The sequence below is a fragment of the Vicia villosa genome, linkage group LG2 (assembly GCF_029867415.1).
Source record: "Vicia villosa cultivar HV-30 ecotype Madison, WI linkage group LG2, Vvil1.0, whole genome shotgun sequence".
Lineage (NCBI taxonomy): Eukaryota > Viridiplantae > Streptophyta > Magnoliopsida > Fabales > Fabaceae > Vicia > Vicia villosa.
The window spans coordinates 81119323-81191411 of record NC_081181.1 but is presented as its reverse complement, the minus strand read 5'-3'; the positions used below and the strand labels follow the sequence as shown (position 1 = coordinate 81191411).

General features: G+C 33.2%; 4 protein-coding genes and 1 non-coding gene across 5 annotated transcripts in view; 2 read left to right on the top strand and 3 right to left on the bottom strand.

Annotated features, from left to right (window-relative positions):
- LOC131651579 (glutathione S-transferase U17-like) overlaps window positions 1–853 on the bottom strand; it is a 5495-nt gene extending 4642 nt beyond the window's left edge. The window contains exon 1 of the mRNA XM_058921238.1: window positions 444–853. Coding sequence (XP_058777221.1) covers window positions 444–767 — 324 coding nt within the window. The 5' untranslated portion in view covers window positions 768–853. The remainder of the gene's footprint in view (window positions 1–443) is intronic.
- Window positions 854–22136: 21283 nt separating this feature from the next.
- Window positions 22137–22207, bottom strand: TRNAG-GCC (transfer RNA glycine (anticodon GCC)). The gene has a single exon. It is a non-coding gene; the product is annotated as a tRNA-Gly (tRNA).
- An 848-nt stretch (window positions 22208–23055) lies between these two features.
- Window positions 23056–24417, top strand: LOC131646345 (uncharacterized). Its single transcript, XM_058916406.1, has 2 exons — window positions 23056–23947; window positions 24140–24417. Exons 1-2 carry the CDS (start codon window positions 23116–23118, stop codon window positions 24193–24195), a joined length of 888 nt encoding a protein of 295 aa, XP_058772389.1. The 5' UTR covers window positions 23056–23115; the 3' UTR covers window positions 24196–24417.
- A 9282-nt stretch (window positions 24418–33699) lies between these two features.
- LOC131651578 (hydroxyproline O-galactosyltransferase GALT6-like) lies at window positions 33700–38440 on the bottom strand. The gene is made up of 7 exons (XM_058921237.1): window positions 37484–38440; window positions 35721–35953; window positions 35304–35594; window positions 35071–35199; window positions 34799–34972; window positions 34319–34426; window positions 33700–34239 (listed from the first exon to the last, which is right to left on the bottom strand). Exons 1-7 carry the CDS (start codon window positions 38262–38264, stop codon window positions 34030–34032), a joined length of 1926 nt encoding a protein of 641 aa, XP_058777220.1. The 5' UTR covers window positions 38265–38440; the 3' UTR covers window positions 33700–34029.
- A 27279-nt stretch (window positions 38441–65719) lies between these two features.
- Window positions 65720–66220, top strand: LOC131649451 (uncharacterized). Its single transcript, XM_058919213.1, has one exon. The coding sequence runs from the start codon at window positions 65720–65722 to the stop codon at window positions 66218–66220; it is 501 nt and encodes a 166-aa protein (XP_058775196.1).
- The last annotated feature ends 5869 nt before the right edge of the window (window positions 66221–72089 follow it).

Here is a 72089-nt window from a genome sequence, read left to right as displayed (position 1 = left end):
TTGTTTGTGAATGATTTTTGTATGCTAGTGGCATTTTGAGTGTGAAATGTAAAGAGAATCTGTGTGCCATTGTTGTTGTCTGGAAGGGAAAAAGATGTTGCGGTATTTGAAGTTAAAAAAGAAAAGTTGGGTTCGTTTTGCAACTACTAGTGAATTCTTGCTGGGCAAATGCAAAAACTGGATGCTAATGTATCTCAACGTCACTTCAAGCCTAGACTAAAAAAATAGCTATAAATGAATTTACATGTATCTCTTTAAACTATTTATTTTATAAAACTAACTTTAGAATTTTTTTTTTATTAATTCTTTTAGTGTTTTTCCAATAACATGATATTTCAGTTTCATTTTTCAATAATGATTTCATATAAAATGTTAATTACGTTTCCTCAATAAATATAAAAAACTCATAAAGGTTAGTAAAAATGAATAGGAATTAGAAATACCTTGTCATCTATGTAGGCAACCCAAAATCTAGCAATGGCTCTATCATAAGCATTTGAAGGAAGGATAGAGGGAGCACCATTATCTTTCCAAACTTCATCAATATATTCAACTATGTTTGCAGATTCACAAATGAGTTTATCTCCATGAATGAGAACTGGGATTTTCTTGTATACAGGATTGGACTGAAGAAGCAACTCACTTTTGGACTTCAAGTTTTCTACAATGTTCTCATAATCCAAACACTTGATGCTAAGGGCAATTTGTACCCTCACTGCAAATGGACTGTACCAGCCACCCAAAAGCCTCAACTCATTAGTGGCCATAGCTACTTAGAAACGAAAATATTGTAATTTCTACTAGATAGGCTATGAATGGAGTTGTTTATATGGAAAGAAAGAGTAAAGATAATAGATTTGTGGTGTGCAAATAGTATTAACTATGAACAACTATTTTGTGATACAATTAATTTCAGGTAGGGCCAACGGGGGTCTGTACTGTCCATATCATAATCAAAGCTAGCAAACAACAGCGGCTAGTAGTAAAATAAAAGGAAAATGACTGAGAAATATGGTACACATAAACAAGTTGTATCTTGTCAGTAGTCACCTGTTGTATGACAAGCTAAAGATCCGTCCATCATTGAGGTTCCCTACAAATCTTTAAACACCCCCACTATTACTAACTTGGGAAATTGAATCCCATGCGTTCAAGTTTTTTCTCACACTCTCGAGATAATAGTGACGGTTTGATCACAAAATAGATTGTCTGTTTGTTTCAGCTTTAAAAAAATGAATTTTTTTTTATTTTTTAAAATAGATTTTCTAAAACCGTTTTTTAAAATATTACAAGTTTTTTTATATTATTTTTTTAAAATTGAAACATTAATTTTGACGTTCTATAACATAAACACACATTATTGAAGACCAAAATTTAGTTAAAATAATAATTTTTTCAAAAAATCATATTTCAAAAATGATTTTTATGAAAATCTATTTGAAATAGCTTCAAAATTAAGTGAGTTTTTGAAATTTTGATATTCAATTTTTTCCCCATAAATAAATGAAATACCTAAAATCACATTTTAAGAATAACTATTCAAACAAAAATTTTATTTGAAGCTTTTACAAAAAGTTTTTTTGTAAAACTTTTTTTCACAAAATTATGTAACACTATAAAAATCATTTTTAAAAAAAAGCTAAAATAAACGGACCCATAGTCAAGTTTAAATCACAATTATCTGATCTTGATGAGACAATAAAGTAAAATTTAATGCATGAATGTTTAGTTTCTTTTTATTGCAAGGGATTTGGGTTCAAAATTAGGGTGGGAGTATCAGTAAAAAGAAATCAGACTACAATTCACTGCAGTCATGGAGATGATGCAGTATCGCTGTCAAGATGAGTAGTCACATTGTCAAATTATTTTGATTGTAAGGTTTAAATTGGATGGTCTATATATATATATTTTAATAAGCAATTGATATATTATAAAGCTCGCACTAAGGGTGCAACCCTTAAAACAGAATACTAACCAGTGTTAGAACAAGATAACTGAAGTTTAAACCAATCATAATAAATAGATATAAACTTAAGGTATCCAAAAGACAACCATCTCCAAGATAGAAAAATGATATTGGTACAAACCACATCATAGCAAAAAGTAGCTCCCTCAAAAATAATTGCATTTCTCATAAGTCAAATGCTCCAAATTATGGCTATCCAAATAATGTTGAGCTTCACCCTATGATTAGCATTCTTAACTTTTTCTTGAATTAAACCAAAGTCCAAAAATTCTTCCCCATCGAGCTCATCCATGTCACCCACCCAACAATACATATTTTTCCAAATCTCTTTCACCACACTACAATTAAAAAAGAGATGAGACAAATTCTCCGGATGATTGCCGCAAACATGAAGGTCCTTCCCTTCCAACATGAAAGTCTTCCCCTTATTTTGTTTACCACTTCCAACCAAAAAAATTTCTTTCTAGGACTCTCCCCTACCATAATTCCTAAAAATTTGAAAGGAATCTCACCTTTCTTGCAAGTAAGAAACACCGTTGACGAGTTGAAAAACCAATCCCCTACATTCACACCAATGATGTTGCTTTTAGAAAAATTAATTTTCAACCCCGAGACTAACTCAAATCCTCTTAACAAGACTTTCATATTCCAAAGATTATCATAAGATGGTTCTCCAAGAATTATAGTATCATCCGCAAATTGTAAGATGTCCACATAATCCTCTTCCCCATACTTGAAAGGTTTAAAGTCCCCCATCTCTACCGATTTCCTCACAAGAGCGGTTAGACCCTCCATAGCTAGAACAAAGATGAATGGAGACAACAGATCTCCTTGACGTAAACCTTTAAGCACCTTGAAATCTTTTGTTGCGCTCCCATTGACCAAAACAGACATATGACTCGTAAAGATACAAGCTTCCATCCACTTCATCCACCTATCTCTAAAGCCCATTCTCTTCATCATCTCTCTAAGATATTGCCAAGAAACAGAATCATAAGCCTTTTCGAAGTCCACCTTCAACAACATACAACTTCTTTTCTTTCTTCTAGACCAATCAATTATCTCATTAACCAATAAAACTCCATCCATCATATTTCTACCCGGAACAAAAGCGGTTTGATTATTAGAAATCAAACTACCAATAACCTCTTTCAATCTAGCTGCCAAGATTTTTGCAATAATTTTGTAAATACTACTCACCAAACAAATGGGACGATATTCACCTAAATTTTGCGGATTGTTGTTCTTAGGAATCATAGCTAAGAAAGAAAAAGTTATAGACTTCACAAGAGAACCTTTGCCATGAAAATCATTACATAACCTTAGAAGATCCTCGCGGATAACCAACCAAAATCTCTTGAAAACTCTATGGAAAAACCATCCAGACTGGCACTTTTATTCCCGTCACACGCCCAAATAGCCTCCTTTAATTCTATCTCCGAAAACGGTCTTTCAAGATTCAAACTCTCCACTCCGCTTAGCGATTTCAAAGGCACACCATCAAGAATATTTTTAATTCAATAGTTTATATTATTTGAAAAATTAACTCTAAGTCAAATTTGAATCGTTGGATTGAAATCCAACAATAATCATTATTGTGATTGCATGGCAGCGGCAAGTTTCTGACGGCCGACAATCCAATTTCAAAGAAATGGACTACAGTTCTCTCCAATCATAGATTTGACGCAATCACATTGTTAAAACTTTCTTGTCGTGAGATTAAAGCAGACAATGTATATTTTTAATTCAATAGATTATAATATTATTTGAAATATTAACTCTATCAAATTTGAACTATTTTAATGAAATTCAACCGTAATCATTGTTATAATTGCGTGACAGCGGCAAGTTATCGACTGCAGTCAATCCAATTTTAAAAAATTGGACTGCAACTCACTGCAATCATGGAGTTGACGTAGTCACGTTGTCAAAATTTTCTAATCGTTAGATTAAGATTGAATGGTGTATACTTTTAATTCAACAGTTTATAATATTATTTGAAAAACTAACCCTATATCAAATATCATCTGTCAGATTGATATCCAATGATAATCATTGTTGTGATTTGTGTGACAACGACAAGTTGCTGACTATACACAATCCAATTTCAAAGAAATGGACGGCAATTTATTGCAAACATAGAGTTGACGTTGTTATGCTATCAAATCTTTCTGATTATGAGATTAAAATCGAACAATGTATATTTTTAATTTAACAGTTTATAATATTATTTGAAAAACTAACCCTACATCAAATATCTTATGTCAGATTGATATCCAATGATAATCATTGTTGTGATTTGTGTGACAACGACAAGTTGCTGACTATACACAATCCAATTTCAAAGAAATGGACGGCAATTTATTGCAAACATAGAGTTGACGCTGTTATGCTATCAAATCTTCCTGATTGTGAGATTAAAATCGAACAATGTATATTTTTAATTTAACAGTTTATAATATTATTTGAAAAATTAACTCTATCAAATTTTAATTGTTGGATTGAAATCTAGCGGTAATCATTGTTGTAATTGAATGATTGCGGCAGATTCTTGACAGTTGGTAATCCAATTTCAAAGAAATAGACTTTAATCACTACAGTCATGGAACTGACGCAGTCACACTGTCAAAACTTGCTTATCGTAAGTAGGGGTGGCAGTGGGTCGGGTTTGGACAGGGTACTATAGTACCCGTCTCCATACCTGCAGTTTGAAAAAATTTTCGTAGACGAGCCCATACCCGCATGGGAACCAATGTTTATACCCATTCTTGTTTACCCATGTTTGTAGTAAAATTAAATTGATTAATTATAAAAATCATATAATTTTAAGTTTTCTTCACAATATTAAAAAAAGTATGAATATTATTATTGAGTTAAGAAATAAATAAACACTTTTAATAAGATGTGTAATAGTTTAATAGCAATATATTTTTTTAAAATTGATAAACATGTATTTTTATATAATAATATAAATGACATTATATAAATATGTAGTGCGGGTATGAGGCGGGTGGGTAGTAAGATACATGAACTCACACTCATACCCGCGTATTTTAATGGGAAATTACCTGTGTCCCCATTTTGCAGATATTTATCTTATCTGTTGTGGGCATTTTTTACGGGTACCCATAAGGTATGGGTCAAAATTTCATTCCTAATCGTGAGATTAAAATCGGACTAGGTATTTTTTTAATTTAATAGATTATAATATTATTTGAAAAATTAACTCTATATCAAATTTGAACTGTTAGATTGAAATCCAACTGTAATCATTGTTATGATTTTGTGACAACGGCAAGTTGTTGATTGCATGCAATCCAATTTCAAAACAATGGACAGTAATTCATTGCAGTCATGGAGTTCTCATAGTCATGCTGTCAAAACTTTCTTATTGTACATTAAAATAGAATGGTGTATATTTTTAATTCAATGGTTTAAAATATTATTTGAAAAATTAACTCTATATCAACTTTGAACTATTCGATTGAAATCCAACGATAATCATTGTTGTGATTGCATGATAATGACAAATTGTTGATCAGATGCAATTCAATTTCAAAGAAATGGATTGCAATTTACTACAGTCATGGAGTTGACGTAGTCACGCTGTCAAAACTTTCTAACAATGGCCAGTTGTAGACTGAAGGTAATCCAATTTCAAAGAAATGGAATGCAATTCACTAGAGTCATGGAGTTGATGCAGTCACGCCGTCAAAATTTTCTGTTCGTGAGATTAAAATTGAACGGTGTATATTTTTAATTCAAGAATTTATAATATTATTTAAAAAATTAACACTATCAAATTTGAATTGTTGGATTGATATCCAACTGTCATCATTGTTAGACTATCTACAATGATTTACATATTCAACACCCTCCTTTTTCATTTTTTACATTCCACATCATCTTCTCTCTTTCACCTAATAATTCAACATTCATTCAATTTTACTCACTACAATAGTTTTTGTTTAATAAAATTCAACACCTTACCCAACAATAACCCAACAATGGGGATTCATTAATTTTGTTTAATAAATAAATAATTGATTTATTATAAAATCATTGTTCCAAATAATTATGATGAAATAAAAATCTAAATAGTAAAAACTATGAATAAAATTTTGTAAAGTATATGATGTGGTCCCCGCTCCTTTCTCATTCAACATGTTGAATATATTCAACACCAATTAATTCACATTACACTCAACATCTCATTCAACACACCATTGGAAGCATTCAACTATTGAAAAAATTATTCTACACCCCCATTGCAACCCCCATTGCAAGTGGTCTTATGATTGTGTGATCAACGGCAAGTTGTTGAATGTTGGCACTCCAATTTCAAAGAAATGGACTGTAACTCCAATTTCAAAGAAATGGACTACAATTCACTTCAATTACGGAGATGACGCAGTCACACTGTCAAAACCTTTTGATGGTTAGATTAAAATGGAACGATGTGTATTTTTAATTAAATAATTGATATTATTTGAAAAAAATAACTTTGTAATAAACTTGAAATGTTGGATTCAAATCCAATGGTTATCATTGTTGTAATTGCATGATAGTGGCAAGTTGTTGACCGCAATTCATTACAGTCATGGAGATTAGTTAATAGCTAAGAAATTATTTATTGTCTATTAGGTTTGAAACATTTTTATAGCTATTATAAGTCGCCCGAAGCCTCATATATCTAAGGCCCAATTCATCTTAAATCAACTCCACTTGATCCAAGATATAAACGTCAGTTCACACGGAAAGCAATGTACCTTCAATGATCTTCATTTTTCACTATACTCGTCTTGAATCCTGAACTGACTAAGGCATTGGAGTGCTAACCTTTCAGGTCCACCCATCGCCTCCATATCGGAGATCAACACCACAGGTTTAAGATATTCAGTTCCTCAACTATATTCCAGCTCCTGTTCCTGGACAGACCCGTGGCATCATATGTTGGAAACAACTTATGATTCCTACGATTTCCATAAATTTTATGTTTGCTCTTTAATTCGCAAGTTCATAACCTTTGCGTGTTACCGAATCAAAAGTGATCATAATCGAATGAGGATATCCATCGTATTCTATGAAATTAGTTATCGTTCCAAACTCAATTCATCAAATTTCCAAATCTCAGATTCCCACGTAAACTTCGTTAAGTAAAAGATTGACTGATCCTATATCCAAATCTAGATCTATGTCAAAATTACCAAAGAACGGAGGGAACTTCCTTCAAGATTATGCTGGAAATTCATGATCAACCTTCTAATTATGCGCTCACTCAATTATATGTCGCTAGTGCGATACTCACTATGATGACTTTGAAGGTACGACTAATCCATAGCTACTGCTAACGCAAATCCCTTATCGGAGCACATTCTTTAGGCAATAGAAGATATCTTAATGATGGACAAAGAATGCCTCAGGTCAGATCTGATAGAGCGGGATTAAGCTCGTATTGCGACTAAGGCTACTTAGTCGTAGCAAAGCGAAAATAACTTCCCATGCATAATTATCTATGGTTAGGGTCTTTATCACAGTGGATAACACTACACACTTCCATGACGCGAAGTGTTGAACATCCATACTCTGCTGCACCTTTTCCTTAACACTACGATACAGAGCGCATTCACTTCAAGCGACGATCTCCTGTTAAGATTCCTCTTCCACGCAGCTGGTGAGCGTCGCGTCAAGAATTAAAGATGTTTGGATACAAGCACATTCAAAGGTAGAGAATGTTGAGCCACATACAGCCACAGGCTCCCTCGTGGCCACATTAGTTTCCACCTTTTCAAGAGTCTTTACTAGATAACTCAGAAGCAATGTCCTCTGAACATCAATCTCTGGTCCAACATAACCAAACTACCAGGTATCCATAGTTGGGCCTACAGAATAACAAAAATTCATTGAACGAATATGAGGAAGCAACACCCCAAACTTGGGTTGTCGCGAAGCGGAGTCCCATCAAATACCCCTTCGATCGACATTTATCTTTAATCCTTTTCCTGATGTCTTCGATCCAATAGAATAGGATATTGTATCCTTAGTTAGATACTCTATAACGTTGTTACACAATTTAATAATCAATATTCTAATTTTTAAATGTTGTAATCACAAAGAATATTGTGTATTCTATACATGATGGCGTGAGTAAGTCTTTTTAGACATGCTTCTTGACCAAGGAACCCTTTTCCTAACGTAGCTAGAGGACCCTCTTTCAGATTTAGTCAATCCAAGGGTTTTAAGGGGTGGAGCCTGGAGTTTTCCACCTCTATCCAAGCCAAGCCTTGAGGGAAGGGACGAGGATCCTATCCTTGGCCGGGAAATTGTCCTTTGTGACACGAAGCATAGCACAAAGATGTATACATATCTCGCCAGATCTAAGCCCTATAATTGGGAAAACAAATACATATTGATTTAGTGAATGCTAAATATAACAAAAAAATACACAATGAATTAATGGACGTTAATTACAGCGAATAAACACAACTACCAAACATGGTAGGTAGCATCATTCAATGCACTTAGTCGCAAATTACAAAGACCATAGTTTGGAAAGTTCAAAGAGCACATCAAGCTCTTCGACACAATGAGGCACCTCTCTAAAGGACAAAGTCGTGTGGGTTCTCACACCCACATCGAACAATGCGTCGAAGCAAAGAATATTTCACAGCTTCCATGAGGCAGACTATCAACTCACCGATGAACACCGGTAATGCTCTTTTGGTAAGAAAACTTTACATTTCATGGATGAAAAACAAACCTTAGAGCTGTAATAACTCATAAACAACCAATTGTGCAACATGACAGTGAATAAAGGAAGCAAAATACATAACTCAAAGCTAAATAATGTGCAAATTACCGAGGTAAAAATACTTTCATAAATACCAATTGTTACATCCAATGCACAATGGCCTTGAAAATATTACAAGAAGAAAAGAAAATAATAAAGAGAGTGAGAGGATCAGTCAAGCTGAAGTGCCCGGAGCTGAGGTACCAAGATCACCCAGTACTAGAAAAATAATATTTAGCGCCGACCATTCTTCGATGCTATAACGAATTTAACGTCGCATCAGTGTTAGTGTCAGGGGCAAGCTAAATGGCTCGAAGTTAACTTGTTTTCATCGGTCAAAAATAGTCGTGTCTACAGTAGCGTCGGCTTAGTAGAGGCTAACCTCAAGCCAACATTAAAAAATAAAATTCCAAAAGTCAACAAAAATTGAATTGTGTGGGTCTGGTCAAGGCTAAAGTCAAACTCTAATGTCAACAAAATAACATAGCTTCAGTTGAGCCGAGGCTATTAGCTTTGGCTCAACCGAGGCTAAAGTCAAACTCCAATAGTCAACCAAATATATTAGTCCCTGCCTTGTCGACGCTACATTCAACTTTGAAAAGTCAATAAAACTTGTTAGCTTTGGCTACGACGAGGCTAAATTGGTGAATGCATGTACAAGTCGGCATTGGTCTGTGTGTATTCAGCTCTTCACATAAGCCACACATTTTAGTAAAATAATCAAGAACTAATTTTGTACCTTGTTTAAGATTATTGATTTCAGCCCGTAGGTTGGAAACTCAAATTCTATCAGCTTTAGCAAATGATTCTTTGAGGTTGATCCATACATCCAGAGCATTTTCAAGGTGAACTATGATTTGAGCAATCGCTTCAGAAACTGAATTGAGAAGCCGTGATTGAACTAGGTAGTTACATTGCTCCCAAGTTGCTATATTCATATCAAGAGGTTCATGAACTTCAATGGATCCATCAATGAAAAAAACTATTATTAAAATCAAAAAGAAAAATTACAATGCACATTCACAGTCAAGGACAAAAAAAGGATAAACATGCATAAATTCTTATTTTAGGCCTGAGGTAGCAACTTAGGTGAACTGCCCTTTAGGATGAGCATGCTATTGAATTAAAATAAAAGGCAATTAAAATAAGGCAATTTTTCATTTTTTTCATTGTATCCTTACTCCTTCTTCTAGATTTTGTGAGAAATTTCTAAAATGTCAATGTTTTCGGAGATACATCTTCGTACGTACCAAATTTCATTTTGTTTTAAATAAAAATCAGAGATACATCTTCGAAGTTTTTTTAATGGTGTGTTCGGAGATGTATTTCTGAACATGACTGGTTTCAAAAATCTCAAAAGCAGACACATGACAAAACATTTGCAAATCAACACCAACATCAACATTGCATTAAATAAAAACATTCATTACATAGATAGTCACGAAAATAAATTCAACATTACAAAACCATTTTATCGGGACCTTGCAACATAATGATTATATCCTCGACGGATCTTTGAATCTTCACATCAACTTCAACGGACCCTTTGATTCATAACAGGCGATCTGAATTCGATTACTTAGTAGTTACTCACATGTTTAGTTAAACCATGTACTAGCCAAGGATCCTACAGTTATACCATGAAAAGGTACTTAGTGTCAACCAAAAGAAATATCTATGCAGGAGAAGTAAAACTTTGGGGAGATCATCACAAGCAACATCTATTTGCTTTGCATGATCTAACAACATGAATCACACATCTCATAGTTACACATGTTTAAAATAAAAACCAACTCTGTCCATGTAAAATTTTGCATCACATTTTCATAGATTTAAGTTGAGGGTTATCTAACGGGTTAAAGTTGAGTTGATTTTTGTTAGAGTTCTTATTAGTTAAGGTTAGAGTAAGCCCTATAACTCTTTAGTTTAATAAATAAAAAGTGAAATAGTTCTTGTGAGTTTTGTTGAATTATGAGTTGACTCTGTTGAATGTCGATGGTTATGTAATGCTATAATTACCTTGTTGATGAGCATTGTTTGAGTAATTATTTAATTATATTAAACTCTGTGTGTGTGTGTCTTGCGGTAAGTAGTTCAGAGATAAACTATTGTAGTGGCCTTATATTGGCGATATTTATGTTGACATATGTAGTTCAGAGAGGAACTACGATGATGGTCTTATATTTTAGATGTTTTGGGTTCAAAGAGGAACCGGTGATGATTATTGTATTGATATATTTTTGTTTGCATTGAACGCATCATGTATATCAGAGATAGGTAGGACTTCGGTCCAGTGAGGGTCACAGATTCAAAGAGGAATTTTTGGTTTAGAGATGAACCAATGACGGTGTCATACCCCAATTTTTGATCCCAAGATTATCCCTTCATTTACATTCTAATCATTGATCAAGATCACAATCTAGAGGATTGTTCTTTTGATGTTGTGCTCACCTTATCTTTAAGAGGGACCATCAAACACCTATAATTTATCTTGTATATATACTACACTAACCAAAATACTAAAATATGTCTTTGTCTTCAATGTTTTTGGATGCAAGGTAGGTGTTGAAGCAAGTGCATCTACACCACTCCTAAATTAGGATTTTGAAGGTAATCTTCAATTGACTGAGCATTCATGGAAGCTAAATGGATTGAATTCAATAGGGACTTCTTATAATCAAGTGTCATGTTCTAAGCATCTCCCCACTTCATTTGGTCAAGCTCATCTCAAGATTGTGTGGTTTGATTCATCAAGGAACTTCATTGGTTCATGTGTTTATTCCTATGCCTTCTTCAACAAGTTTCATCAAGTTATGAACCTCACAAACAAGTGTCCTTCAAGAGAATATAATTTCAAGATCTTATGTATTTCCTCATGTTTTATCATGCAGGAAAACTTCAAAGGATTTCAAGTTGATTAAAAAAGATAGACCTAATTGGACAAGTTCTTGGTTCTATGGTTAGAAGGGCATAAATTTCTCAATTTTCAACATTTTTGAGTGTTTTCTTTTGCAAAATACTCTCTTTGACATCATCAACAACTTCTCTTCACAAGTCAAGAAGAAAATTTGTGAAGAAAGTCATCAAAAGTTAGAAAACATTACAAGTCTCCTTTGAAAGTTAAGATATTGTGTACCAACTTCAAAGGATCATAACTTGCTCAATTTTTATCATCTTGAGCCCATTATTTTTTGCATAATACTACCTATGTTCCTTTATATAAGAGACAATTCACTTTTCTAGATTCGTTGAATAATTAATGTATCTAGTCAATATACATACCAGATACATTGATTAATCAATGAACCTAAAAAGGTGAATTGTCTCTTATATAAAGGAACGAAGGTAGTAATATTTAGTGAGTCTAATTTGATCCATCTTTGTAGTTCAAGATAAAAATATAAGTGTAAGATCATGTTTGAAGAAGAAACATTACAGGTCGTGTTGGTGTGCCTAGGGTTTCAAGGCATACTTGTGTGCAAGACTGTCCCAAGGCCAAATGATTCAAATTTCACTTTCTCTTGTATAACTTTTTTACATTAGCTTATTTTCCATTATCTACAACTTTCATGTTGGTACTTTTGAAAATTCAAGCTCTAAGATGGACTTTTGGCATATGCACCAAGGTGTTTGATGAAATGACCTCGAGGGAATGCCTTATTTTTATCCAAGTTGCCAAAGTTATATCTTTTGATTCGTGGAACCTATGAAGTTGATTCTTTTTGCATCATGTTCATCATAATTAGAAGGCCATTTGAATCAAAGAAAGTTGAAAAATTCACGAGCCAATTGGTAGAGGCCTAAGGTTGAAGTGAGCTGACCAAGGTTGCAAAATTGCTAAATTTTGATAAGTGTTTTGTGCATCTTTTTCCTCCACTTTGAGAAGCTATAACTTTTTCTGCAAAACACCAAATGAAACCTTTCCAAGTACATTATAAAGCTTGATTCCTCAGCTTTCCAAAGAGCGCAAGATTATAGCATAAAGGTCCCTACGCAAGTTGCCCCATGATGGTGAAGTTGGTACCTTGAAGCTGAAGAAAGCTCATGATCAGTTTGGTCAATCTCCAAATTACTCCATTTTAATCCAATGTGGCACGCGTTTTTTCTCTTAAACATGTTTAGCAACCTTCCAAAAGGAGTTTAGTGCAATGAAACTCAGGTTTTGGCTGCGTTTTGAGTGAATTACAAGGTACACTTCTCTTGATTCGACCTTCACACAAATTCACTCAATTCTTGATCATTTCACACGCTTTTTGATTCCATCAACTTCCCTATAAATAGAGGATCATTCTCCTCTCATTCCCTAAGATTAGAGAGATAAAAAACCTCTGCTGCAACTCACACTACCCTTCACTGAAATTGAGATTCGGATTCACTCTTTCCTTTGAATTCATTCAAAATTCTTTACTGAGTTAGCTTCCTTGTTACTTCCTGAAGCTAACCGAGCAAGAATCAAGCCTTAATTCTCCTTGAATCAAGCACACAAATTACATTTTTAGAGCTTCCAAGTTAAACTTCAACAGGTAGATTCCTCCACCAATTCTCTTCAAATTTGTGGCTACAATGTAGCTCTCATCACTCTGATGCTTGTGGTATGGTTTATTTTTAACTGGAAGTGGTTTATGATCATGTATTTTCAAATCCCCTTTGAAATGATCTTCTGTTTTTTTCCAAAACGACTAAACTACGGTTTGAATAAATATTTCGTGAGGGTATGGTTGTTTTCGTCTTGATGAGACAAAGAGAATGACATAGGTCTGAGCTCTTGATTTTACCATTTGTGGAGGATGAGTTTAGTGTGGATGGAGGTTGAAGACGGTGACATGGACGTCTTCAACCAATGACAATGCCACGCAATATTTTCAAACGTTTTTTAAATGTGATCCCATGTGTTATTCACTAAAGTCCATGATTTGCACAACGCGTCAGGTCCCTTGGATCGATTTACTAACGCGTTTTGACATTATCCTATGGTCCACATATTTTCTTTTTATTTTCTTTTTGTTTATTTGATTTAAACTTCAAAAATTAACAACTATTTCATTTTAACTCCAAAAAATACCATTGTTTTTTCTAAAATCTTTTATTTTTCTCTTTTTGATTTATATTTTTCTATATTTTTATTTTTGGTTTTAATATTTTTCTTGATTTTTGCTTATTTAGCTTTGTTTTAATTAGTTTAAAATTATTTTCTGACTTTTAAAAATTATGAAAAAATTTGTCAACACATGTTGACTTGTGTTTGACCTATGATTAATTTTTGGGATTTTTGTTTGATGTTATGATACCATTTATGTATTTCATCACAAATTTCCAATTCATTAATCATTTTTGGTCATTTTAAATAGTTTTGAGTTTCTGAAAAATTCTGAAACCTTTTTTCTAAAAATCATATATAGTTTTTCTGATTTTATTATGGTCTTGTGAGAAATTTATTTGGTGTTTGGATACCACTTAAGTATTTCATCAATAATTTCTTATTTTAGACCATTTTAAATCCCTTTTATATGTTTTAAATAATAGTTTTATTTCTTTTATGATTGGTTCTGACTTTGTAAATATTTTATGATACCTTGACTTAACTTCATTAATATCATTGGATCTAGGATGTTGATAGGTTTGAAAAAACCAAATCTATAATATTAGATGAATGATATTAATGATAGTTTGAGATTTCTTTCCTGTCTTCTTCCCTTCTTTGATTAGTGGGTGTAAGTCTTGTTTGAATCCATTGTGTAGAGATTTTGATTCTATCAATCCTCTGATGAATCATCAAGATGAAATCCCATAAAAATCAAAAGAAATTCATCTGGACATTGTGGTTCTAGTCCACCTCTTCCCCCTTTCTTTTTCTTCTTTGTCCCGTTTCGGAGAATGATCATTCGTGGCCTAAACCTATGTTTACACTTTACCAGCCCAAGGATGGTTGGCTATTTGACAATTGGTTCAAAAATTTGGAAACGTGTTGTGTAGAGGTTTTGATTCTATCAATCCTCTGATAAGTCTTCATCAATCTTGACCAAAGTTCCTTGGTCATTCATTATTCATCATTCAAACTAACTACTAACTACTTATTTCTAACAATTGACAATTAAGAATTAACTTTACTTTATGCCTTTAATTATATTGTCTTTATTTTTATGCTTTATGCTTTATCATTTTTCATTCATCATATGTTTATGTTTATGCACTTTTTTTTCCTTTTTCCACTTTGACATATGCTTATGCTTATGCTCTTTTTCCTTTGTCCATTTGGACCATACTTTTACCTTTGTACTTAAAACACTAATAATTAACTTGAACCATAAAAGACTTAATTACCTTAAGCTTGGAGGATGGACCTATGGACTTAGACTTAGACTTAGGATCTTGACCCTAGCACTTTGGAGTTCCATCCGAGTTCTTGATACTTTGATTGTATTATGCTTGTTTGTCTAGAAGTCCTTGGAGTTTACTCTAAGGCATTAGGTTATTTCTCTTTGTGTATGCAGGTGATTCTTTAAAAGTCCTTGATGGTTAATTCCAAGGCATTGTGATAAGGAGTTCATCTGAACACAATTGTTACTTTGCCCATTTTTTTCTTCAAGTTCTCATGGTGTATTTCCAAGGCTTTATGCAAGTTGTACATGAAGATATCAAGTTTATATGGGTTCTATAGTTGGTATTGTGTTTGCTTGGTTATGGTTTAAGTCCAAAGGATGGGAAATCTACATTGACTCTTTAATGTCAAGTGTTGGCTTCTTGTTTGGTTAGATTGCTCTTATTCTTTCCTTTTATTTTATGCTTTAGGATAGTCCCTTCATCTCCTCCCACCTTCTTAAATTTTCAAAATCTTCTCCCTTTTTCCAAAACCTTCTTATTTTTGCAAATTCTTTTAAAAATCTTTCTTTAAAAATATATTTCGCCCTTTGTGGCTTTTCTTTAAAAGTTTAGACATGATTAATTGTTGTGGTGAGATGTAAAACCACAAAGTCTTGATATTGATTGATATGATGGAACCTTTCCCACTTGAAGGAGTTAGTGGCATACTTATTGATTTATCCAATTTTAAGCCTTTCTTTCATTTGTGATGCAAATGGTTCATTTGTTCTCATGTTTAAGATAATTGGCTGAGTATTCTCTTCTATGACGATAAAGTGTCTATCCAGTTTTTTTAAACCTTTTCCCTTTTAAGTGGAACTACATTTTCCATGACTTCTCCATTGCACTGAGGAGGTATGTAGACACAAAATATAATGTCTCGCTGAGCATAATTTTAAAATCAAACAAAACTCTTTCTTTTGCACACAATTCTCTTTACACAAATTTTCAAAAAGGTTCCTGTGGAGTACCACAGATATGAGGGGTGCTAACACCTTCCCCTTGTATAACCAACCCTTGTACCTAAGATATCTTTTTTTGTGGTTTTTTATTTAAAAACTTTGAGTTTATTTCGCTATTTTCCCATCTCCTTTGGAAACAATAAAGCGTGGTGGCGGCTTTCACTAAAATAATGAGTCAAGTCAATCAATGGCTTTAATCTCAATTTTCCCCCACTATAGACGGGTCTCGAGTTTATAGAGGAACCAGAGACGATGGATCAATCAATAAAATAATTCTGACATCCAAACCTTGTTACCACATGCATTTGGAGGAAAAGAGGGGAAATATATTGCATTACATAACTGCATTTGTGATTGTTTGTTATTGTGAATTACTATATGTGATTGTTGAATAATTTTATTGAGCCACCCTCGCTGTTTTATAGACCAATAACATTTGTGAATTTATTCTCACCCCTTATTTGTTGTTGTTTTATTTATTATGTCGGTGTTGCAAATACTCAGGTATATGAGCATTAGTTGCTGCTATGTTGAGGAATGGCTTAGAATGTCTTCTTCTTTATTTATCATTTTGGGTTATATTTTAGTATTCCTCCGTATCACTCTGATATGTAACACTTGGACGAGATAGCTTTTATCTTCTTGTATTCCTTTTTTTATAATATCTATTGGATTAATTCGCTTATGCTTGAATTTGAGTTATATAAATTATGAGACATTTCAGCTGAACATGTTTTTGAGTTTCCGTTGTTTTCTTCTAAAAAAATTAAGAAGGAGGTTTTTTGAGAGAGATGTGACACCCTTGTGGAATAAATAAGTATTTTTAAAGATTTTATTTAAATACGATTTTTCGGGGTTTAGGGTGTTCTCTTTCTCTCTGAACGATATAATGTTTGGTGATGAAAGCCTCATCGAGCTTAGACATCTTCCTGACATGATGATTCTCATGAATACCTATCTCGAAGGTTGTTAAGTGTGAAAGTAAATAACATAAAATAAATGACATAAAGTAAAATGAATATTTTAGTGTTAACGGCAAGAGAGCTTGATATGGGTGGATTCTTGCATTAAGTGTCTATCATGCACGCCCATAGGTCAGTAAGATGTTCCTCTACTCAGCTAATAATATTACAACATGTTACCCTCATTTATATATCATTTTGGTCTCCATGTTGTGAGATTAGTGTGTTACTTAATAGATAGTATCTCAAACTATTAACCAACACAAAGCATTAAGTCCCAACAGTCATAAAGTAGCGAGACTCCATATTGATCCTGCTATAGTATGTGTGGTATCAAACATAATCCTATGTTTATTCGTTAGCATCAAATTTGTGATTATCTTGGATCTAGTAATGACAAGCACCTTTTGACGTCAAGTCACACCATGAAAACTTGTTTTAGGTTGCAAGGCTAAAACAAGCATTAAGATTAAAGAGTCGTCAATATTACAACATGAGTAGAATTACATAGAATGTCATGACCTATTTAGTACAAGAATATAATAACAACATCTAACCCCCAACAAAGAGATTTTAGCCACGCTAACTCATGGTTAGGGTAACAACATGTAACTTGGGGATTCCAGCCTTGAAAGTGTGATGGTCTTGATGGTAATCTTCTCTCTAAGAAAGTGCCAGTTGGCTTCTATATGCTTTGTCCTTTCATGCAAAATTGGATTGGAGGAAAGGTGCAAAGCTGACTAGTTGTCTTATACAAGTTACATAGGTCCGACTTCACAAAAATGAAGTTCCTGTAGTAAATGATTTAACCAAGAGATCTCACATGTGGCATGGTCCATGGCTCGATACTCAGATTTTATACTTGATCGAGCAACGACCATTTGATTTTTGCTTTTCCATGAGATTAAATTTCCACCAATAAAACATAATAATCCGATGTAGAATGTTTATCACTTACATCTTCTGCCCAATCAGCATCTAAATATCCAATGATATCAGTGTTTCCTCTATCACAAAAAGCAAGCCTTTTTCCAGGTGATCCTTTTATATACTTAATTATTCAAATAACTGCATCCCAATGGCTGTCACATGAAGAATTAAGGAACTGACTTACTACACTGACTGGAAAAGATATAAAAGGTCTAGTCAAGGTAAGATAATTCAATTTTTCTACAAGTCTTTGATATCTTCCTGGATCAGTATATGGCTCCCCCTGATTAGGGAGAAGCTTTACATTAGGAACCATAGGAGTGTCAACTGGTTTGTAATCTGAAAGACATGTTTCTTCCAAAATATAAACACCATACTTCATTTGAGAGATAACAATACATTACTTTTCTTAGTTTTTTGTTTTTAGGGTTGGCCTAATTTTTGTAAAACAAATAAAAGGATTAGTATGTATAAATGTATAAGCACATCAGGTACAACAAAGATTCCCACTGAGATGATAGAACATGTTATGTTGGAGTAATTCAACATCTGGAATAACATGTCACATGGGATGTTACACATCATGCCTGAGCTGAAGTGAAGAATTCTAATTAAATTTGTGTGATTTAATTACACAGAAGATTGCAGAATATTCAGGGATATTATGCAAATCAAATAAAGGCGTGATATATTATTTGACAGGTCTGAAGAATCAATAAGAATATTTGAGGAATCATTCATAAGAATCTAAGTAGAATATTTGAAGATTATATAGTTTCTAATTATAGAGATATTCTCGAAAACTAACAGATTGAAGACCTTGATTGTAGCAAAAGATACTGCAATATTGTAATAGCAAATATGTTGTGATTGAAGGCCCAAATCCAATTGGGTATAGGTTATAAATAGAAGACTTTGTAACCTAGAAAAAATAAGACAACCACCGAGTAGAAAAGATGTAATCTTTAGGATTTGTCGAGGTAAACCTCACGGCCTGTGGGAAGGTTACCTATGTGATCCTCGAAGCCTATAGGTAAGCAGAGTATTGTTCATGGAGAAAGCTTTGAAGTAACTCCAAGTTCGTGGTCATAGTCAAGAGTCTTGGCTAGGGATTGTCATGGAAGTATGTCTTCCAAACTGTTTTATTATGTGGGATCAGAATGAGTTGTGTATTGAGTCATTGCTACAGCTCCTGGGATTGGAGAACTGTACAACATCATTGCGATGATAGGAAGTGGGATGGGGATATTCCATATTTAGGGAGGACCTAGGTAGAAGGGTCATTGGGTAGGGATTAAGTGAGGGGTTGTAAACTTGGGACTAGTTTAGCTCTAAATTAATACTGTTGAAAGTGGACTTCATTCTTGGCTTGGTATGCCCCCAAAGTAGGTGTGATTTCACCCAACTGGGTCAACAATTACTGGTGTCATTTATCTTTCAGTTTGGCATAATTTTATGTATATACCTTGCTGATGTTTCTTGACAGATCACATGTCTCGACATCTTTTACGATATCTGAATCTGTTACACCAGAATTTCAACTTTGATTGAGCAGCCTCAATTCCTAGAAAGTAACAAATAGGACACAAATCCTTAGTCTTAAAATTCTAAAATATGTGTTGTTTTAAAGCCTTGATACCCTCAAAATCATCACCTGTAATTACAATGTTGTCAGCATAAACCACTAGATAAATATATTTATTCGAAGAGCATTTGGTGAAAACAGAGTGATTTGATTCACACTGGTTTATTCCAAATTGTTGCAACACTTTACTAAATCTTCCAAACCATTCCTGAGGTGATTGTTTCACGCCATCCAAAGACTTATGTAATTTATATACCCGATTATACTCCCCATGAGCAATAAACCCAGGAGGTTGCTCCATGTAAATCTCTTTTTCCTAGTCACCAAGCAAGAATGCATTCTTTAGATCCAATTTAAATAAAGGCCATTATTTCATGGTAACAATGGCTAGAAAGAGGAAAGCAGATGTCGCCTTTGCAATAGAAGAGAAAGTATCACTATAATCTTGACTGTGGACTTGAGTGTATCCTTTTGCCACTAAGAGAGATTTCAATCGATCTACCTGTTCATCAGGACCTACCTTAACATTAAATATCATCTACAACAAACACCAAATTTTCTAGGTGGGAGAGGAACAAGCTCCCACGTATACTTAGATTTTAAAGAAGACATTTACTAAGTATTATCTATCTCCACCCTGGATGGAATAAAGCTTCTTGAATAGTTTTAAAAATAGAAACAGATGCAAGTGTAGTAACAAAAGCACAATAGGTAGGAAATAACCGGTGATAAGACACACGATTATAAATAGGATAACGGTTACGAGTTAAACGATTACCTTTACGGATGGCAATGGGCAAGTCAGGAGATAGAATGTGAGCAAGGGTGGATGAACTTGGAATAGAAGCTGAATCACGTGGTCTCAACCTTCTCTCGTAGGTAATGCCATACCAATTCAACGGTGGTGGAGACTCATCTATCACAACAGGTGGAGTAGACGATAAAGGACTGGACTCAACCAACTCAAAATAAGAAATATACAAAACTTGATCTAAATTAGTTTTAGAGACACCTGAGTTGGGAAAGTATGGTACGTCCTCAAAGAATGTATTTCAAGATGTGTAGAAATAATTTGTAGAAGGAGAGTGACACTGATATCCCTTTTGGACCCAAGAGTATTTTATCATGACTTGGGGACAAATCCTGAACAAAACAAGTACATCCAAAGACACGAGGAGAAACAACATATAATCGATCTCGAGATTGCACAAGGGAATGAAGAACGTGATCATTCAACACAGAGAATGGCATCTGGTTAATTAATTACCTGACATCAAGAACAACATCATCCCAAAAAATAGAGGTACACTGACATTTAGCAAAATGGTACGAGCGGTGTCAGTAATGTGTCTATGTTTTCTTTCACCAACACCATTTTGTTGAGGCGTATAGGGACAACTCGATTGATGCACGATGCCTTTAGAGTGCATGAAAGAGTTGAAACAATCAGAAAAATATTCTTTTGCATTGTCACTGCGTAAAATGTGAATTATTTTGCCAAAGTGTGTCGAGATTTCAGAACAAAAATTCTTTAAAATATTAAACAACTCATAATGATCTTTCATTAAAAACATCCTAGTACATCTTGAAAAATCATGAATAAAAGTAACATAATACTTATATTCTAGGATAGAAGGAGTCCGACTAAGACCCCACACATCAGAATGAACGACGTCAAAAAGAGACAAATATGTGTTATTAATGAGACAGGAAAAAGAAACTCTAACATGTTTTCTTAACTGACAAGACTCTAATTGTAAGGACTCTAAATGAGGAAGACCAGACACAATTTTCTTCAATTTTGATAAACTTGGATGACTTAAGCGATGGTGCAAAAGATCGGGAGATTCGGTAGTAGCACATTTAGTATAAAAAAAATGCATTTAGCCTCAACATATAAATCTTGTTTGTGTCGAACTTTGTGTTACTGGTTGAATACTTTTTTTTAGTACGATTCGCAATTGTCAATAGACAATTTCTACCAAAATCATTGACTTTTATTTTCACTTTGCCTCCATTTGAAAACTCTCCAAATTTGCTAATTATAAATCTACATGAGTAAAATAAATATCGACAAAGGCATCTTTGTGAAAAAGTTAACTTCAAGTGAATATTTAAAAAAAAATAAAATAAAGTAAAATAAACTACTTAAAGAAAAAAATATTTTACCTTTTAATTAACATTTTCTTAAAATTAGTTTACCTAGGGAATTCTTTACAAATAATCATTATAATAATTAACTTATGAGTTAATTTAATATTCCATATTTATAAAATTATAGTGTTTTTTTTTTAATTATTTGCTGTTTAATAATACTTGTATTATATTTTTTTGAATCAGCATTTAAATATGAAATCCTGAATTCAAAATCAAATAACAAAGGAAAATATGACAATTCTAATCATTCTTATTTTAATTGGTACATAATGATACCATTTCAAACAAATAATATTTCTTTAAAACATAACTATAAGCATACTAGTTCTGACTTCTGAATTTGTCACATTAAAAACACTAAGTTTGCAAGCCAATATGAAATAACGAGTAGGAAAGTTGAAAATGGAGCAAAATATAAAACAAATGCACCAGCCGGGAATCGAACCCAGGTCTGTACCGTGGCAGGGTACTATTCTACCACTAGACCACTGGTGCTTGATGCTTAAGCCCAAAACAAATATGTATTTAACTGTTTTAAAATAATGGTGTACTACTAAAGAAACTACGCCATGACAGCAATTTCCAATTAATAAAACTGAATTTGGGTAGAATTGAAATGTATAACAATATTGTGTAGTAAATAAAGTGAAAAAGTTATAACTTTATAAAAATAGATATGAATATATTCTCTTTTCAAAGTTATGTGTTTTAAATATTCTTCCTTCCACCAACTTTAATCCAAAGAACTTAAGGCACAATGTATATTGAGTAGTGGATGATCATAAGATAATAATAACAAAAGAAAATCATAGGGATCAGAAAAAAAGTAGATGAAAAAAGGTATAAATGTTATCATTACAATATTATTCTACTCATTTATTTTACTAGTTTTATTCTCTTTTTCACTTATTATAAGCAGCAATTGTGCCTGCACTTAACATGAGCCCTTCATAAAGCACAAACAAATGGCAACCCTTGTTTTATGGACTCAAAAAGTAGGAATCTATTCTTCTCTTACTAAAACTTTCTTAAATTAGTTCAAAATAGAGTTCAGTAGATAATTTTACATGTACATTCAATAATAAAAATTTGAACTCGTGACATCTCATTTATTCAGTGAATTTTAACTGTGAAATTTTAATCATTAAATCATTTAACCAAAAAATTATAATAGAGATTAATAACTTATACACATAGTATAAAATAGTTTTATACATTCATCTAGTTATTATAGTGTCTATTTTCTCTTAATAATAAAAATAACAACAACTAAAAAAATGAAAGTTCCTTATTGCTTCCATGCATTTTATTTCAACAACTCAATATATATAGTATTAGTAACACTAGCACCAAAACTTGTTAGCTTCTCCATTTACAACACTTCTTATCATCTCTCTATCACAATGCACTCTACCTACTCTTCACTTCCTCTTCTCACCATTTTCCTTTTCCTACTTCCATCTCTAATCCAATCTCAAATGTGCCAAAGAAACTGCGGCAAACAACCACTCAAGTACCCTTTCGGCGGCGGCCCCGGCTGCGGCGACCCTCGCTTCCAACCACACATATCATGCAACCAACAAAAACTCACTTTCACTACACACACAGGCTCATACCCCATCACCTCAATCGACTACACAAACCAAATCGTCCACATTTCAGATCCCACCATGTCAACATGCTCTTGCACTCAACCTAGCAAAGGCTTCGGCTTAGATTGGAACGCGCCGTTTACCTTCGACGATAGCACCGTTTTCGCTCTAGTCGATTGCTCGATGAACTCATCATCCATATGCAAATCAAGAAGCTATGATGATGGAAGCAATGCCAAGCTTCAATGTGATCAAAACACACAAATTTGTGATGTTATGTATTCTTGTAGACCTATTAGTAGTGCTATTAATCTTCCAATTTCGACGTGTTGTGTTTATGCACCGGTTAACCTTGGTCCGTCTTTTGAAATGGATCTTGAGAAGCTTCAATGCAGTTCTTATACAGGTTTTTATAATTACAATGATCAACAAGTTGATCCGGAAAAGTGGAACTATGGAATTGCACTTAAGTATAAGTTTAGTGTGACAAATGATTATCCTAGCTCTTGTGAAGCTTGTGAAAGGAGTTATGGATTTTGTGGTTATAGTGAAGCTTATAATTCATTTTTATGCAACTGTCCTAATGGAATTAACACCACTTCAGATTGCTACTTCATATCTTATAATCACGGTTTTAGAAACGGTAAGCAAAATTATCGTTTCAGATAGAAGTAGGTCTAGTGTCTGACACATGTTAGTATCAGACATGTATAACGATACATGTGATTATATTTGATTTTAAATTATTTTGTAATGTATAGTTGTTAGTATCTTAATAATGCAATCTATTTTACTATTAATTTTTAATGATTTGTTTTGATATCTGATTTTTTAGGGTTTGCTTGGTGGATCTATGTTGTGGCATGGTCTTTGGTTGGGCTCATCTTGTAAGTTATGCATGGATGGTTACTTCAACAATGAAGTTCATGATCATTCAAGATTGTAAAGGGTTTCAAAGCTTTGAGTGCATGGAACTTTTATGGTTTGGAGTATGGAGAATTATGTATGATGACTTATTGGTTAAAAAACTTAGGCCATTCATTTCTTGTGTTCTATTGTGGCAAATGTGTGCACATGCAATTTGTATTTGATAAATTTGAATCTGTGTTTTTTATGTTATAAAGTTGGTTAATGTCCCAAAAACAAAACAAAAATATTTTAAAGATATTTAGTCCACAAGAGTAATTTGATTTAAAAAATTGAAAAACCAAAATTTGCTCTTAATTTATTTGAGATCATAATGAGTTTTAAATTTTTTCTTATTTTTTTGTCACACAGTCTTTTTTCATCTTTAAAATGCAATCCTTTAGAAGGCTAGAAGCATCATAGACCGAAGAGGGACATGGAATTAGGTTCCAAATCTTTTGGCTTTTAAGTCTATCCAGTAAAGAAGAATCTATACCTTTGTCAAGCATTTTTTTTCTTTCTACTTTATACCTAAGCCTACAAATTTATTCTCACAAAGTGCATTGTCATTTATTTCGGAAGTTTCATCTGGAAAGCACCATTTGTGCATCGGACGCTAGCAATTTTCTGTAATATATGGTATTTCCCTAAAAAAGGAAAACATTTTGGTATAATATGAGGGGAAATTTTCATTAATTGATAACTTCACTTTAATGCAACTTGCATTATGAATCGATCTTCTTGTTCTATGTCCTAGGTGTCTGGTTGAAGTCATAGAACGCTTCATGCAACTTATATACTTTTTTTGTTTTCTCCTAAATCACAAACTCAGAAGTAACTGTGACATACACCTCTTTATCTAAAGGTCCATTTAAAAATGCTTATTTCACATTTAAGTGAAATGTCGATCAGCCTTGCTTGCATGTCAAGGCTATCACTAGTCGAACAATCTCCAATCTTGCTACTGAAGCATATACTTCAGAGTAGTCGAGTCCTGCTCTCTGAAAAAAATCCCCGAGCTACCAATCTCGCCTTATATTTTGCTATCGACCCATCAGCATTGTGCTTCAACTTGAACACCCACTTCACTTCGATAGCTTTTGTGTGTGCTGGAAATTCGACTAACTCCAATGTGTTGTTTCTTTCGATTGTCTGTAACTCTTCGACCATAGTTGACTTCCACTGTTTATTCTTTAAAGCCTCGCTATAGTTGATTAGTTCAACACATGCAAGTAAAGCAAAATGAAATAATTCTCCATCTGGTGTTACTTCATCATCACCAGTCACTTCATAGTCTTGAAGTCTTATTGGACGAACTCTAGTTTTTTAGGTCTTTGGCTTGTACTAGCCACGTCCTCTTCGACTTCGACTTCGACTTCGATTGTGTCGGCAATGTCAGCAATTGTTTCGACTTCGACTGGAATATCGACAATTGCTTCATCTTCGACTTCATCAGTTTCTTCCTCAAAGCCATAACTCATCAATGGCTTGTTAACTGCATCACCAGAATTCCAATCAGAGGCAGAATTTTCATCAATCGCAATATCTCGACTCAGCTCGATCTTCTCATTAATTGGATGAACAACCTGTATGCTCCATTTTTGTGATATCCTACCAAAATCATAGGTTCACTCTTGTCATCAAACTTCCTTCTTCTTGCATCACGAACATGCTTGTAACAAATAGAGTCAAACACCTTCAGTTGACTCACTGATGGTCATTTGTCACTCCACACTTCTTCAGGAACCTTGTTCTTCAACTTCTTGGTAGGACACCTGTTGAAAATATAAACAGCATTGGTGACTGCTTCACCCCATAAGGATTTTGACAGATTCTTCTGCTCCAGCATGCATCTCGTCATATCCAATATGGTATTGTTTCTTCTTTCTGCTATTCCATTATGATGAGGCGTATAAGGAGCAGTTACCTCATGATCGACATCATGTCCTCCACAGAACTCCCCAAACATCTTGGATGTGTATTCGTCACCTCAATCTGTTCGCAAAACCTTGATCTTTTTCTCACTCTGATTTTCGACAAGTATCTTGAATAGTCTAGTTTTTCGCAAAACCTTATTATGACTTGTAGTCAATAGTCTAGTTTTTTTTGGTAGTTAAAGAGTAAATGGGCTAATTGCATGCACTTGACTAAGAACATGTTAAGAACATGTCTCTCATAGCTTCTCATTTATTCTGAGAAGGAAATCATTGAAAAAATAAGCTAGTTTCTTTATACTAACTACGCAATCCAATATTTAGTGGGATGTTTAACCTTTGTTGATTAAAGAATATTATATGTGTTATCAGGAGGAGCAGTTTGTTTTAACTTTTTTCCTAAAATTAATTCTTACAATTTTACATATTTGTTGTTGAATAAATTTGTAAAAATTAAAAATAAATAAAAACTTTAAATAAAAAATCAGTTTAAATATTTATTCTTAAAATGTTATTTTGAATATTTTACTATAACTTTTTATAATATCAAATAGATTTTTCAAAAAAATAGTTTTGAGATACATCTTTTTTTAAAAAAATCATAACTTTAATTATATTTTAATTTTTAATAATATATATTTATATTATACGATGTTAAAATTAGTTTTTTAATTTATAAAAAATAATTTATATTTTTTTAATATTTTAAAAAAATTATAAAATTATTTTTGAAAATATAAATAAAATTATTTTTTAAAACTGAAACAAACGTAGTATAAATCTTCTAAATTTTTATTTTCATTACGTTTTGAAAATCTCTGTTTCATGTTCTCCTTAATTTATACGGGTCCTTCTCTCCTTTTCTAATATGTATAAGTTTTTACTTAAAAAACCCATTTGTTGTTTTTGATAAAAAGAAATATAAATCATATAACATTAAAGGTACATCATACAAGGATACACATGCAAAACTTAAGTTTCAAATGATATTTTAAATTGATCTATCATGATTCACCTATTATTTTTTGATTATAGATTTTGAGGAGATTAAAAATGCTTTGGTAGAAAAACTAATCGTTATTTTGGACATGTTTTAAAGAGAGTGTGATCATAATCTCGTGGAATTGTTCTTGTGATTCTTCCAAATCATTGTTTTGTTAGAACAAAGTTTAGTTCTACATCTTTGAAATAGTTTTGATGTAACAAACACATAATTTTAATAAGAACATATATGCTTTCTAATCGTTTATTTATGTTATAGAAGTTCTGATGCTTACCCAGATCAAAGAATAAGAAACAAATCCTGAAAGAAGCACAAGAATAAGAAGTATTTGTCACTTGATCTCCGTTCAAAGAAGATCATGTTCTGAAAGTCACTACAACAAACTCTCCAAGATCAAAGTAGTGAGGTTGTCGATTGCGCTGGTTTTGACTGTGATTTCTCAGAAGCAAAAGTTCTGATCAAGCTCTGATAAGAAAAACGCTTCTTGCACCAAATGCTGACGTAATGCTCTGATACATAATATTCTGATAGTTAGTTCCGTTACAAGTCATTTAATTCAATATCTTCTAGTAACGGCTGAAACTTCAATTCTACGGACAGAATCCTTATTTTTGGAAAGAACTTAAAACGAAGTATATCAACCTTCCAAAAACGAAGAAATGTGTCTCTCAACGGATCCAAAGCTTCACTATATATTGAAGACACTACTGAAGTTTGAAACAAGAATTCTCACGCACAAACAATTACGAAGAGCTCTCAAATTACTATTCATTCTTTCTTTTATTTTGTGTGCATTGTTCTTAAACATTGTGTATACATCACAGTTGTGATATAGCTTTCTAGAAGAATTCTTAAACACTTTCTAGTTGTAAGTTTATGATCGTTGTTCCTTGAGAAACCGGGTTGTGGTTTATCTCAAGAAGACTTTGATGGTTGTCATTGTGAACATTGTTGTAATCAAGTTTGATTAGTGGATTAAGACCTCGTAAGAGAGAGGCGAAATCACCTTGATAGGGTGGACTGGAGTAGTTTGAGTTCAAACGAACCAGAATAACCAAACGTGTCATAAGTTTTTATTTTATCAAAAACCCAATCCAACCCCCCTTATTGTGTTTTTCAAACCTTCATGTTCATCATGGTGGTCGAACTACTATGGTCGATGTGTTTGTTCCTGTTGAAGCTTGTGAATGAATTCTTTTTTAACACCTAACATTTTCACAATGTAGCTTGTTTTGACTTTCCCTTAGCTGGAATTTCCAAGCTAACAATGACATTCTAATCTATTAGAATTTTGATCTAATCAATTAGATGGTTAAAATAACCCTTTGTAAGTTCTCAAAAAGGAAGGTTGAAATATCTAGTCGTTTCACATAATCAAGGGGCTTTCGAAATAGCTTGGGCCTTAAGTTTGCGGATTTATAATCGATTAGACAAATGTTCTAACCGATTAGAAAAGTCAAAAATTCGCCTATAGCTATTTGGACTGCTCCTAATTCATTTGATACAACTTCCTGATGTTTTTCAAAATAATTTATTTTGGTCAAGCAATTTTTTTTTGCTTTTTCGCACTCTAGTTCCTAGGGGAATGAGGCCCTAGTAATCCAGAGCTCGTGCCGAAAGGTCATGGCACTGGCCAATTATTGTTCCCACCAAGAATCAAAATCGGTATTCCTCGAACCTTCGTCCTTAGTTTTTTCTGTGTGCTTTAGCTTTGACTTTTATGAAAACACCCTTTTGTTTAACAATTGTTCACTCACTACTAAATTAGGAGTTTACCACTTTACTTCAAGACTTTGCCAGATACTTCTCTTTTTTGTTGACACGTGCTTGAGTAGCTTGAGATGAGACTAGTTACATTTCATTTTTTTCCATCATCTGATAGTCAAGTCCATCGAACCCTAATGATAAGGTTTGCATCGTTATCTGCTTAATCATTCATGCTTGACTTATCATCGTATACTAGTTATCATCATCAAAAGTAGATGTCCTTGTTAAAAGCATATCCCCTGCAAAACAATGTTCCACATGTTTCACTAGTTCACTGTTAAGATCTTGTACAAGAAAGAAAAAATTAGGCAAAGGACGGTGATCAAGATTTGTATTTAATGTGGTTGTTGTTGAATCAAAAAGAGGTTAATTGGGTTAAGTTTCTTATGGATCATATTTCCTTATGCAAGTCAAAGCTAAATCGTAAATTGTTCCATACATCATTTATTCAGTATATTCTTAAGAATGGTATCCGACCGGTTGAAGATGACCTTATGAAGGCATCGAAGATATTTGATGGCAATGTTGTCGATTTGATGAAGTATCCCCGAGATGAAAACAATGTTAACTATTACCCGGACGAATTTTGCATGATATACGAGGACAAGTTTTCCTTGTGATGAGGCTCCAAAGGGTTAAGTTCCTTGGAAGGTCACTCTCGCATCTGCGTTTGCTTCTACTCCTCTACCTAATAGCACTTCTTCAAAGGTTTTACCTCCAGCTGTAAAGGCACGTCTAGATGTCTATGTTGATGGGATTATAGTTACCTCTCAGGTGATAGAAGAGTGTTTGATGGATCATCTTAATGTTGATGTTGTTGAAGCTAAGGAAAGAGAGACTAGGCAAAAAGAGGTTGCAAAGGCAAAGGAAGACGAGTTGAGGTTCAATTAACTGCTAAGGAAGCTCTCTCCGTTCAGAAGGAATTGAGCTTTGAATTTAACTTTGGAGATTTCTCTGCCCCTCCTGATCCATATCCATAAAACCTACCTTAGTCTTACCATGATGACTTATTTTAATATTATTGTCGGATATTGGTGTTCCTGTTGTTTTCTGAATGTTTGGCTATTAGGTGTTTTGGTGGATTATTTTAGTATGACATGTCTTTGGTCAGTTTATCTTTATTTTGATTAATGTATTTAATTTGATAATTCTACTAGCCTACAATATCTTATTTTCTTGCGTATATTCAGAAATTGCATTGTATGTGTGTCCATGTTTGTATGCGATTTTCTTGTTTTAAGTACTTTGCTTATGTATGCATTTCAATTGCATTCACATGTTGAGGTGGTTTCACATGTGAATTATATTAGTTTTTGCTTTTCTCTTTTTGATATTTATCAAAGGGACAGAAATTAGTAAGATATTATCATTGTATTTACATGCATTGAGTGTTTAATGCATGGGGATTGATGGCTTGAGAGATGTGTTTTAAAGGTCTCAAAGAGTTTTGTATTGTTTAATCGTATGTTGGTCAGTAAATTTGGAATCAAATTGATCAATCAAATAATTTTCTAAAATCAAATCAATAATATCTTAAATTTTCCAAACATAAAAAAGAGGGAGGCTGAAATTGCAGTCAGTGTCATCTTTATTTTGATATTCTGCTAAATTTGAGTAATGTATAATTTGATTTATCGTTATTTGTAATATGTGTGTAATTTGATTATTTGATTAGAGTAGTACCTTTGAGCTACCCTTACATTCATGAAATTAGTTTTAGACTCATATCAATGTGCTTTTTAGCTAGAACATGTTGACCAAGACAATGGGTTGAATGCATCTTGAATTACAAGTTAGAAAACTTAAAACAATATTTTTCGGAAGCTTGATTCGAATCAGACATTATGTTATCGCGAAACAAACATCAACATGAAATCAGGTTTTTGCTACTGACTATCTAATTCAAATAAGAGATGTCTGTGATTTGAATCACAACACACTTTGACCTGAATCACGGTCAATTTTGACTCGAATCATGAAACTTAAATCAATCATGATTCAAATCATGATTTTTCTAGACTTGACTCATGAATACAATCATGCTTCAAATCAAAATAGCAACTTCCTCATTTTACTACCTTGATTTAAGTGATTCTTTTGTTTTATTCAAATCATATTCTCATAATTTGGTTAAATCATTTTGTTCTTTTTTTTTTTTACCATTTTGTGTCTATCCTCTAGAACCTATATAAATCCTTTTAGTGTCATTTCCAAAAGATGAAGGATGATGTTTTATTTTTCTAGATTGAGATCTAGTGAGATCCAAACCCTTATTTTTAATAAGCTTGAGGAAAACTAATGAGAGTTTCTCCATTAACCAACATTTTTCCTCCTTAATTTAACCTTGTAAAAAAACTTCCTACAATATTGATATTGCAATATCTAAGTTGTATTGTGTAAGATTATTTAGATACTCTTCATCATCTTCAACTCTGTACCAAGAACTCATTGTTGTGGTGCTCAACTCTAAAGATTGAGTGTGGGTGGTAGATCCAAGATACTTAGGGAAGCTATTTTTTGTGAAGTTTAGCTTGGTGTATTAGGAAAAATAATCACTGTTGACTATGGTATTTGGTTGTGATCATGCAACAAGAGAAGAGTTTCCCTATACTCCATGAAAGACTTCAGTGAAACTAAGTAAAGGTTGATGCAGACCAAAATTTGGAGTTGTCCAATCTTTCTTGGGTAGAACAATCGCTCAGACAAGAAACTGGTAAAGTCGAGTAAAGGTTTCTCCAAAAATAGAAGCTTGGAGCAAAATTATCATGTCTAGCAAGATCGTTGGATCAAGATCATTGAAGGCTTTAATGATAGCAATTTGAATAATCTGCTTCAACAGAAGGGAAGATCAATTTAGATATATGCTGGCTAAAGCAGATAACTTGTAATGTTGTTGATTATTCGTTGTACCAATATGCCAGTATTGTAGATTGGACTAAGCGCTAGTAAGGACGAATAGATGAACCACTATAAATGTTGAGTACATTTCTCATCTCCATACCTCTTTTTACTTTTCTGCATTATATCGCATGTTGTGAATTCATTTATCTTTAGAATATCATATCATCTAGATTTTGATCTGTTTTATTTTTATTTTTTTTGGAAATCTTGGTATCCGGCCTTGCGACCGACTAATCTAAGAGGGACCAATCCCACCGTCCACTAGCGGGGGCCCCGTTTAAAGCCAGAACAAAGTTCTGTATGGACTGGCCCACACAAGAATTGATAGCACCTGGCAGGATTCGAACTCAGGACCTTGAGAGGAGCACACTCTCAAGACCCAAGCCTCCACCATTAGGCCAACCCTTGGGGGTTTGCTTATAGTGTTTTATATTTTTAAGTTTATGTTTGTGATGTATCTAGTGCGCTAATTATTTCATCCTTGATTATAATTGTAAGGACTTTGATTTTGGATTAATCAATTATTGATATAGATCAATTTTGAGTTATGTCCAAAATTGAGTTGTGATTATTGTTGAATTGTTTGTTAAAGCAACTTCATGTATTTCGATTATGTTGAATTTTGATTGAATCATATATCTTAGATAGACATTGAAACATATAATCCTTCAAATCATTCGTTATATTGTGCTTCCGCATAACATATATGTTTTCGCTTATTGAATTCTAAGGCTATATTTGAATTGATGGAACATAACAGAACAGAGCAGAATAGAACCTAACGGAATGGAATGGAGCGGAGCAGAATGGAACATATATCCTACTATATTGTTTGGTTATTTTAATAAAAATGGCTCATTCCATCACATACACCCCAAATTGGATGGAACAAAAAATGGAAGAATTGGATGGAATATGAAATATATTTCATCATGTTCAATTCCATTCCATTCATTATTTGCTAATCCAAACAATGGAATCTCATTAGTTATCACTCCATTCCATTTCATTTCATCTCATACCACCAATTCAAACATACTCTAATGTTATATATGAAAAGTTTTTAAAAATGGTTTTAAGAGAAATGGTATATTCAACCCCTTTTTAGACCATTTAATCTACATATTCTCACCCAACATATTCCAAATTTTAAAATTTGGAAGAAAAAAAAAAAAGCTCCTGAACAATGTTCCATATTGCATTCAAGATGTGTTTGTGGTTAAGTAGTAATCATGAACATCCTTTTCCATATTGCATTCAAGATGAATTTGTGGTTAAGTAGTAATATCAGAGAAAGAATTGGCATGTTTCGGAATATGTTGTATAATTCAGACCAATCCAAATTTTAAAATCTAGATTCTAAAAGGTATTTTTAAAATTCATGTTGGGTGTATCCCAACAAAAAAAACTCAACCAATGCCACTAGAGTCACTATTTAAAACATGGAGCATAAAATCCAAACACTCTAAATATTTCAGATGCTTGTCGATAAGACTTCAAACTGTGTTTAGCCAATGCATCTGCACACATGTTGACTTTCCTATGAATTTTCGCAAATCTAACCCCAAGAATGCAGCCATGACGGTCTATGATCAACATCATCTTTTGGAATCAAAAGAATGGTATAGAAATTCATGTTGGGAAGAATTTATCCTTTGAAAAGGAATTCCCAAACTGCCTTATGCACATTAACTTAACACTTGTTCTTTTTTTTTAATATCTAAAATGCTAAAATACAAGGAGTAATTACTCCTCAAAAAGACTCAACCGATCAGTTAACGCAAGATACATTTTGTAACTTCAGTTTATCTTGTAGCAGTATATCAAAACATTCTAGACTCAAAATTTAGTATAACAAGCAACTTAAAATATATGAAAATGAAGTGAAAGAAGAAAACAAATTTTATTCCGCTTCTTCTAAAGTCTACACTACAAATACAAACCATTGGTTTGTTCCTTCATCAGTCGCTGTAGTACCCAACTTTCACTCTCTCCCTCTCACTCTCTCTCCCTCTCTTTCCCTCTTACTATTTATATGTAACATGCCTAGACTATCTAATCTATTCTTTAAGGTGAGAGAATGGTTCAAATAAAAGGCGGAAAACAACGAACTGATAGGTTGAGCAAAACCGCCTCAGAAGAAGGCTAATTTACATAAATAAACACTATCATGAAAACTGTGCAACTTTCCTAGATGTGGTGGTTCTGTCTTTGTCATCTCATGTTGCAGCAAAGTGGTTTACCTTGATGTTGCAATTTATTCCACATGCACGTCATTTGTCTCGGTGATTGGTAATGCGCGGTGTAGTAATCTTCAATGCAACCGAATTGGCAGAACTTGAAACTGTGCACATACTCTACTTCTTTTGTGCTGTTGAATTTCTCTACCCACATTCCCATGCTCACATCTTCCATTTTGAATAACTGCGTCGAGTCAGTTAAATTAGTTAACGGTCAAGAGATTTTTGCAGCGTGTATCAAAAGAATCAAAACGCGTACTTACTTTTAATCTTTGCTGTTCAAATTCGGATACAATGAACTGAGCAATGTCAGAGGAGATGATGTATCCCGGACCGTTAGCATAGGGAGGATATTCTTCCTCCATCCATTCCTAAAAATTATTCAAAAAAATGAAGGCTTTTTAAAAACTCAATTTTAGTTTTTGAAAATTTAAAAACTAAAAACTTGTTTGAATATAATATTTTACAAATGTGTTTTTAAAAACTCTTCACAATTTTTCAGTTTTTAAAAGCAAAAAACTGAAATGGCTAAATTGTGTTTTGATTTTTACTTTTCAGTTTTTAAAAACTAAAAACAAAAACTATTTCAAACAGACCCTAAACATGTCATATGCTCTTTCCAAACATCTCACAGGTGTTTTTTCCGGTAGATAAGTTCAAATAAATCAATTCAATCAGAACTAAAAATTAAAGCAAACAATCACGGCAGAAAGCATGCAGAGAAACCAAAAGAGAAGTTATACCTCGTAAGTTACGGCCCATTTCCCATCGCGAAGAGGCCTGTGGTGGTAATTCATATTTCCCATATAAAAGCTTTCATCACTTTCAAATTCTCTTGCCTCGCTTACGATAGAATCCACTCTAACAAATGTGTCATCATCACACTTCATGATATACTTGGCAGCCACGGTGCGAATCTGCAACGAACCGTGTTCATCAACAACCAATAATATAGCAACTTAACAATGTATACAAATATGAATAAGCAGCATTTTTTTATTCTCCGATCACTTACCCCGTATTCACATATAGCTATGGTCTTCAAAACAACAAGGTCATAATGATCCATGTATGGGACTATAATAATATCGCCGAAATACTCGGCTTCTTTCTTTATTTCCACGTTTATATCTTTCCTTGCATGCTATCATATGCAAAATAGAAAAACAGTAAGATCAAAGCATTGTGTAAACTCTCTTCGGATTTTTTAATCATTATTTGTGGAGGATATGATGCAGCCACTCTTACCAAGGCTACGAAAAACCGAGCCACAATATGTGAGGATTTGATTAGCTTATGTTGCATCCATGACTTCCTCACTGCCATACGTTCTGCAAAATGGTTTCCAGCAGAAAGGATACCAATGAAAAGCTCGACATTCACGCCAAGAATAGGTGGAGCCTTCCACTGAGGAAGCAATTCTAGATGCATCTGCGGAGCAAAGCTAGGATGCGATGTAGGTAAGGAAGCAGCATATATAGAGTGCACATCGACGTCCCCGTTTATTGATAGTCCGGTAGCATCCTCAAGAGCAAAGCCCTGTAAAATGTGAATATGACATAAATACTTGAAGACATTCATGCATTCATACAGCAAGAGATATCAAATACACATATTTCAAAAACACGCACAAAAACCATATCTGACATTAAAATTTGTACTCACAGTGCGATACGGAAAGGACGTCACATGCCTCCCATCCACAGTAATATGGTAACCTTCCAAGCCAGCACTTATGGTGAGAACAAATAACTTCCCTTCAGCAAAAGGATATGGCCAATCCACATGCACGTCTTTTTTCCGACCCATTAGTCTGTTCAACCACCATGTCGCCTTCCACTCTTCCGATCGGTTCTCATCATCGTGAATCCATTTTTCACATTTCACCTGTCCATCAACTTCATAACATGAAAAAAATCAGCAGAGAAATTAAAACCCCTTGTAACAAGACATACAATAGCAACAACAACAACAATAACCAAGCTTTATCCCACAAAATGGAGTCAACTACATGGATCAAAATTCGTCATAATGTTCTATCATAGACCATGTTTCTATCCAATTCATTAATCTCGATATCTTTTTTAATAGTTTATCTTATAATTTTTCTAGGTCTTCCTCTACCTCTAATTGTTTGACTCATCTCCATTTGACATACTCTCTTTACAATAAAATCTACCGGTCTTAAACCACTTAAGCCTATTTTATACCATCTTTTCTACGTTAGGTGCTACCCCAACACAATCTAATATTGTCATTAGAATCTTATCACTTCTAGTCTTACCACACACTCAACACAACATCCTCATCTCTGCTACACTTTATTCTCGTGTTGATTTTTACCCATCCAACATTTTGTCTCGTACAACATCTCAGATCTTACCGCTGTGTGATAAAAACTCTCCTTCAACTTTAGCGGTATTTTTGTGCCACATAAAACCCCTAGAGCCCTCCTCCATTTCAGGCACCCAGCTTGAATTCGATGGTTTACATCCTATTCTATTTCTCCATCATTTTATATTACAGACATAGAAGGAGAAAAATATGAAACAAACACTCAAAGTGTAATCATTCAAATAAGAGAATGAACAAATAGTATCAATGAAACTTGATTCCCAGTCAGCAAAAACTATAGTATTACATTATAACTCAATGACCTGCGTCTTTCGAAAAGTTGGACTTTTGAGATAGAATTTTTTATAGTCAAGTCAACAATAATAACCACCCTAAAATTTTTTCATTAAATGGAGTCGGTTACATGTATTAATCGGTGCCATAAGTTCCTATCAGAGTCAACTACATGCATCAGTCAATGTCACAAATTCCTATCATTTCTCAAGTCCAAACATAAACCATTCACCTCTAGATGCACCTTAATTGTTTGACATGCAATTTTCTTTAGTCTATATCTATCTCTAGAGATTGGACTATTCTTCATTTGACCAGCAGCTCTCTATGGCGGCTAAGAGTTTTCCACACATCCCCAAACCGCCTAAGACAACCATCCCATCTTTTTTACAATTGAGGGCCACACCAATTGTATCACAATTGATTCTATTTGTAAAATTGTAAGACTATACTGTCTTCATAGAAACACATGATACTGAATCTCCTTTCTTATGAAAAACCTCTTATCCTAAATTCAATTGAAAAACATAAAACATGGAATTGTAAGAGTTGATAACATGACTCTCCCTAGAAAAAACAAGCCTAAGTTCGGTTCCTGTCATCGCCCATTTGGGCAGCCTAAACCCATGTAAGAAAATATATATATGTCCTCGCGCCAACTCAAGGATCAGACTTATCGCGGCCTTATAGGTCTAATCTGCGGGTACAACGGCACTAGTTGGTGTTGCAAGACCCTAATTCGAATATAAAACACAAACACAAACACATGCATGGATATAAAAAGGACTTATAAACTTTACCAGTTTCCTCATCTGCGCGAGACTTCCATCCCTCACACCTAAGAGCAGTACCCCATTGCATCCTATAACAAGTATTCTGCTCAATCACAGGCTTCCCACTCCAATCCCCTTTAAGCCTAGGATTAAAATGCAATATCTTCGGTGGCTCTTCATTCTCAACAGCTTTCAAACCCTGCAACTCCATCATAAACTGCGAAACCATCACAGGCTCATCACCATCCTTCACAACCCCAATCTTCGAATCAATCTCCCCATGAGCCCAACGTGGTGTCCCCACAACAGTCACATGCGACCAAAGTGTCAACCCACAAGGCAAAACCATAACCCCTTTCAGCTTCTCCCTAAACTCAAACCCAGAAATTGAAACCGAATTCAAACAAGTATCCGAACTGTTTTCAATTTTAAAACCCGAAAAGCTCTTAACTTTACCACTCTCAACTTCCTCCCATAACTTCTTCCCCGAAATGTAAGCCTGTTTTGCCACCTTGTGAAGCTCTGATGCACCATCAAAGCTCTTGTTGAAGCTCAAAGTTGAAACTTTCTGTGATTGAAATTGAAACCCAAAGGGTCGAATTTCCTGGTGGTTTTGTTCTGCCAAAAGCGGCATTGAGTCGGTGAGAAACCCAATAGCAACTTTTTCTGAACCAACCCCTGCTTTGAATGCTAAGGGAATTTCAAAGCTCATGAAGAGCATGTAGAAAAGCATCAACAACATGAAAATTTGAATCAGTGTGAGTCTATTGGGGAGTGTGAACAATTCAACCTTCACTAACTTCTTCATCTTTAACTACAAAAATGGAAGAAAAAGTTTGAATTTTTGAAAAATGGAATCAAAAGGGTTGTTGAAGGATTTCGAAAATTGGAATTTGGGGAAGGTTGAAAAATGCTTTCTTGTTGCAGTGACATGAATAAATATAAATGCAGAGAGAAGAGAACAGAGAAAGAGAATGAAAGTGAAAGCTTGTAACTTGGAAAAGTAGTTATTTTAAGGAAAGTAACAATAAATATATAATTTAAAAATATAAATATTAATTTAGTCGAAAAAATATAAATATAAATTATATAGTTTGACTTAATAAAAAATAATGCATTCAACTTTTCTACAATTTAAAATTTTATTGGAAAATTTTAATAAATAGCATTCATTTTCCTTTTTACTATTTTTATTTTAGGTTTTCTTCTTTTTAATATTTTTTAATGTATTTTCAATTGTAAAAAGACTATTGTTTTTTAAATACTTATAAATTTTATATTGAAAAATAATTTATTTTCAACTTTTCTATAATTTTAATAAGAGAAAAGGGATGATGCACTGACAGTGTAAAATATTTTTACACTGTCAACCAATCACCACTCATGTATCTAATTAAACCATTTTTTTATTTAAAAAAAATTTAATGACATAGCACATTTATGATTTTCTATTGGATGACAGTGTAAAATTATTTTACACTGTCAGTGCACTACCTTTTAACTCTTTTAATAAATAGCATTCATTTTCTTTTTATTACTTTTATATTTAGCTTTCTTCTTTTTAATGTATTTTTAGTTGTAAAAAAACTAGTGTTTTCAAATACATATAAATTTTATATTAAAAAAATGTATTCAACTTTTATAAATTTTAAAGTTATATTGAATTTTTTATAAAATTTTAATTTATAACATTTGTTCTTTTTTATTTTTTTATTTTCAGCTTTCCTCTTTTTAATATATTTTTAATTGTAAAAAGATTAGCGTTTTTTTATACGTATAAATTTTATATATTCAACTTCTCTACAATTTTAAAATTTTGTCGATTTTATTGTAAAATGTTAATTTTTAACATTCATATTTTTTTTTATTTTTTTTAGCTTTCTCCTTTTAATACTTTTTTAATGTATTTTTAGCTGTAAAATGACTCGTGTTTTTTAAATACTTATAATGTTATTGAACACTTGTTAGCTAAAACTTCCTTTTCTCAAAACAATACGTGAATCAGAATTTTGATTATAAAAAAAAAAATATTTCATATATATTATAGTAAAGAAAGAGTTTTGATGATATCATAGGTCTGTTTGTTTAATTTTTTTAAAACGATTTTTATATTATTATTATTATATATTTTAATTTAAATAAAATTTTTAAATAACTTTTAAATAAAAAATTTGTTTAAATAAATTTTTAAAATTTTATTTTAAGTATTCTAATATTTTATTATAATTTTTTACTATTAAAATTTTAAAAAATCACTTAATTAATTTTGAAGTTATTTTAAATAATTTTTAAAATATAACTTTTTTAAAAATTGTGATTTTAACTCTGTTTTTATCAATAATGTATGTTTGTGTTATAGAATATCAAATTAGTTTTTCAATTTATACAAAAAAAAAATTAAAAACTTTTAATATTTTATAAAATGTTTTTCTAAAAATTATTGTTGAAATAGAAAAAAAAAATCTATCTTTCAAAGATAAAACAAACAAGCTATGTATCTGGTCTTTATTATAAGAAAAAAAATTCGCATACATTTGTTAATCACAATATATTGACTATAAATAAACCAAATATATTGATTATTTTATGTATTTAAAAAATGAATTTTTCATATAATAAAGATCAAAGAGAGTAATATGTTATTCCAGCTCAATTGATAGTGATACAGAGATATCAAATTGTGAAATATAGATTCAAACTCGCGACATCTCACTTATTCATTTTTAAAATTGTGAAATTTTAAACACTAGATAACTTTAAAAAAAAAAATATGTAGGAGGTATTAACGATATTCTTTCATCTAGGTAGAAAGGGAGAAAACTTGAAGGACTCAATTGGTTAATTAATAGTTTTGGACATGCATTATTGAATGGAGGTTTGTTGAATGGAGGTTTGTTGGATATCCCTATATAGGAGTATTCTTTAACATGGTTTAAGAGTGTGGGTTCATATAGGATAGTTGCAAAATAAATTGGGACGCAAATCCATAAACAAATTTTAAATCTATAGGACTGGTCTATTTAGTAAAAGAAATTTAGACCACAAGCTATAAACAAATTTTAAATCTGTCAGACCAGTTTATTTAAATAAATATGAATAAAATTTTTATTATTGCACTATTTTATATTTTGAATTAAAATTAAAAAAATATATATGTTTAGGTATTTTGAAGAACATATGAAAATAAGCATAAAAAATCTTATGAACAACATTATAGGTTATATTTATAAGTTCTCTCAAACAAATTAGTTTCACAAAATTTATGTTGCTAAGTAAGATCGAATAAGACATTACAAACAAATATTTAATCTTATTAGTCTTTTAATTTTTTAGTCTATTTAAATATTAGTTGAATTACTTATTTACATATGATCAGATATAATAGGATTTTAAGTAGGTTATTGAGCCAACCAGATCATCGAAAATGATAGACCCAAGCCTAAAAATAAGCTTATAAGAGGCTATAAGTAAAACTTCTTTGAATTTTTTAGTATGGAAGACTTATGTTTGGCAAAGCCGAGTTCTTCACAACTTATTTCTACCCTTAGGCACTGGCTAACGGTGATTGGTGTCTTCTTTTTCTTGAAGTGAAGGTGCAATTCTTAACAACCATTTCATCAGATCATTATCTCATTCTACTTAGTTGTGAAGCGGGTTTGACAAATACTAGACCCCGCAATAATTTCAATTTTGAAAATGTGTGATCAACTGAACCAGGATTTAATTATTTTGAAAGTGAACAATAGCACAAGTATTTGGACAACAATACTTTAGGAAAACTTAAAACTCGTTGAGAATATATGACTAAGTAAAATAAAGACTAGTGTCGCAAATTAATAAGAGAAATCGATAAACTTATAAGGAAGATTAAAAAGGTTTGTTACCATGATGATGTAAAAAATATAAATTATTTTATAGCTCTTCGAAGAGACGTCTCACATTTTGTTAATGGTGATCTATTTTAGAAACAACGAGTCAAGGCGCACTTATACAAAAATGATAATCTTTATACGATCGATTCTACCATGTTGCAACAACCTACAAAAGGAAAGTTAACATTATAACAAGATTGACATATACTAATGGAGAAATGTGTACATTGACAACTAATATGTGTATGATAGCTCGAAAGTATTTTACGGAATTATTTTAGAAGAATCCTAGCTAGCAGAAGCGGGTTCTCCATTATTTAGAGCCCATCATCTCTGTAGCGGATGATTAGTTATTGAACACATTGTTTCTTATTGAAGAATTTAAGGATGACACTTTTCTATGAAAACAAACATCTATGAAAGGTGAAGAATAAATGTTTATTAAAGAATGGAGATTAATTTCCCTCTACATTGTTTTGTATAAAGTGATAGTGAAAGTTATTCCAAAGTCGTCTAAAAAAATTCTCGATAAGTGCATGATAATCAGTTAACCTTTGCTCATGGGAGATCTATTATTGATAATTATATGGATCTATATAGTGTGTGTGCATAATATGAAGTCCACAACTAGAGGCAAGATTGGTCATGTGACTCTTAAACTTGACATCTGTAGATCATACAATAGACTTAACTGAAATCAGCTTAAGGATGTTCTCAAAATTATGGATTCAATTAGAAGTGGATATGATGGATTATGCTTTGTGTGGAAATTGTTGATTACTCTATTATTGTTAATGGCAACAAGGCGGGATCTAGTGTTCTGGTATATGGTTTGAGACAAGGAGACCATATGTCTATGTACTTATTTATTTTTTATTCTAAATGACTCTCACCACTAGTTAAACAAGCAGGAGCTAAAGGAGATTTACGACATCAACATTTGTAAGGATGTTATGATCATTTCCCATCTCATTTTTGTTGACAGATTGCTTATTGTTCTTTAGAGATGGTGACAATAAAGCCAATATGTTGAAAAAAAACATTCTTTCAACTTATGAAGAAGTTTCTGGATAGGCCATTGTCCTGTGAACTCTTGTTATGTGCAAATATACATAGTTAAATAGTAGTAATTGATGTAAAAGTAAGAGTATCGATCCCACGATGATTGTGATAACTTAAATTGATTCTTTCTTCAAAAAATTGTGAAATGTCATGAGCAAGATGGTAACAATAATAATGATCAATCTAATGAAGTTCATATTTTATGTGTGTCTAATGAGATATGTTGTGACAGAACGGGCAGAAAGTGATCTAGTGGTGAATGTCTACAATATCAAGGCATATGCAGTAAGTCAAGGGAACAACTCGAGAGCTCTCATAATAACAATAAAGCATGTCTTTTTGCATCTTTTGATTTCTCATAATCTACTGAATATGTATATCCTACTATTTTCAATCATATTTACCTATGAAGTTTGTTAGTTAATGAATCTCTCAACCCTTAACCAATTTTTACTTATTTCTAAGGTGATCAATTAAAGAAACAGATGTGTAGCAATATATCGTGTTATATTGATTTTACTGTAAAATTTTAATTTTTAACATTCATTTTCTTTTTTATTTTTTATTTTTTAGATTTCTTCTTTTAAATATTTTTTAATGTATTTTTAGCTGTGAAAAGACTAGTGTTTTTTTAATACTTATAAAATTTATATTAAAAAATTATGTATTTTTAAATTTTCTATAATTTTAAAATTATATTGATTTTATTTTAAAATTTTAATTTTTAATATTCATTTCTTTTTTATTATTTTTATTTTTAGCTTTTTTTAAATACCTTTTTAATGTATTTTGAGTTGTAAAAGGACTAGTGTTTTTTAAATACTTATAATATTCTTAAACATTTGTTAGGTAAGAATTTTCAATAGTCAAAACAAAACATGAATCAGAATTTGAATTATAAAAAATATTCCATGTATATTATAGTAAAAAAAAGTTTTGGTGATACTATTGGTCGTTTGTTTTATCTTCTTTTTTTCAAAATGGTTTTTAATATTATATATTTTTATTTTAAAAAGAATTATGAATAAATTTTAAATAAAAACTTTAAATAACTAAGTAAAGTAAAGACTAGTGTCGCAAAGTGATAAGAGAAATTGATCGATTTAATGAAGTTCATATTTTATGTGTGTCTAATGAGACATGTCGTGACAGGTGTGGCAGAAAGTGATCTAGTGGTATATGTCTACAATATCAAGGCATATGCAATAAGTCAAGGGAATAATTTTCGAGCTATCATAATAACATTAAAGCGTGTCTTTTTGCACCTTCAGATTTCCCATATGATTGCAGTCTTTTATCTCTGGAGTGACTAATATAATATGTCTATCCTACTATTTTCAACCATATTTACCCATGAAGTCCGTTAGTTAATGAATCTTTCAACCCCTAACCAACTTTTACCTAATTCTAAGGTGATACATTAAAGAAATAGGTGTGTAATAATATATCACATAGCAAAATACATCACTTAAAATCACACCATATTAACACAAAATACTAGTTTTCATTAAACTTCACATTTCTCAACATAAAAACTTTAGCTTATAATGAGCAGAAAAATTACAACAACGCCAATTCTTACATTCAACATTTCTAAACACAAACGAAAATCAAATGTAAACCTATGTTATGACACACTATTCCTTGCAATCTTTCATTCAACAAGAGTCGAGTTTTGTCATGTCAGGAAGCTTAGCACTTCTTCAATTGAGATGAAAGGAAAGAAGGAACTCTTCACTATGGTTCATTCTTCTTATTTTTCTTTAGTAAGATAATTATTCAGTGTGTTTCTCAAGCGTTTCAATTTCTGAACTCTATTTATTTTGTCCAAGAAGTTCCTTTTATACCCTTTATCTTTTAAGGTTATGTCTTGCCATTAGATCATACACTACTACAAATAATATATTTCATGAAAAAGCTTTCACCTCGATAAACCAATAACCGAAGTATATGTCCTGGAAGCGCCATGCTAATTTTTATTTATATATATATATACACACACAACATATTCTCTCAGTTATTTCCAAAATCGAGAGAATAAATCTACCAAGGATCTCACTTCGAATCCAAGATCCTAAATTTTTTTTTCAATTGATTTAGGGACCAAGTGTTACTATTTCTCAGTTGGTGCATTTTATTAGAACATAGTTTGGTTCTAATCATATTTTTAGTGTTTTGATGATAACAAGCAAATAAATTTTGTATAAGCAAATGTGGTACTCTAACTATATGTTTATGAGTTCAGAAGATGTTTCAATACAAGTACCATCATAACTTGATGCGCAAAGATGAACAAATACAAAGAAACTCAAGTCTTAAGGCAACTTCTGATAAAGCACCAAAACCGCTGCAAACGTACTGATACAAAAGATGTATTCAAAGCTGAACAAAATTTCATGAAGTCTGATTCAAAAAGAAAGATACCATTAAAAACATAATCATTAGCAAGGCGGCTGCAACACTCAAAAATGCAACTCCCAAGGTTGATTGAAGAAGATATCCACATGCAGCTCATTGGAGAAAACAAAATGAAAATCAACACGCAAGCATTCAATGCTCTCTAATAACCAAGATTAAACGGGCAAAAGTCTAAAGATATATATACACACAAAATCACTCCTTAAAAGTGTGTGTGGTGTAGGCATCAAACTAAGAATTGATACATAAAAAATGAACATCAACACATCACGATGAACTCATGCACTGAAGAATAACAAAATCTCTGAGTTCAAATATTTTGTGCTAAATATTAGTGAAATATCACAGTTGTGATTAATGCTTTATAGAAGCAATCTTAAACACTATCATTTGAAGTTACACTGTAACAGTTTCTTGAGATACCAATTGGGTCAGATTTCTCAAGAGGTCTAGGACTAGTTTAGTCTTATAGGTTTCAGAATTAATAAACGTTATATCTCGTAGAGATCCCTGAATGTTTTATTATTCAAGGTGTTAGTCACAAGCAGTTGGCTTGTGCAGGGTTAGTCACAAGAAGTTGATTTGTGCAGGGTTTAGTCACGAGCAATTGGCTTGTGCAGGAGTTACTAGGTTGATGAATGTTATATCTTATTGAGATCACTGAATGTTCATCATCTAGGGTTAGTCACTCGCAGGTAGCTTGTGCATTGTATTGTGAGTCACGACAGTTGATCGTGCAAATGTAGTCATTTTGGTTATAGTGGATTAAGTCCTAGATTGAGAGAGGCAAAATCACCCGAGGAGGGTGGATTAAAGGTAGCCTTGTTGAGAAGGTGAACCACGATAAAAATGAATGTGTCTTTTACCTTTTGTATCTTTCATTTAACTCAGAACATTCATGCTAATTATCTTCAGAACTGTACTTGACTAAGTCAGAAGTTCTGAAGGAGTTAAAAAGTTAAATTGAATGTATATCTCATTGGTTATGACAAACATGCTTCCGCAACAATGATCTAAGCATATCCAGAAAATGAGATACTAGAAGAAAGTAAAGATTAATAGAAAGGGAAATAAAATTTGAAAGAACACAATTCAACCCCCCCCCCCCTTTCTTGTGTTTTTCTCCACCTTCAATTGGTATCAGAGCATGGCTCTGTTATTGATATCAGAACCAAACACTTAACCGTGTAGAGAGATCTAGAAGGAGAAAAACCACACTAAGTAGAAAACAAAGTCGTGTTACTACACTCAGTACAATCAGAGGCTGTCAGAACAAAGATGCTCAAAACTCTGAGGAAATTATCTACATATGAAAAGGAGTTTGCAGATCAATATGAAATATTAAAGAAGATCAAGACATCAAAAAGAGCGTATACCTAATGAAACACTTAAAACCAAGTGCATCTAACGCAAGCCAGATAGTCAAATTCAACTCATCTGGTCAAATAAAAAAGAACAGACAAAAGACTACATTAAAAGATGTTCCTTATCAAAAGAAGACTTGAAGAAAGGTGTATCTTCAAGAAAAACTGCAAAAGAAAGATATTTAAAGGTTTACCAAGAAAATGGAAACAAATGGTCACTACACTCATATCAGCAAAGAATCATGATAATACATCCCTTGAAGAACATATTAGTACATTGAACTTGATGAAAATAAACCTCAAAAGTAAGGTAAGACCATTGTCCCTAAAATCAATTATTATAAAGCTAACACACTGCAGGCAGAAGAAGAATGCTCGAGTCAGGAAAAGAAGATGGGCGATCTCTCTTTTCCAAAGGATTCAATCAACCCTGAAAACATAAACAATAGAAGTTCTTCTTACAACTTCTAAAGATTTTGGAGCAAAGGACAAACTCAACTCAGTTCATCCAGAAGATATTCTACTTAAAAAGAAGGATGAACCTAAGGAAAACAGATAATCTGAACTACCTGGTTCAGAAGTTCATAATATAAAATGTTGCATCATACTAATCCGAGGATGTGAACACGTGTAAGTCTCTGAAAAATCATGCGTGCAAGGTATAGTGACGAAACTCTAGGTAACTGTTCCAACCACTTCATAAGTCACGTTCTCTCCCTTGATTATCAGATTCATTAAATTTTTGCCTTGATTATATCTTTAAAATCTGATAAACATCTTTTATGTTTTCCTAAAATTCCAATTTTTTTTTATTGTTTTTGCTAATTTTTTTTGCATGTGCTTACTCTATAAATAGTTTTTGAAACCGTTCAGTCTATTTTTCACTCCCTTGTATTTTCAAAACCATATACGATATTTTCTTCCTTCTTCTCTTCTTCGCAAGAAATCTCAATCGCACATCAATGGCGTCTGCTTCATCCAATCAAAACCCTACTACTATCTCTAACATCAACGCTCAAACCAATGGTTATGTTGAACCTCAAAGGACCATGTTCCTTCCTGTGGATAAATTAGAAGTAATTTGTGAATACATGGTTGATTTGGAAAACACTAAAGAAAACGAACTTGACTTGCTTCCGGCAGTTCAGTTTCAAGGATGGGGAAACTTCTTTAACTGGTTGATTGGACCAGTCTTCCCTCATCTTGTTAAAGAATTTTGGATTCATGTTGTTACCTCGCCAAAAGAAATCACGTCCTTCGTCATGGGAAAACAGATAGTTATCACTGAAGACCTAATTAGACATCTATTAGGTCTTGAGGAAGTAGGAGTTGTGGGTAACGCTGATGGAAGACCGAACATGTCAGAAGTTTATGCTGAAATTTTCAAAACCCAGGAAGTCTCCTCTAAATCAAAATTCAAAAATCTAAAGGAATACTACCAGGTGTGGGCAAAAATATTTTTGGGATGTATCTTCCACCGTAAAGCCACGAGCTCTTCAGACTACGTAAATGTTGATCAACAATATCTTCTGTACTGCCTCGGCCAAGATACTAAGATTGATTTACCTTACATTCTCTTCAAGCATCTGTGCTCTCATGTCAAGGAAACTAGAGAAGAGGAAAGAAACTGAAAACTGGCAGCAAGAAAAACTGGATTCCACTGTCAAGACTGATATTAGACATTCTGGCGGAGAATGGCCTGATAGCACACCTTGAAGATGCAAAAATTCTGACAGAGCTAGATCCAATATGTGGCAAAACTTTGAGTGGAAAGAATCTGAAGAAGATGAATATTATTAAAACAATAATCAGCCAACCCACTCCTTACACTGCTAGTTATATCACACAAAGAAGAGTTCAGATTGATGACTTCCCCCTGTTCAATACTGGAGACACTCTCGAGATCATTCTTAACTTCATTGAACTAAACAAGCAGGCAGGCATACCGATCGATCCATCCTGGTTTCAGGGTAGAAACAACCCCATTCCAGAAGGTAAGAAAAAGAAGAGGAAATCCAGAAAGAGAAAATCAGCCGAAGAAGGCACATCCGCTGAAGCTCCCAAGGTTCATAAGAGAAAGAAGAAAAAGTATTCAGGAAATCCTTCTACTTTCATCTCTGCTATTAATTATGATAATATTGAAACATCTGAACCATTTGAATCTCAATCTACTAAAACCCATGACCATCAAATTTCCAAATCTTATCCATCTCAAACACCTGAACCAGTCTCACCTCAACAAACTTCTGATCATCAATATCAAAACATTGCACAACTACTAACAGACATGGATAATTTTGAACCAATTGAACTATCTCGATCACAAGAAACCAACACCATCACTCAGAAACAAGAAACCCTAATTCTAGCTTCCCATCTCACAAATTAAACCACCTCAGAAATCCAAGCAGAAATTGAAACAATAATGAAACTCAAACAATAATTACATCAGAAAACCAACCTGAAAATTCTGTCCTTGTTTCCACACCAACAAACCAAAATACATCAGAACTCTCACCCCCAATAGAAAAACAAATTTCACCCCCAAAAGAACAAGAAAATCCACCACCAAAAGAGAAAGTACCTCCTATTCCTTCAAAACCAAAAACAACACCTTCACCGGAAAAAGTTCAACTAACTCTTGTTAAAAATTTTGTCCGGAATCGTCTTAGATCAGACCTCAGCCTACAAACCAAATCCCAAAACCTTATGAATGGCATCAAGGATCATGGAACATTATGGGCATCACCAATCCCCTAGCTGTGATAATGCCTGATATTCCAGTACATAACACATATGTTATCTCTGAATCAGTCACACACTCACAACCACACCCAATTGAAACTACCTCACCTCACTCCTCACAACATATTTCCATTCCATTATCATCAGAGGTACAAATTATCTCATCCTCACCATCACCACAAAACTCACCAGTCAATACAACAAACTCACACCTGATCACAACAGAAGTTTCCTCTCCAAAACCCCAACCAACCAAATTGTATGAACCTCATCAAGAAAAATTCCTTTGAACCAGAACTAGAGCAATCTCTTGAACCAGAACTAGAATAATCTCCTGAACCTGAACCAGTACAACCCACTAAACATCAACACCCTGAACCTACCCCAACAAATGTTGACATATTATTTAAGAAATTTGAAACAGAGATGCAGGGTTGGATTGCAAGACTAAAAGCTGATTGTGCAACAAACAGGAGCCCAGTGGCCTCAGAAGCCCTTTGGGAAGCGTTCAGAAGGAGATTCAACTTTGAATCTCTCAAACTCAAAGAAGTATGTCGTACGCATGCTAATGAGAAATTTGCTGAGTGTCTGAATGTTATCATCACACTAGTGATGGATCTCTGGGCGTTAAAGCCTCCTCAAGTGATCAACAATGCTCCCTGTTGTGAATCCTCTTAACATATGGATATCGATGAAGATCAAGCAAATCCTTTGGCCATAGTAAAAAAAATTATGATCGAAGTTCCTAAAGATATTTGTGAAGGAAGAATACCAACTTGGTTGATAGATGCAGATCGTTTGTCTCCTAAGATTCTCACTGTCTCCTCTGTGCTTGCAACTGCTGACAGTGCCTCAACTTACGACCCATCTGCTCAAATACCAAGCACGCTTAATGAGCTGAAAAAGGAAAATGCAGTAGTGAAGGAACGTCTAGACAGGCAGGACAAGGCCAACAAGGAATTCAAAACCTGGATGAAGAGACAGGAAGAATCCACAAATGAAATCAAAAACCTTCTACTCTCTTTGATCCCTAAAAATCCTTAGTTCAAGCCGTGTTTTAGATCTTCTAATTGTGATCTTCTTATTGTTTTCAATATTTTGTTTACCTTGTGAATTGCTTTGAATTTGGTATTTTGGATATTTTATTTATTTTTATATTTTGTATGATCATCCTTGTGTGCTTTATTGATTGTTTTATTCATTTTTACATCTTTTTGATTATAACAAAAAGGGGGAGAATTAATTAAGTTGAGTAAGTATTAGAAATTTTTGAAGTATTCATTAAAAGATATATATCTCTCAAAAGGAGGAGAAAATGGATACTCTGTTCATTGAAAAAGCTTAACATGTCTGATATCTTGATCATTAAACACATAAAGGAAAATAATATTCTAAATGATTTGAACAGTTCTAACTAGTACAAAGTACAAAAAGTTTCTTTCTGAAAGTCTGCAGATAAAATCTGAAAGAAAGAATTTCTCAAGAAGTGCATGAACTCATTCTGAATGAAAGATCTTCTGAAGCAAAAAGTGTTCTAAACGATATCTGAAAGAAAGATACTTTAGAACTTCAGAAAGATGCGGAAATTACTCAGGGAAGTTATTATTTACATTTCTCTTAAAGTATTTATTTCAGGGGGATATTATACATCTCAGGAGGGGACTATTTCTCTTATATACAAAATTTCTGAACAGAACGTAAATGTTTTGTCATCATCAAAAAGGGGGAGATTGTTAGAACATAGTTTGGTTCTAATCATATTTTTAGTGTTTTGATGGTAACAAGCAAATAAATTTTGTATAAGAAAATGTGGTACTCTAACTATATGTTTCTGATTTCATAAGATGTTTCAATACAAGTACCATCAGAACTTGATGCGCTAAGATGAACAAATGCAAAGTGTAACAGCCCGATTTTATTAGATATTTTATTTATTAGCTTATTTGTGTGTTTTATTAATTATTTGTTTATTTAATTATTATGTGGTATTACTAATTAATTGAAATATCTAATTATATGCATATTTGTGTTTTATGATTTAATTAAGTTATTAGTAGTATACTATGTATTGGGCCTAATTAATAATTGGATGGGTGGGTAATAACATAACTAAGCCCATTAAGAGAAATATAGTAAAAAGAGGAAAACTAGGGTTTTAGAGATAACACAATTTGGGGAAAAGAAGAGAAGAGAAGAGAGGAGAAAGAACAAGAGAAGAGGAATTGTAGATTTCTTGAAGTTAGAAGGAGAAATTCAAGAGGTAAGGGTTTGAATCCAAGTTCTTATAGGTTTATATGATTGGGTAATGTTGTGTATGCTTTCTATTCTTCCATTTCATGAATTTAGAAAATGATAAGGTTTATGTGAAACCAATTGGATTTTGTGATTTGTTCATGTTCAATGTGTTGTATGGATGACTCATGGTTAGGAACATGTTTAGGAACCTTGTATATGTGCAAAATTCGTTTTCAATTGATGTAGGGATTGTATATGGGTTAATGGGTGTTGTATGAGAGGATTAGGGAAGAAAAATGGTGAAATCTGAGTTTTCACGCAGCCTGGGTCGACCTATGCAGAACCTGAGTCGACCTAAACAGTCCAGAATGCCAAAAATCTATTTTTCCTTCTGTTAGGTCAACCTAGAGGAGTTTTGAGTCGACCTAACTGAGTTTGCGTCGACCTAGAGGTTCAATTTTGAGCAGATTTTGTAAAGACCATAACTTTTGATCCGTAACTCCGTTTTATGCGTCGTTCGAAGCGTCGGGAAGCTAATGAGATTTTCTACATGATAGAGTAGGGTTGATTGGAATTTGTTTAATTTAATTATGATGTTAATTGAAAATAACATGTAGTTATATGTGTATGTTATGGATGAATCTTGTATGACTAATGTTCATGGATGCCTTATGAGATGTTAATGTCATGAACTATGTGATTGATTGATAAATGCTAATTGATGTGTGATATTGGATTGAAAGTCATGTTGTGTAATGTTGCGCAAAGTTGTAAAGATGTGATTGTGTAGTTTAAGAGATAGAGAGATCGTCTTAAATGCATGAGTCTTGTTTTGTTGCACACGTACACAAGCATGAGTCTTTGAAAGTGGCAATGTCGGGTAATCTTGAGAAGATTATTTGCTTGTCCCAAACCTAATGAGTATGGGGTTTGAAAGCTTAAAGAGTATGGGGCTTTGAGGTGGTTATCTTGTCCGTAGAGAGTGGCAATCGGCGTGACCGAAAATGATAACGGAGGGATCCACATGCATATCGCATTGAGTCACACTTGAGTCGCACGTGTCGGTGTGAAATGTTGTTGTTGGTGTGATTTATGTGATATGAATTGTGTGGAATGATGTTGGTGGATATGCATATATGTGGATTTGTGATTCATTTGATATGAATTAGTTGTTGTGTTATGAATGTGATATATGTGATTGAAACATATGTGATGTAGATGTGAATTATATGTACTAATGATATATGTATATATGTGTGGATATGTGAATCATGTTTGATTGAGGATGATACATGTGTAAGAGAGGTGGTTACATGTATACTTGTAGTATTAATGATACGATTCCAATGATGTAAATATATTCTATGATGTTTTGTGAAATGGGATAGAGATAAATATGCGCATTTGGTGATATATGTGCATACTTGCGATATATCGGTGAATCTTATACATGACTATATATTTGGAAAAACATGTATATGTGATTATGTGATGATAACTTATATATTTAGAATATGATTATGTTTGAATTCAATTGTTACTTCGTGAATGTTGTCGAAAATGATATGTACTTAGAATCCACATGTTGGTGAAACATGATTATATACATTGTTTAGAAATCATGTTTGATTATGTGGAATTGAATGAGCTAAGTTGTATGACATGAATATGTGAATCTTGATTAATTGCATATGATGCATGTTTATGTGAAGAGTGATGAATTCTTGAAATGTATTCTTGTTGTGTTTTACATTTCCCATATTATGTTTATCTATAAGAAGTTGAATTCTCACCCTTCTGTTTGAATGTTATCCTTTGTTGGTAACGTGCAGGTTTCATGGATAGTGATGCTTCGAAGGAGGCTTAGCTTAGAGATTTATATCTTTGTAAGGTTTCGTGACTAAGTAGTCACTTGTGCTCTAGTCATATGTAACACATGGGGTTGGGTTTATATTTTATGACTTGTTGTTATGAGATATTTGTTTACTCGTATTGTATTTCGTATTTGAATACGTTATTTTGTTGATGAATGGCCTTGCACCGAGATGTTGAGATATGGTGGATGATGTATGGGAATCATTCGACTTTACCATTTATTTGATGAGATGATTATTCCGCTGTGATTTGCATGTTGTTTTAAATCCCGTGTTATTTAGAAATGACCATTGCATGTTTAAAGATAAAATGTTTGTTTTATTTTGAAATATGTATAACGCCCTCGTGAGATGCATGCTTCTTTACTCTGATTTATGCAAATGTATGTCTTATTTGTTTAGTATAGAGTTGGGGGTGTTACACAAAGAAGCTCAAGTCTTAAGGCAACTTCTGACAAAGCACCAAAACCGCTGCTAATGTACTGATACAGAAGATGTATTCAAGGATGGACAGAATTTCATGAAGTCTGATTCAAAAATAAAGATACCGTTAAAAACATAATCATTAGCAAGGCCGCTGCAACACTCAAAAAATGCAACTCCCAAGGTTGATTGAAGAAGCTATCCACATGCAGCTCATTGGAGAAAACAAAATGAAAAGCAACATGCAAGCATTCAATGCTCTCTAATAACCAAGATTAAACAGGCAAAAGTCTGAAGATATATATACACACAAAATCACTCCTTATAGTGTGTGTGGTGTGGGCATCAAACAAAGAATTGATACATACAAAAAGAACATCAACACATCACGATGAACTCATGCACTGAAGAATAACCAAATCTCTGAGTTCAAATATTATGTGCTAAATATTAGTGAAATATCACAGTTGTGATTAATGCTTTATAGAAGCAATCTTAAACATTATCATTTGAAGTTACACTGTAACAGTTTCTTGAGAGACCAGTTGGGTCAGGTTTCTCAAGAGGTCTAGGACTAGTTTAGTCTTAGAGGTTTCTGAATTAATAAACGTTATATCTCGTGGAGATCCCTGAACGGTTTATTATTCAAGGTGTTAGTCACAAGCAGTTGGCTTGTGCAGGGTTAGTCACAAGCAGTTGGCTTGTGCAGGGTTAGTCACGAGCACTTGGCTTGTGCAGGAGTTACTAGGTTGATGAACATTATATCTTGGTGAGATCACTGAACGGTTCATCATCTAGGGTTAGTCACTCGCAGGTAGCTTGTGCATTGTATTGTGATTCACGACAATTGATCGTGCAGATGTAATCATTTTGGTTATAGTGGATTAAGTCATCAATTGAGAGAGGCAAAATCACCTGAGGAGGGTGGACTGGAGGTAGCCTTGTTGAGAAGGTGAACCAGGATAAAAATGAATGTGTCTTTTACCTTCTGTATCTTTCATTTAACTCAGAACATTCACGCTGATTATAAGTCAGAAGTTCTGATGGAGTTAAGAAGTTAAATTGAATGTATATCTCATTGGTTATGAAAAACATGCTTCCGCAACAATGATCTAAGCATATCCAGAAAATGAGATACTAGAAGAAAGTAAAGATTAATAGAAAGGGAGATAAAATTTGAAAGAACACAATTCAAACCCCCCTTTCTTGTGTTTTTCTCCACCTTCACATTTCCCTTTTCCCTTTTTTATATATTTTGAATTACGAAATTAATATTTTTCAAATGCTTATATTTTCTTATTAATTTATTTTATTTTTAAATTTGTATAATCCCTTAGTTTATTTGCCCAACTGAGGGATACTATCTTTTCCATGAATTTTTCAGAATATGACGCTTTATTTTTTTAATTGTTAATTAATCTATTCCCTCGGGTTTGCCTAAAAAACCGACGTGTAAGTTCTTTTACATGAATTTCAAGGAATATGGCGCTATCTAATTTTTTAAAATTATTAATTAATCTATTACCTCTGTTTTTCCCAAAACCTGACGTGCATGTTGTTTTACATGAATACTTCACATAAATAGACTTTAACTTTTCATTTATCTATCAACATTCCTCGTTTCATCGTCATTCTCTTAAAAAAAAACCTAGGCAATTTTCATCTTCATTGAAACTCAGATTCCATCATCAACTCAAACATCAACTCTTCCAAGTTAACTCGTTGAAGCTTCGTCATCACGTTTCCATTACGTAACTCGCTTTATCTTGTGTTAATTTGAGATATTGATAACCGTTTTTTTCTTGAATAGTGTTAGTTTAAGTAAATGGTGTTACGTACTGACCACTGAGATGTTCATAGAAATTTTGTTTTTCTTGAAATGATGTTTTTCTCGAAATGTTGTTTTTCTTGAAATGTTGTTTGCAAATATGTTGAATGTATGTTCTTAATTTACACAGACATGGGAGATTCCAAAAGCACCTCTCATACAACCTATGCTATAACCTCTAATATTAAAAATAAAAGAAAAATTAGAGGTGCCACAATGTTGACCAACGTGACAAAAGCCTACGAAAGAGGTGAGTGCTTCTCGGATGATTTTTGTCGCAGAACTAGTAAGGCTTGTGGTAAAAATGCTAATAATTTTAGGGGTTACGTGGCAGTATAAGATAGAAGTAGTATTTTGATAGATAGTTGGAATGACGTTGATGGTGAATTTAAAGATATATTATGGACCGATATTATGATATTTATTATAAATTTCATGATTTGTTTTACAAGTATAGATGACCATTAATTGTTTTTGGTTTGATACTAATATCAACTCTATTATGTAAATATAGGAAGTGTTTTTTGTTCTAGAGAGACTTTAAGTCACATCCCACACATGATTATACTACATATCCAAATGATGAGTTAGAGGCTCCATACGTGAAGTATCCATTTATTAATTAGAAAGTTTGGGAGGACTTTGTTAAGTCTTGCACCACTCATGATTTCTTGGCTAAGAGCCAAAAAAGAAAGGAGAATAGATACAGAAATATCTATCCACATAGATTGTCTCGTGGAGGATATGAAAAATTGGAATAGAAAATGATTAATGAAAAAAAGAAAAAAAAAAGAGAACTAGAGTTGGGAAATCATTAAAGAAGCCTTGATCGTAACCCATCTTCATCATCACGCCTGAAAAATGGAAGAGGGCATGTCAAATACCAGGAGGCGAGTTCACACCAGAGATCACATGCAAAGTGACAAAAAAGATTGAAAGTAGATAATTTTTTCAACATTACTTATTTAAATTAATTCAATTTGGTACATATGAACTTTTATGTGTTGTAGGATTTACTAGTTGAAAAATCGAAAGATGGTATCTTAGAAGAGGCGTCATCTTAAATTTATATTTTGGACCATTGCAAACAAGTAAAGAAGTAAACTGTAAGAAAAAAATTAAAGAGATAGTTGATCAAAGGATGGAGAGAAACTACAAGAGTTATTAGAACTGGAGCGGGAGAATTGGACTTAGGAGGCGTTGGAGAAGTGGACTCAAGAAGAACGTGAGAGGGTGCATATGGAGGAGCAGAATAGGTTGTTATAGGAGATGCAAGAGAAGTTGTTCGCGGAAGTGCGGGAGAACTGTATTTGCGATGTGATTGAGGTAGGTATAAGTTAAAAATAATTATGTTTTATTTCGTTTTTATTTTTTCCTTATTTAAATTTTATATTGTGTTTCAATTATTTTAAGATGCACAAATTGAAATAAATGGGTGTATTCATCCACCTAAATTTAGATCAATTAGAAATACCTAAGAAAGTAGCTGAGAAAGTTGTTATGGATGGTGAAAGCATGAAAGGTAGTTGTTTTGACCCACAAAGCAGTTGTTCTGCCTAGTACAATATTGACACCCCACTAACTCAACCTGATAACATCCAAAGACTATCAAGGATGATAGAGGAGATGCCAGACATTTACGAGTTTCATTAAAACATGAACCAGAACAAGCATATATACTTCATAAGAGTTATGTTTTTTATTTTTTTAGGGCAGATGATTGGTTTGACATAACCGTACTATAGTTGTGGTTCTTGTAAGTATAATTTTTACGGTGATTTCAATTTATATTCATTATTTTCATACTTTAACAATAAGATTGACTTTTTCATTAACTTTCAGGTTCATGCATGAGATGTGTGTTGAGATGGATCTAAGAAAGTATTGTTTCTTAGACCCATTAAATATTCAATTTCTACAAAAGGGAGCAAACACTATCAAGATTTACATAGAAAATAAGTTGGTTATGAGAACAAAGAACATTACCTAGGACCGTTTTACCATGTGTAAGTATATATTAATTTGTGTTTTCTACTCAAACACAATTTTATACACATTATTAATTATTCTAAATGTTTGTGAAGATCACATTGGCAACTAGTTATTATATGTTCGAAGCAAAATTTTGTAGTTATGTTATGCTCGTTACACTATGAACTTAGTGAAATGATGCATGATGTTTTGAGCAAGTAAGTGGTATTTGTAATATTCAAATTTTACCTCTAGTTTTGAATAGTTTTTATTCAGTTTTAATTTTTACCGGCATGTAGAGCTATGGAGGGATACAATTTTGTGAAATGTAATCTGCAAGATAGAAAATCAAGGTTCCCTTTCCTGAAAGTAAGTATTACTTGTGCTTTTTGATGTTCTTTTATTTTTGCTAAAGTATTACTTGTGCTTTATGTGTATTAATTAGTAACCCTATGAAAATAATTTGTAGTCCCGAAAACAAACCGATAGCTTTTCGTGTGGATACTATGTTATAAAACATATGTTAAATATTGTCTTTGGAGGCATTATCAATTCATGGTTTAATGTATTAAATTTATTGATATACATGTTATTTATTTATATTTGTTAACTTAATGTTATTTATTTATATTCGATATACATGTTAATATTGATATACAATCATTTCCCTTGGAGATTTACCAAAAACGAGAGAAATATGGCGCGCACATTATAGTTTTAAAAATAAAAAATGTTATTGTTAGGGATCAAACCAATGACCATTACAACTATCCCCTTGGTGGATCAAAAATCGAGGGGTAAAGTCGTAAGTTTTCATGACGTCCTTCATTACCTCGCATATGAAAGTGAGGTAAAATATTTTTCACCGCTAAGGTAAAATGTGTTTTTTGTAGTAGTGATGGGCCTTGTGGATAATTCTTGGTTTTTTCCCACTAATCACAATATTTTTCTAATCCTTGCATTTGAATTAGCTCTAACTAGTACAATTTACATCTTGAAGGGGATAACACGTGTTGTGGCAGGCTTGTTGTGCAGCCAGACGCAATACTTGCCACTCTGCATGGTACCTCACACATAGAAAGTTAACACACCATAAAACTTGAATCATTACATGTCCTTAGGTGACGTGATAGATAATATCAGAAAAGAAAATTTTACTTCCTTAATCTCTTAGTCAAGAATCACATTTCATATAACCCATAATTTATCTAAGAGGAACACATTCCAAAATTGGCATAACTTAGTCTTTTTACATTTTAGTCCTAAATGTGTGTGTGTGTGTGTGTGTGTGTGTGTGTGTGTGTGTGTGTGTGTGTGTGTGTGTCCAGATGCTTCCTTTCATGCTAGAAGTCTTCAGTCAAGATAATCAGCCTAAATTCTAGTTTGGTTACTCTATCCTATGGTCAAAGATTTCATTTTTCAATTTTAGTAGGGGGGTTAACTAGCTTACTTTTTCTTTTGGATTTTTGGTTCATTTTGAACTTGAGGATTCTACTTTTAAGATCTTCACTTGATCTTTAAATATTGTTAGATACAAAGATCTTACTTCAAGATTTCATTTCACAATGACCTTTACTTTATCCTATTGATTCCTTGTCTAAGCCTTTGTTCTACCCAAGAATAATTAGAAAACTCCCAAATGTGTTTCGTAGCAACCTTTAAACAGTTCCACTAAAGTCTTCAATGAGTATAGAGAACATTATTCTTGATTCGACTTAAGGAGTGATCATGATTCAAGTAAAAAGAAGTTGTGAGTCGACTTAAGGAGCGTTGTGATTTGAGCCACACATATCCTTGATTCGAATCAACTTTACAGGGACAAAATCCAAATTTTAAATTTACTTTGAATTCGAATAAGCCATATGATTAATTTGAATTAAGCTTCATAAAACTTGTTTTAATTTTTTTAACTTGTGATTCAAGACACACACAAAATATTGACTTTAACTGACTTGCTCAAGCTTAAAAAACACATGACATGAATTCAAATATTATTTATTGAATATAAGGGTGACTCAAGTTATAGTTCTAATCAAATAATATACACAAATTGAAATAAAAAATCAAGTTACAAGTAACGAAATTGAACATAACATCAAAATAAAGTTGCTACCAGTTGAGCAATTTCATTGAATACTAGTGAGGTTATCTCTAGTTTTCTTGAGTTGATTATGGACGTTACCAAATATCTCTTTATTCTAACTTTTCAGCTTGTCCTTAAGAGTTTTCAACTTCTTATTCATAATACACATTGGGAAGCTTATGATATTAGTATTCCAACAATATGCAATAACTTTGTGATAGCCAGAATGTAGATACCACGCCCTCAAAACCAAAATTCAGAAGTATGAATGCAATTGGTAGTTTCAAAATCAATCAGCAAAGTAAAATGGTTTGATCTAGCTTTAGACAATATTGAGCAATAAACATTTTGAACAAGCATCAAAGAAGGAAAGACTGCTAATATATCTATAACTTTTTGATTTAGTTGAGCAAGAGAGGTCACTCCCCACCAAAGAAAAAAAGTATTTGTTTTTTATATGATAAATATGTAAATTGGAGTACAAGGGGTATTCATTCCCATAACAAAGTTATCATTTTACATTTAGAAAGTCTTTTGGACTTTTGCACCAATCATAAAGGCTACTACAAATTCTACTCTTTACTCCTATGGATAACCACAACTAAGACACTAATTTGATGCTTGCCACAATATATGCATTACCCTAATTTTGTTGGCAAACATTATCTTATGTATCATGATCCAAGCGCATCAGACCGTGGCAAGCCAAGTTACCCTAACCTTATTCATCCTTACCTTACCTTGCAAAGCCCTTATGTAATTTTGGAAGTGTTCCCTACAATATTCACTTGCCTTAACCTCCATATCCATCCACTGAAATACATTTTGCTACACCCCTACACTTATTCTACATTGAAATAGCAAATGTGTTATGCTTTCTTCCTTTGCAAAATAGCATGCAAAAACCTTCCCATGAGCATTATGTATGATTCTCCTTCTTACTAGTTGGTCTCTTGTTGGAACTCTATGCAACAAAATCCTCCACTGAATAGTCTTGATCGTAGGAGGAACCTTAGAATTCTAAACTCGTGTGATAGCTCCTTTTGATTCAACATACATCACATCCTCTTCCTCTAATTTTCTTAATCCTTTGTAACAACTTTTCACACTGAATTTCCCATATATACATAAACTCCAAGCAAGCTTGTCTTTTTCATCCATATTAGGCTTAACTTCTTTCAAAAAGACTTCCAATTCTTGTCTCTGCAACTCCGCCTCTGCTTTTGCATTTGAGTTAGTGATGTGATATTCCCATTTCCACATACCTTATTGTTAAGGGTGTTCAAGTCCAAACCAATCCAAATAAAAACTGTAAACCGATCTAAAACCACTCGGTTCCGATCAGATTTTGGATTGATTTTTCAAAACCGATCCGAATCGAACTGCATGTATATATTTTTATATTATTTTATTTTTATTATTATGATATGTTGTGTTAGTTTTTTATTCGATGATACTTATTTTTTAACACTATTTATTAATTTAGTTTAACCTATTTATTTGTATTATTTTATTTGTTTCAACCATAATCGATCATTCTCATTTTGTACATGTTAATATTTAATGGGATTTGCTAACGTAGACCACTTATTTTTATGAAGGTTTATTTTAACAAGTTTTAACTAAAAAATGGTTAAATTCACCTTAAGGTGCATGTTGATAAAATATACCTTCATAAAAATAGGTAGGTGTATTATAACAAACCCTTGTGGGGTTTGCTACAGTAAATCCACTTATTTTTATGAAGGTGTGTTTTAGCAAGTTTTAGCTAAAAAGGAGTTAAATGCACCATAAGGTGCATGTTGCTAAAATAGACCTTCATAAAAATAAGTGGGTCTATTGTAGCAAACCTCATCTTTAATTTGTTATATGTTATATATTATGTCAAATCTATTATTCATTAATATTGTTAAAATATTTAAAAATATAATTTGTAATTTGGAAAACCAAAATCCGATCCAAATTAAAGCACGTGAAATTGGATCAGATGGGATTGGATTTTTTTAATCAATCATCCAAAACCGAATCAAATTGCAAATAAATTTATCTTTCGATTTAATGAGTTTTTAACTCCTAACTGATCTAAACTGCACCGCGAACACCCCTACTTCTCGTCAACTCCCCATCTCACATATGTTACCTTTATGTTTTTTAATTAACTAAAATAAATCTAGAAAAACATATCACCGTAGTCGCCCTCATATCCATTTGTTATTTCAGAAATAAATGTTGTTGCTTGTACCTAGTTTGGTTGATATGTTTGTTGAAAACCAAACATCATCCATTAGTTTATTCTTACCTATTAACTGAATACCTTTCCACCATACAGATTGTGAGTGCACTTGCTCATTAGATGTTTTGCATGATGTCAAAACTTAGGAAAAACTTAGCATTTATGTACATTGAATGGTATACCCAAATCGTTATGTGTACCTTTGCATTAGGAATCTTAGAATGCACCTAGAACATGTTTGGAAAAGGTATCATGCATCAAAAATGAGTTAAATAGCATTAAAAATCAGTTGCAAGCTTGAAAAATCATTTTTTGTTCAAAACTCAAGTGCATGTGACGACACATATACCTCAATAATGAAGATTGTGGCTTCAGTTTGTATGTGTCGACACATACTTCTTTTTCAGGTCAACACAGGCACTCAAAATTACTATTATGTGTCGACACATACGCATTTCAAGTCGAAACATATGCTACAGTTTTGAAGCCTGTAGCTTTTTTTTTTAATTTATCGACACATAACCTGATATAGGTCGACACATGCATTTACATAAGTCGACACATGACTTACATGTGTCGACACATGCAAGTGTTTTTCTAAAATTTGCATTCTTTTTCGCAATTTTAGTTTTCCCTTTTGTCTCTAACTTGCACTACTATAAATACATCATACAAACTACTTATCAGATACCAATTTTTTTGTTTAAAAACAATGTTCTCTCTGCTCACCCAATAATGGCTAACTTTGCAGTGACCCTGATCCGGATTTTTCTACTCCTCCCCCTCTTTCAAGCTCTATGGATATTGCAACTTTGTTCCCTGAAGCTATCGCGCATGCTAAAACTACAGATGACGGTAAGCAAACAATCAATATTGACAAAAATAGGAAATCATTTGCTTCAGTTGTCTCCAACAATGTTTGTGACATACCTCTTAGTCAGTTCCCTACTCCTTGCCTGAAAGGAGACAGACTAGACATTACCATAATGGAAGAAGAGAACAAGTTAGGAGTAGAAGCTTACAAACATAACTTCCATGGCAGAGTTATATGGTCGAAAGGCTTGTCTCTGTTAACTGTGACTGCTTTAAGAAGAAAACTCATGGAGTTTTGGCCACAAAATTGGAAAATGGGGAATAACATCCCTAGGAAAAGGGTTCTATGAATTTGATTTCTCTTCGCTAGAGGATCTGCAGAGGGTTAGGTCAGTTGGATCCTGGTCAGTTCCTCATGGAGTTTTGAAGTTATTTCCATGGACAAAGGATTTTGTCCCATCAACTCTTAAACAAATATCTGCACAAGTCTGGATTAGAATCCATTAATTTTCATAAGATTATTGGAGGCCAAGGATTTTGTTTTCTATTGCAAGCAGCATTAGCACTCCAATTTGCATTGATTCAGCTACCAACAAATATGTGTTTGAAAGACCTTTCGGGCATTTTGTCAGAGTTCTAGTGGATTTGGATCTAACTAAAGATTTCGTTCACAAGCTCTTGGTGGAAAGAGTGGGATTTTCTTTTTTTGTGGATATTGAATATGAAAAAGTCCCTGACTTTTGTAATTTTTGTTCCTGCATTGAGCATAATGTTAGTCAATGCAAAAGGAAGGAGATCAGCACAAAAGGAAATGAAGGGGAGAAGAAATACAGTAAAGTGGATGAGGAAAAGGCTAAGGGGAAAAGTAATAGAAGTGGTGGAAATTGACAAGGATAATGTGGAAAGTTTAGGGAAAGAACCCGAGTTAGGTAAAGGAAGAAGAAATTTTGCACGAGGGGAAACCTCTCATGCTCAACAAATCCAAAATTCTCTAGTGACATGTAATGTTGTTGAGAATTTTGTAACCAAGCCAACACCTGAAGAAGAAGGAAACTCGGAAAGTGAGTACATAGATGCAACTCAAGTGGTTGATGGAGTACCAGAAACCCCAATTGATGAAGCCCATAAAAAGCAAGTTACTGATTTTCTCCAAGATTCTTGGGACAATATGGCTGAAGAGGATAAAGCAGATGATGATGGATTGGATCTATTTCCTGAAAGAGAATTCCAACTAGTGACTTTAAAGAAAACAAAGAACAAGAAAACTCTGGTTTTAGGCAAAACTAGGCTGGTGTCTAGTCATCCAAATACATGACAATGATCAGTATCTTCTGGAATATCAGAGAAATTGCTAATAAAGCTTCAAGAGTTGCCCTCAAGAAGTTGATTCTCAAAAATTCTCCTGACTTTGTCTTCATAGCTGAGCCATGGATGAATTAAATTTTACTAAAGCCTGGTTAGCCAGGTTTGATCTAAAATATTTTGCTTTTAATATTAGAGATGATAGGTTACCTAACATTTGGTGTTTTTGCAAGACTAACCTTGACCCTGTCATTATCGATGCTGATGATCAACAAGTTTCTTTCACTATAAGTCATCTTGGCACTGAGATTGGTTTTTCTGTTATATATGCTTCTACTAATTATATTATTAGGAAGAGTCTTTGGAATAGGATTAGTAATATTAGAAGCAATATTCCCTGGTCTTTCATAGAAGAATTCAATGCTATCATTAGTGCTGATGAATATAGGGGAAGTAACTCTCCTGCTAAAATTCCTATTAGTGACTTTTTCAATTGGCCTGATTCTAATAACTACATCCATTTGCCTACTTTGGGGTCTCCCTTTACTTGGTGCAATGGGAGAAGAGGTGGGAACAAAACTGAAAAAAGATTAGATAGGGTTATTTGCAACATGGGTCTTTTGGATGAGTGTAGGAATGTTGTGTGCCACACCCTTCCTAAGCTTAAATCTGACCACTATCCTTTGTTATACAATTTAAATCTGGATACTGTTAGATTCAAATCTCTATTTAAGTTTATGAATATATGGACTCTTAATGGGGATCGTTAAAAAATCATAGAGGAAGTTTGAAATACTAAATTATATGGCTTCCCTATGTTTGTGCTGGATAGGAAGTTAAAACTCCTTAAAGACAAACTTAAAGTGTGGAATAAAAATAGTTTTGGGAATGTCACTCTTAATGTCATTAAAGCTGAAAAAGATTTGGCTATAGTTCAAGAGGACATTAGGCAAATTGGTAACTCTGATATTTTATAGGATAAAGAGGCCAAAGCTCAACATGAGCTGGAGGTTGCCCAAAATATTGAAGAAGATTATTGGAGGGAGAAATCTAGAGTCAAATGGCAGACCCTGGGTGATAGGAACACTAGATTTTTTCATACCTATGCTAAAATTAGAAAGAAAAGTAGTCTTATTTCTGCTTTAGTCATTGATAATGAGGTCACTACTGATCAAAACATCTTGGAAAATCATATAGTTAATCATTTTACTAAGCTTTTCAATAAGAACACTCCTCTTCAGTAAAATGACTTAATCAACAAGGTAATACCTTCCCTGGTTAATGATCAAACCAATAAGATCCTTACAATGTTACCTAGCCTTGATGAGATTCATAAGGCTATCCTAAATCTCAACCCTGATTCTGCACCTGGACCTGATGGGCTTGGTGGAGTCTTCTATCAAAAATACTGGAGCATTATAAAATCTGATGTTATAGAAGCTGTTTTACAATTCTTCAAGCATGGGTGGATTATGCCTAACTTCAATGCTAACACATTAGTTTTGATAATTAAAGGGGCTAGTAGTCTGGGACAATTTAGACCTATTGCCTTAGCTAATTTAAAACTCAAAATCATATCCAGAATCTTAGCTGACAGACTTGCTTCCATCCTTCCTAATTTGGTCTCAGATGAGCAAAAAGGGTTTGTTTCTGGAAAAAGCATTAGAGATGGGATCTGTCTCACATCTGAAGCCATCAATACTCTTAAAAATAAAGGCTTCAGTGGCAATGTAGCCTTGAAAATTGATATAGCTAAAGCTTTTGACACCCTCAATTGGGATTTCCTCATTAAAACCCTTAAAGGCTTTGGTTTCAATTCTGTTTTTTGTGGCTGGATTTATACTATCCTTACCTCTGCTAATATATCTATAGGTTTCAATGGTAAAAGTATTGGCTACTTCAAATGCTCTAAGGGAGTTAGGAAAGGAGATCCTCTATCTCCCTTGCTTTTTTGCTTGGCTTAAGATGTTCTTAGTAGAGGGATAACTCACCTTGTGCATACTAACCAAATTAAATCTTATTAGGGCTAAAAAATACTGCATGGTTCCTTCACACACTCTTTTTGCAGATGATATTATGATTTTCTGTAGAGGAGATTCTAAATCCATAAAGGCAATATCAGATCTTCTTAAAGATTATGGCAACTGCTCAGGCCAGATTTGTAACTTTTCCAAATCCTTGACATATGCTGGTGGACTGTCCCAAGCCAGGCATACTAGTTTGGCTAATCTAATTGGATTTTCTTTGGCTAGTCCTCCTTTCATATATCTAGGAGTCCCTATTTTCATAGGTAAACCTAAGGCTTGCTTTTTTCTTCCAATTGCAGATAACATCAGACTGAAGTTAGCAGCATGGAAAGCCAAAATTCTTACTATGGCTGGGAGGACTCAACTGGTTAAATCAGTCATCCTCAGTATGGTTGTTCATAGCATTTCAATCTATAATTGGCCAGGCAGCATCATAAAGAAGATAGAGAGCAGGCTAAGGAACTTTATATGGAGTGGTAGCATTGATAAAAAGAAGTTAGTCACAGTTGCTTAGAAGACATGCTGTAGGAAATTGAATGAAGGAGGCTTAGGGATCATATCCTTAAAAGCCTTCAACTCAGCTACTAATATGCAATTGTGTTGGAAGTTTCTAAATGACAATCAAAGCTGGTCTTCTTTGCTAAATGGGAGAGTGAAGAGGAATGGTAGACTCATAAGTTATGCTATAAAATCTTCCATTTGGAATGTCATAAGAGAAGTCCATGGAAATGTCATTGAAAATGGTATGTGGAGCATAGATAATGGGAGAAACACCAACTTCTGGCTTGATAATTGGACTGGAGAGATACTAGCAATCAAGTATAAAATTCCAAATCAGTTTCACTATGCTCTCACTTCTAAGGTCAGAGACTGGTGGCACGAATCTGGGCAGGTTAAGGATAACATTCAAGTAGCTTTGCCTGATCTTTTAAGCACTATTTCTAAGTTTTAAATTGTTGAAGTTGAAGTGGATGATCTGTTTGCTTGGAAGCATAACTCCAATGGTTGTTTGGCTTTCAAGGAAGCTTATAACACAATTATCAACCCTTGCACCAGTTCTGATTGGAAGTCATTTCCTTGGGATGTGGATTCTCCCCCCTCTCACTCTATGCTGGTGTGGAGGTTCATTCACAACAAAATGCCTACAGATGAAAATATGATGCTAAGAGGGTTCTCTTTCCCTTCCATTTGCAGTTTATGCAGTGTTGGGAGTGAAACTTCAAATCACCTCTTCTTTGAATGTGCTTTTGCAACAAAGATATGGAATTGTATGGTTGCTATGTTGGATCTAAATTTGAATATATTAAGTATTGATGATTTCAAAATTATGCTGAATTACAATTGGGCACCGCATGCTAAAGCTGTCATTCATGCGTGTATTGTGGGGATTTTTCACAAAATCTGGACAGCTAGGAACAAACCGTGGCAAGCCAAGTTACCCTAACCTTATTCATCCTTACCTTACCTTGCAAAGCCCTTATGTAATTTTGGAAGTGTTCCCTACAATATTCACTTGCCTTAACCTCCATATCCATCCATTGAAATACATTTTGCTACACCCTTACACTTATTCTACATTGAAATAGCAAATGTGTTATGCTTTCTTCATTTGCAAAATAGCATGCAAAAACCTTCCCATGAGCATTATGTATGATTCTCCTGCTTACTATTTGGTCTCTTGTTGGAACTCTATGCAACAAAATCCTCCACTGAATAGTCTTGATCGTAGGAGGAACCTTAGAATTCTAAATTCGTGTGATAGCTCCTTTTGATTCAACATACATCACATCCTCTTCCTCTAATTTTCTTAATCCTTTGTAACAACTTTTCACACTGAATTTCCCATATATACATAAACTCCAAGCAAGCTTGTCTTCTTCATCCATATTAGGCTTAACTTCTTTCAAAATGACTTCCAATTCTTGTCTCTGCAACTCCGCCTCTGCTTTTGCATTTGAGTTAGTGATGTGATATTCCCATTTCCACATACCTTATTGTTAGGGGTGTTCAAGTCCAAACCAATCCAAATAAAAACCGCAAACCGATCCAAAGCCACTCGGTTCAGATCAGATTTTGGATTGATTTTTCAAAACCGATCCGAATCAAACTGCATGTATATATTTTTATATTATTTTATTTTTATTAGTATGATATGTTGTGTTAGTTTTTTATTCGATGATACTTATTTTTTAACACTATTTATTAATTTAGTTTAATCTATTTATTTGTATTATTTTATTTGTTTCAACCATAATCGATCATTCTCATTTTGTACATGTTAATATTTAATGGGATTTGCTAACGTAGACCACTTATTTTTATGAAGGTTTATTTTAACAAGTTTTAACTAAAAAATGGTTAAATTCACCTTAAGGTGCATGTTGATAAAATATACCTTCATAAAAATAGGTAGGTGAATTATAACAAACTCTTGTGGGGTTTGCTACAGTAAATCCACTTATTTTTATGAAGGTGTGTTTTAGCAAGTTTTAGCTAAAAAGGAGTTAAATGCACCATAAGGTGCATGTTGCTAAAATAGACCTTCAAAAAAATAAGTGGGTCTATTGTAGCAAACCTCATCTTTAATTTGTTATATGTTATATATTATGTCAAATCTTATATTCATTAATATTGTTAAAATATTTAAAAATATAATTTGTAATTTGGAAAACCAAAATCCGATCCAAATTAAAGCACGTGAAATTGGATCAGATGGGATTGGATTTTTTTAATCAATCATCCAAAACCGAATCAAATTGCAAATAAATTTATCTTTGGATTTAATGAGTTTTTAACTCCTAACTGATCTAAGCTGCACCGCGAACACCCCTACTTCTCGTCAACTCCCCATCTCACATATGTTACCTTTATGTTTTTTAATTAACTAAAATAAATTTAGAAAAACATATCTCCGTAGTCTCCCTCATATCCATTTGTTATTTCAGAAATAAATGTTGTTGCCTGTACCTAGTTTGGTTGATATGTTTGTTGAAAACCAAACATCATCCATTAGTTTATTCTTACCTATTAACTGAATACCTTTCCACCATACAGATTGTGAATGCACTTGCTCATTAGATGTTTTGCATGATGTCAAAACTTAGGAAAAACTTAGCATTTATGTACATTGAATGGTATACCCAAATCGTTATGTGTACCTTTGCATTAGGGATCTTAGAATGCACCTATAACATGTTTGGAAAAGGTATCATGCATCAAAAATGAATTACATAGCATTAAAAATCAGTTGCAAGCTTGAAAAATCATTTTTTGTTCAAAACTCAAGTGCATGTGTCGACACATATACCTCAATAATGAAGTTTTGGCTTCAGTTTGTATGTGTCGACACATATTTCTTTTTCAGGTCAACACATGCACTCAAAATTACTATTATGTGTCGACACATACGCATTTCAAATCGAAACATATGCTACAGTTTTGAAGCCTATAGCTTTTTTTTTTAATTTATCGACACATAACCTGATATAGGTTGACACATGCATTTACATAAGTCGACACATGACTTACATGTGTCGACACATGCAAGTGTTTTTCTAAAATTTGCATTCTTTTTCACAATTTTAGTTTTCCCTTTTGTCTCTAACCTGCACTACTATAAATACATCATACAAACTACTTATCAGATACCAATTTTTTTGTTTAAAAACAATGTTCTCTCTGCTCACCCAATAACGGCTAACTTTGCGGTGGCCCTGATCCGGATTTTTCTACTCCTCCTCCCCCTCTTTCAAGCTCTATGGATATTGCAGCTTTGTTCCCTGAAGCTATCGTGCATGCTAAAACTACAGATGATGGTAAGCAAACAATCAATATTGACAAAAATAGGAAATCATTTGCTTCAGTTGTCTCCAACAATGTTTGTGACATACCTCTTAGTCAGTTCCCTACTCCTTGCCTGAAAGGAGACATACTAGACATTACCATACTGGAAGAAGAGTACAAGTTAGGAGTAGAAGCTTGCAAACATAACCTCCATGGAAGAGTTATATGGTCGAAAGGCTTGTCTCTGTTAACTGTGACTGCTTTAAGAAGAAAACTCATGGAGTTTTGGCCACAAAATTGGAAAATGGGGAATAACACCCCTAGGAAAAGGGTTCTATGAATTTGCTTCCTCTTTGCTAGAGGATGTGCAGAGGGTTAGGTCAGTTGGCACCTGGTCAGTTCCTCATGGAGTTTTGAAGTTATTTCCATGGACAATGGATTTTGTCCCATCAACTCTTAAACAAATATCTGCACAAGTCTGGATTAGAATCCATGGATTTTCATAAGATTATTGGAGGCCAAGGATTTTGTTTTCTATTGCAAGCAGCATTAGCACTCCAATTTGCATTGATTCAGCTACCAACAAATATGTGTTTGAAAGACCTTTCGGGCATTTTGTCAGAGTTCTAGTGGATTTGGATCTAACTAAAGATTTCGTTCACAAACTCTTGGTGGAAAGAGTGGGATTTGCTTTTTTTGTGGATATTAAATATGAAAAAGTCCCTGACTTTTGTAATTTTTGTTCCTGCATTGAGCACAATGTTAGTCAATGCAAAAGGAAGGAGATCAGCACAAAAGGAAATGAAGGGGAGAAGAAATACAGTAAAGCGGATGAGGAAAAGGCTAAGGGGAAAAAGTAATAGAAGTGGTGGAAATTGACAAGGATAATGTGGAAAGTTCAGGGAAAGAACCGGAGTTAGGTAAAGGAAGAAGAATTTTTGCACGAGGGGAAACCTCTCATGCTCAGCAAATCCAAAATGCTCTAGTGACATGTAATGTTGTTGAGAATTTTGTAACCAAGCCAACACCTGAAGAAGAAGGAAAGTCAGAAAGTGAGTACATAGATGCAACTCAAGTGGTTGATGGAGTACCAGAAACCCCAATTGATGAAGCCCATAAAAAGCAAGTTACTGATTTTCTCCAAGATTCTTGGGACAATATGGCTGAAGAGGATAAAGCAGATGATGATGGATTGGATCTATTTCCTGAAAGAGAATTCCAACTAGTGACTTCAAAGAAAAGAAAGAACAAGAAAACTCTGGTTTTGGGCAAAACTAGGCTGGTATCTAGTCATCCAAATACATGACAATGATCAGTATCTTCTGGAATATCAGAGAAATTGCTAATAAAGCTTCAAGAGTTACCCTCAAGAAGCTGATTCTCAAAAATTCTCCTGACTTTGTCTTCATAGCTGAGCCATGGATGAATTAAATTTTACTAAAGCTTGGTTAGCCAGGTTTGATCTAAAATATTTTGCTTTTAATATTAGAGATGATAGGTTACCTAACATTTGGTGTTTTTGCAAGACTAACCTTGACCCTGTCATTATCGATGCTGATGATCAACAAGTTTCTTTCACTATAAGTCATCTTGGCACTGAGATTGGTTTTTCTGTTATATATGCTTCTACTAATTATATTATTAGGAAGAGTCTTTGGAATAGGATTAGTAATATTAGAAGCAATATTCCCTGGTCTTTCATAGAAGACTTCAATGCAATCATTAGTGCTGATGAATATAGGGGAAGTAACTCTCCTGCTAAAATTCCTATTAGTGACTTTTTCAATTGGCCTGATTCTAATAACTACATCCATTTGCCTACTTTGGGGTCTCCCTTTATTTGGTGCAATGGGAGAAGAGGTGGGAACAAAACTGAAAAAAGATTAGATAGGGTTATTTGCAACATGGGTCTTTTGGATGAGTGTAGGAATGTTGTGTGCCACACCCTTCCTAAGCTTAAATCTGACCACTATCCTTTGTTATACAATTTAAATCTGGATACTGTTAGATTCAAATATCTATTTAAGTTTATGAATATATGGACTCTTAATGGGGATCGTTAAAAAATCATAGAGGAAGTTTGAAATACTAAATTGTATGGCTTCCCTATGTTTGTGCTAGATAGGAAGTTAAAACTCCTTAAAGACAAACTTAAAGTGTGGAATAAAAATAGTTTTGGGAATGTCACTCTTAATGTCATTAAAGCTGAAAAAGATTTGGCTATAGTTCAAGAGGACATTAGGCAAATTGGTAACTCTGATATTTTATAGGATAAAGAGGCCAAAGCTCAACATAAGCTGGAGGTTGCCCTAAATATTGAAGAAGATTATTGGAGGGAGAAATCTAGTGTCAAATGGCAGACCCTGGGTGATAGGAACACTAGATTTTTTCATACCTATGCTAAAATTAGAAAGAAAAGTAGTCTTATTTCTGCTTTAGTCATTGATAATGAGGTCACTATTGATCAAAACATCTTGGAAAATCATATAGTTAATCATTTTACTAAGATTTTTAATAAGAACACTCCTTTTCAGTAAAATGACTTAATCAACAAGGTAATACCTTCTCTGGTTAATGATCAAACCAATAAGATCCTTACA

What these genes read in the sequence shown, in the direction of transcription:
- LOC131649451 (XM_058919213.1), top strand. Translation starts at nt 65,720, where the DNA reads ATGGTTCCTTCACACACTCTTTTTGCAGATGATATTATGATTTTCTGT.
- LOC131646345 (XM_058916406.1), top strand. Translation starts at nt 23,116, where the DNA reads ATGCACTCTACCTACTCTTCACTTCCTCTTCTCACCATTTTCCTTTTC. An exon ending in TAATCACGGTTTTAGAAACG is followed by an intron (nt 23,948 to 24,139) that starts GTAAGCAAAATT and finishes CTGATTTTTTAG; the next exon opens with GGTTTGCTTGGTGGATCTAT.
- LOC131651578 (XM_058921237.1), bottom strand. Translation starts at nt 38,264, where the DNA reads ATGAAGAAGTTAGTGAAGGTTGAATTGTTCACACTCCCCAATAGACTC. An exon ending in TCGCGCAGATGAGGAAACTG is followed by an intron (nt 35,954 to 37,483) that starts GTAAAGTTTATA and finishes CATGTTATGAAG; the next exon opens with TTGATGGACAGGTGAAATGT. An exon ending in TAGCTATATGTGAATACGGG is followed by an intron (nt 34,973 to 35,070) that starts GTAAGTGATCGG and finishes GGTTCGTTGCAG; the next exon opens with ATTCGCACCGTGGCTGCCAA.